The following is a 72,089-nucleotide window of genomic DNA, read 5'->3' as shown; positions in this document are numbered from 1 at the left end:
TGTTAAAAAGTCTTAGGGACACAAATCCAGTTCTGGGCCCTTGGAGGAAGTTTTGCTGTTTCTCCGGGTGAAAATCCACGCATCGCCCTCCCAGTGCTGTTTTTTCCCACAGCAAAGTGCTGTGCAGCCAACAAACACACGCATCGCTGAGGTGGTTTTGAAGAGATCGACGCAGCGCCTGTGTGCGGCATGAGAGATTGCCACAGCCTGTGTCCTGAGCACCGAGTTACCATAGTCTGAAACGCCTGCTCTGACTCCAATGCAAGCCTGGCATTGTTTCTCCCTACAGTCCGGATTTGACACAACACTTCTCTTGCATGTAGTAGAACTGACACATTGCCTCCCTGTGGACTCAGGAATCAACACATCCCTTTGATTTCCAGGGTCTTGCTCAACTGCAGCGGTTTTTGTTGGTGAATTTTGATCACTCCTAAAGTACTTTCTGAAAAACACCTGCATCTATCGTTTTCTATGGACAGAATTGCTTAAACATTTAAAAAGTGATATTTTGATAAATGTATATTGGAATGTTGTCTGTTGGTCTTGTTTGGTTTAGATAAAGATAATTTATTTTCTAAGTTTGTGTGGTGTCCATTTGTAGTGTTTTCACTGCATTACTGTGTGTTTGGGTACCAATGCTTTACATATTGCCTCTGGTATAAGCCTGTCTGCTCATGTCAAGCTACCAAGGGGTGAGCAGGAGGTATCTAGGTGTGTAACTCCCCTATCCTGACTAGAAGGAAGGGTCCCTACTTGGACAGGGTGCAACACACTGCCAACTGGAGACTCACATTTCTAACAATATACTTCTCCTTTAAAAAAAAAAAATGCTGTCTGGACAATCATTTATTGAGTGGTATTATTGCATGCCAGTAAATAGTGATTACTAGCCCACACCACCTCCACTGAGTAGGCCTTGGACTGCTCTGCTTTGCTACCTTGAGAGAGTCAAGCACTACCGTGGAGTGCTTGGTTCCAAGTAAGGGGAATTTGGACCTATTTAATGTGAAAGCAACACAACTAATAACCTAATTTCCTAATTTCTTGTATTTCTTTTTTTTTACTTGTCGTCTTGGTGTGTCCTCCAAACGCTTCTTTGGTCACCCATTTCCCATGGAAAATGAAGACTGACGTAGACACTGTGATGGTGAGGAACAGTTGACACCTGCAGATGTTTCAGACATTGTACCTTCTCATGCAGAAGTTGAATTTTTTACAAAATATCTAGAGAAAGGAGTTGTCCATGTACATGATTGGAGGGATTTGTGTTGCACGTCAGATCAGTGCAGATTAACAGATTTAACAGAGCCTTTTGACAAAAAGCCAGTCTTATCTTGCCCCCATACCTGTCACAGTACCTTTACCTGTAAGCCGTCAACCACGCCTTATGGTTGGAAACCAAGCATAAAATCAGTACTTTAAATGCCCTTACTCCATGCCACAATCCGCAGCTCGCACTATCTTTCCTGTTTGCACAATCAAGAATTGGACTTTAAGGGGACTGGAAGGAGGTAACAAGTAACCGAATGGAAAGGGTGGGACAGACATAATTAAACAGTGGCATGGCAAGGATGTTAGGGGCTCTCGTGCAAGCATGAATATGGGTCCTCCTGATTCTATGGTTGTAAACTGAAATATACCCATGTTTGAAGTGCTGAGGGCCTCTCTCTGGCTTGGTGCCACTGCACCTGCTGCACTATCGATGGCTACACCCCTGTTTTTGTAATGGAGGCCTCTTGTGGTTAGCTGAAAAAGGTCCTAGCAAGTATATGGAAGTCCTGAGTATCTCCCCTACTCCAAATGGCAACATGCAGATGCACAAAGAGGTGGAGAGTCAAGCAGTACATAGGGAGGAAAAAAAGGGCTCAGGAAACAGTCAATAGCGCCTCAATGGGATGAACCGCTGCAACATATTCTGCTCAAAAGTAGAAATAATGAAACAACTCCACAATGGCTAACAAACTGGTTTATTATGTGTAGCTTGATCGTGATTTTTCATTGTACATGAGTGACTGCTTGATAAGTAAAGTCCTAGCTTAGGTAGGAACAGGGGTTGCCTCAACAAGACAATGTTCGACCGACTGACTAAGCCACCGTATAAAGTCTCCCGGATGATTTTTAATTGCCAGTATTCATACACTGTTTTAGAACACCAACCTGTTCAGTTTTTTTACATTTCGCATGATTTTTTGACGTCATAAAGCCAGTAAGGCAATAATATGATGGCGCTATCATGAACAGTCAATCTGGTTTATCCAGATGTGAAGGCTGACATTTCAAGACATGAAATTTAAGGGTTTCACTAGGAACTATGCCTTTTTAGGATTACTATTATTTGCTATCCGATGACAGTGATCCAAATGCGTAATCCCATTAACTGTTTGTCTTTTGTATTATATTCATATGCAAAACCAACAAAGACTATTTTCGAAAAATAAAACAGGACTGTTAAAATATCAAAGATGAAGCTTAATTGGAAACCAACAGCCTGATTCATCAAAGACCCGTTTTGCGAGTCTTTAATAGCGATTCATAAGGAATCGCTATTACATACTCGCAAAACGGGATTCATGTAGGAATAGCAAAATAAAATGCGATTCCTACATATTCCTTATTTGCGATTAGCAAATTGCTAATCGCAAATAAGGAATAACTCCCCGTTCATTCCTATGGGCCAAAAGGCCCATAGGAATGAACGGGGAGTATTCCTTATTTGCGATTAGCAATTAGCTAATCGCAAATAAGATAGCGATTTAAAGGGTGCCAGGGGTGTCCAAAGGACACCCTGTAGCACCCCTTAAATGCAAATTTAAACAGGTGTTGCGCACACACATGTCCAAAGGACATGTGTGTGTGCAACTTGCAACTTAGAAAAATGCTTTTAAAAGCAGTTTTCTAAGTTTTCGCTATTTACCACGAGGTTTGACCTCGCGGTAAATAGCGGGCCGAAATTGCGAATTCGCAATTTAAAAATGGATGATGAATTGCATTTAAGGAATCTCAAATAGAGATTCCTTAAATGTAATTCCTCGCAAAATAGCGAAATCGCTATTACCGATTTTTGCATTTGGGATGATGAATCCCAAATGCAAAAATCGCACTCGCAAAGGGCCAGATTCTGAGAATCTGGCCCTTTGCGAGCGCAATTCAGCTTGATGAATCAGGCTGTTAATCACAAAGATTGCATATGTAGTGCAAAAATAGCTTGATTATTTTCTAACTAATCTTACTCATGTGTACATCAAACCTATAATACACCCATGCTGAGTTTGAGATCCAAGAACTGTTTCATGTATTTGAAAGGGTGTTATGATTGTATGCATGTATGTATGTGCTATTTGCACAGTGCGCACCCAACCTAGTCAAAAGGCAGCAATAGGTTTGAAGGCAAAGATACAGTCAGTTAGTGACTGAATAGGGAGCTGGTTTCTGAGAGCCGAATTCTACTTTTACTGCATCACGTTATAGTTTTCTTTAAATTATTGCACTTAACTTATAACATTATTGCATTTAACTCTTCCCTTAATTGGAGCACGGTTGGGACAGTCCTGATGGATGCAAGGGTGTTATTCTAGTTTCAGATTGCATATGCAGGAACATCCTATTGCCTTGTTTTTTTTTGTACACATTGTTCTGCCCAAAATGATGATGTCCTGATTGTGAGAGTGTAAGGAGCCACTTAAGGCGAGAGAGGATGCTGGATGTGATGGCTTTGTTAATGTGTAGCAGGTTTTTGAGATGGTGTGTGCCAGCAATAGTGGTAAGAGAGCACATTCAGGATGAGGAAGATTTGATTATATTTCGTTATGCTCGAATCAGACATGCTGCGTCCTGGAGGATGCCCTTAAGAGAGGATAGCCATGGACTCTGAGAGGCCATGGAGAAGGGAGTTTCCTCCATCTAGATTCAAGAGTGTGATAGCTTGAACAGCAGTTCTGAACTCTCTGCAAAATACAGTTTTATTTTCTTTAGTTCAAAGAGGAGGTGCATGAATTCCATTGTTTTCTTGGCAGAATGTTCATTTAGCGTGAGGTTGGTGTTCAGGGTGAATCCAAGTGACATGGCATAGGAGAACAGTTGGGATTTGAAGTCATCAAAATTCATTTAATTGAGAGAAGCTTGGGCCATTTCTTGCTTGTTCTTGAAAATTAACAGGAATTTTGTCTTGGTGGGGTTGAGCCTGAGGAAGGTGCAGGACTTCCAGGTCTGAAGGAGGGGCAAGAAATGCGATTTATTTAGTGGTTGCAACTTTCAAATAGAGCTGTTCATTATTGGCATATGGGTGAATTGTTATGTATCCATTGAAGTAGAAGCTGAAGATGAAAGAGACAGGATGGAACATTGGGAGACTCCTCAGGTGATATGAATCTTCTGGGACCTGGAGGTGCCCATGTGAATTAACTGGTGATAGCTGTAAAGATAGAGGAGAACCAGTGAAGAATGTTGCCAGTAAATTCCATTCCAGACTTTAGGGTGTAAAGGCAAGTGATGGGCGACCATGTTGGAAGTGGGTGAGAAGTCCTGCAGTAGAAGGGGCCAAAGTCTTCTTCATCTGTTGTCAGGAAGGCATCAGCTACAAAATGTACAATGTGTAAAGTAGCTGTCTCAATGCTGTGGCGTGATTTAAAGCCAGGTATGTAGTTAGCATTGCAAGTTTGTGATTGCTCACAAACTTGTGTATTTTAGGGAATTTATAAACTATAATGTCCATTTCAGATGCAGAAAACTGTTGGAGATTCGCTGCTGCAGAAGGGTGCAGTACCTTCCCTTTTAGGATGAGCAGGAGAACGAATCACCTAGCCTTGTCATAGATGCAGGGAGAGGGGCTTATCCACTGGCAAAATGCTTTCTGCATGGAGGAAAAAAACGGTAAAAATGTATTTGCACAATGGATACCGTTTCCCCAGTGAGTAATTCTAGACTAGGGGAAAAGGGAGCCTGGGGACTAGGTCACATGACGTTTCCAGTAGTACACCTGAAAGCTCGCGCCTAGCCCAGTACGTCTAACCTGTGACTGGCGCTACTTTTCTGGTATACTATTGAGAATGTTTTTAATTTTCAAAAACTAATATTACTGCCTCCATTCTTAGAAGTACTTTTAAGGGTGCACATTTAATTATTTTTGGTGATCTGCCCCGTATACTTTTTGAGAAAATATGTATTATATTTCTTAAATAGTGAAAATAACGTGCATAAAAAGGTCTGGATAATATATTGCATTAATAATACTTAAGTAGCGGATTTTGCTTCAGAATTCTTTTTATTTGTGCGTGTTGGATACTGTGGGATATGGCTCCTTAAGAGTCTTCAAACGATTGTCTCCTACTCTCAAACACATTCCGTGGTAAGACGCTTACAAATGTGACCTGCAGGACCTCCAACTGATGTCACGTTGCCAGAAAAAACAAGATTGAAAACTCAATCAAAACTACAGCAATTGTATTCTATTGATCCAGGCGCTTTGCGGTGCGGTTTCCCTGGTCTTTCACAAGTGTCTGAGAGCAGAAAGATAGAGGTTTCATTTTTAAATGTCACCGACAGGGCAGACCCTTCAACAGGCAAGAACAGAGGTTAAATAAATGAAATAACCCACAGCAAGAGGCGTAAGTGAGTAAACTTTCTGATAACACGGTGGAAAACGACCGACATTGCAACTCATAGAGAAATGCTATTTCTCATTTATAATTAGAACAAGCTTTTACAAACCCAATAGGTCTTACATTTAAAGAGTCACACTACTGGCTTTGCCAGCGAATATTTGCACCGCCTTACGAATACTGGGGCAGATTTACAAGCCCCTTGTGCCTCTTTTACGCCACCGTTGCGTCACTTTTGTGACGCAGCGGTGGCGCAAAAGATGCGCCATGGTGCGGGGTATTGACAACGTGACGCATCTGGGAGATGCGTCACGTTGTAAAGCACTGCTCCATAAGGAGGCGTTCCGGCGCAGGGGTGGCGTTTCTGCGCAGGAACGCCTCCTAAAAGTGGCACTCAGTCAGTTTTAGGCCAATGCTGCGTCAAAAACCTGCACCTGCTTGAAGCAGGCGTAAGGCTTGACGCAGCAGTGGACAGATAGGGCCTCCCAGAGCATTTCTGGAGCTGCGTCGCGCTTGTGACGCAACTCCAGCAATGCACCACCTTTACGGCACAGATGCGTCACACATCTGTGCCGTTTTTGCCCCATGGTGCGCCGCATTGTAAATACGGTGCACCATGGGTGGCAGGCTCACGTTTGTCGAAGGAGTAATGGGCCAGGACTCTGAGGAAGTGAGGTGCTGGCTCGTAAACCTGAATTGCTGTGCCTTGCACATGTCATTGGAACACTGTGCCAGAGTGTTTAAGTGTTAATTTACAACAAATTTGCTTTTAACTGTAAGCATTTAGTGTAACAGTTGGCGCACCAGCCTTTCCCCGCTGGTGCGCATTCAGCAACCCTTCCCCTGCGTTCACACCGGCTGGTGTGAGCACGTGAATTAAATAAAGAAGGCGGAGCTGCGACGGCAGTCCGTGCTCGACCGCACACACAAGTTGGTGTCCTTTATTTGCTGCACTGACGAGCACCCGCCTAAGAGATTTTGCCTGCCAAGTAAGTGAACAATGAGACTGTCGTGCCCAGGTGGCACTAAGACCCTGCAAGGCGAGGGTCAGGGACAAGGGACACCGGACACCACATCCGGTCAGGGGAGGGATCAGGGGACACACAAGGACCGGACCTCAGGGCTAGAGGTCGCAGGATAAGGGGCGCTTCATGACAGACCATGATGTAACTACAATAAAGATTACCTGGTAATATCACGAGATCTGGCGTGTGTTCTGTGGGTCCAGGGAACACAACATCTGGCGACGAGTGCGGGATCCTAATCCAGTGTGCAAGAATCGCGATTTGAAAACCAGGAGCCCACCCTGGATCGCGTCGTGGTCAAGAGGAAGAGGGAAGAGTGAAGCGCCATCGAGAAGTAAGCAGCAACGTGGGAGCCCACCCCGACCGCCGCGAACGAAGAAGCAACGAAGCCGGTAAGCGCCAGCCAAAGAGCCCGAGCTTCGAAGAATTAAAAAGCCAGCGCGTGCTCTCGCAAGAGTCTCGGCGGCCATATTGGGGCCCGGCGCGAGGGCCAATAGAAACGAAGAATCAGCGGGGCGGCCATCTTGAAGTCAGGCTGCATTGCGATTGGCCGCGAAGTCCCGCAAGAAGACGGCGGCCATCTTAGAGTCCGGCTGTACAAGCAAGCCAATAGGAACCAAGAACGAGCGCAGCGGCCATTTTGAGGCCAGGCAAAGCGCGAAGAAGACAAAATTTGCCATAAAATTGTGGAAAAGCACTGGCAAACACAACAAAAGTGGGTAGAAAGACTGTTTTCAATGGAAAATAAAGAAAAAAGAGCAAATAAAGTACATTAAAGAGAGAAAGAAAGGTGAAACAATATAGATAGCACCACCTACAAAAAAAGAGACAAGACAAAAGAACAAAGGAGGTAGTGCAAATGGCAGACCCAAAGCCAAGTGCTCAATATATGAGGCCACTACCATTTAGCTTATCTGAACCACAGACTGGGATCAGATGGGAGAAATGGGTGAGACGTTTTGAAAACTACATCGATGCCACTGATGTGACAGCGGCCAAGAAGCGAGGACTGTTCATAAATTTAATTGGAGACGAAATCGAGGATTTGCTAGTGACCCTGCCAAAAGATGACATTGACACATATGACAAGCTGAAGACGTGTCTAACGGCCAAATTTGACCCACAAAGAAACGTAGACTTCGAGAGGTATAGTTTCATGATCGCGTTCCAACAGGCGGAGGAGTCCCTGGATGAGTTTGCGACGAGGTTGCGGAAATTTGTCACCAACTGCAAATTCGACAAGTTCAATAATGAGCAGGCAATAAGACTGCGCATCATTGAGGGATGCCGCGACACAGAATTTAGAGCAAGGGTACTTAAAGAACCAATCTTCCTAGAGAAACCTTGCACTAGGAAGGGCGGGTGCAAGAGCGACTGCACATGAAAAAGAGATGAAACGAGGTAAGACAAGAGGAGGAGAACAGATACAACGAATGACCACTAACAATCAGCCAGGAAATTGGAGGAAAGACAGAGGAGGCCAGGCAGGGAAGAAGCAACCGGAGGGAACCTGCTACAGATGTGGACTGGAGTTTTCACACAGAGGGCAGTGCCCAGCATTCGGCCAGACATGCCGCAAATGCAACGGGCAAAACCATTATGCCAGCGTGTGCCAAGGGACACAATTTAGAAATGACCGGGGAAGACCTGGAAGAGCACGGATGCCAACTAGCAGACACATCAGGCATGTGGAAGCGAGAGTGAGAAGTTCGTCTGCAGAGTCAGGGGAAGAAAGTGAGGAAGATAGAACAGAACAGCTGTACCTCATGACAAATTTCACCACAGAATCAGAAGAAGAAGAAGAAGAAAGTGAAGAGAGAATATGTCTGGTGGACAAAAATAAAATAAAAAAGACTGAATCAGTAACAATAAATGTAGGGCCACATGAAACGAAGTTCGTCTTGGACAGCGGAGCAACGTGCAGCATCATGTGCGTCTCCGAATACAAAAGAATGAAGGTGCAACCAACCCTGAAGCCATCGAGAGTACAAGTATTCACGTGGTGGGCGAAGACACCAGTAATCAATTTGGGAAAGTTCAAAGAAGAACTACAATACAAGGATCAAAGGCTGAGAGAAGAAATACATGTGCTAAAAGGGGACATTCCTGTGCCATGCCTCTTGAGTAACGTCACGGCCCAAGTAATGGGGCTGATGGAGATGACATACAACATGTCGGGCAGTGAAAGCATTCTGAAAGAATACCCCAAACTGCTAAAAGGACTAGGAAAACTAAAGGGACGGCAGATAACACTGCACATTGATGAGACGATCAGGCCAGTTGCACAACACCACAGGAGAGTGCCCATACACCTGCAGCCACAAGTGGCCGAAGAACTGAAGAGCTACTAAAACAGGACATAATAGAGCCCGCAGACGGTCTGACACCATGGGTATCGCCAATAGTAGCTGTCCCAAAGAAAGACCAATCAAAAATAAGAATCTGTGTGGACATGAGAATCCCAAATAAAGCAATTGAGCGAGAGCGTCATCCTGGACCACATTTGGACGACATGATTAGCTGTCTCACAGGCACAAGAAGATTCTCGAAACTAGATCTATGCAAAGGGTACCACCAACTGGAACAAGACCCTCAGTCGCGATACATCACGACGTTCTCCACTCATCTAGGCCTGTTTAGGTGTGGGCGTAAAATCCGTTCCGCTCGCGGATTTTGCGGATTTTCGGGAAATTCGCAATCCGCGAGATTCGCGAATCTCCCGCAAAATCCGCAAATCCGCGAGCAGCGGATTTTGCTTGCACTGTTCGCGTGAGTTCGCGTGAGTTCGCGCCCCGCGAATAAGTGCAAAATTGCAGAAATACGATTTTAGCAAAACTGAAAGTAACTATGTTATGTTATGTTATGTTAATGGGTGACTTATATAGCGCACGGCTACTCCAAGGAGTGTCCCGGCGCTTTCTGACCCATTACTGAAAAAGAAGAAGGATAACAGACATAACAGTATTATTGATTAAAAAGCCACGTTTTCAGGGCCTTTCTAAAGGCAAACAAATTGGAGATGTGGCGGAGACCAACGGGAAGAGAGTTCCATAGTCTGGGGGCAAGATGTTTAAAAGAGCGTCCACCAATTCTGGCTTTCTTAATGGGAGGCACCATTGCCAAGCCAAGATTTTCCGACCGGAGAGATCTGGTGGGCCTGTAAAAGGAAAGCCGTTTCCTAATGTAAGAGGCCCCTACCAGATGGAGTGCCTTGTGGGCCAGTGTAAGAGCTTTGAATATGATTCGTTTTTTAATCGGAAGCCAGTGCAGGGAGACTAGCAACTCAGATGCTCTGGCTTGCCGGGGTAGGCCGAAGATGGCTCTAGCCGCAGAGTTTTGTACAACCTGGAGTTTGTGCAAAAGATAATCCGGCAAGCCCAGGTAGAGGATGTTAGAATAATCAAGCCTGGAGCAAATCAGAGCTTGTACTGTCAACTTCCTATGGGCAACGGGGAGCATAGGAAGGAATTTACGAATCATTTTTAGCAGACCAAAACAGGTACCTGTGAGGCCTGTGATCTGCGTTTTCAAAGCAAGGGTGTTATCAATTTTAACCCCCAGGTTTTTTGCAACCGAAGAAGAGGAGGAAGGGGGGGACATGCTCACTGGCCACCATTCCTGCCAGGGCGGCTCTGCCGGACATCCGAAGAAAAGCACCTCAGATTTATCGGGGTTGCATTTGAGGCTGCTTCGCTGAAACCAGTTGAAGACAGCCCCAAGGCAACCACGGATGCTTTCCCCGTCAAACTCCGTGCCCTTCTTGCAGGTGAAGAGTAGCTGGGTGTCGTCAGCGTATGATATGATCTGGGCACCCATTGACTCCGCCAGCGCCGCCAATGGAGTCATGAAGATGTTAAAAAGGGTCGGGCTCAGCACCGACCCTTGCGGGACTCCGACATCCATGGGCGGAACTTCGGCAGAGTACGGGGGGGCCCAGACCACTTGACGGCGACCCGCTAGGAAAGATCTCAGCCAGCTCAACACCGTCCCTCTGAGACCGATCTACTTACCAGGTTCAAAAGTTCAGGCTCATCATTAGTAGCCATTTCCTGTAGTGCTTCCTGAGGGGCCCCTCCAGAGTTCAGTTGCCAGTTGAAACTATTATGTGACCCTGCTCTGAACCTCAGAATAGTTACACATATGCCACAAAGGTCCTGAATTACAGCTAAGGGAGACAAGCAGGAGCCAGGCTGGAAGTTAAAATCCATTAATCAGCCCCTAATTCATTATTGTCAGTTGGGGCAGGGCAGGTGTTGTAACTAATTTTGCAACAATGAAAGCACTTAGCAAGTGCAAAAGATCACTAATCAGGGCGCACTAAGGAAGCAGGTGCCAGCTAAAAAAATATTCTGTGACACATTAATCAGCCCCAAATTAATTCAGGTCACTTGAGGCAGGGAAGGTGTGCTTTGCTTTGCCGAAAATAATGTACACTGGACAACCAGAGGGTGTGGTGATGAAACAGAGGGTGGCATGGGTGGGCCAGAGGGTGGCATGAGTAGTCAGAGAGTGGCAGTGGTGACAGAGAGTGGCAGTGATGAAGAAGAGTGTCCTAAACAGGCTGGACACGTAGAAACAACAAGTTCGCAAAACTTGCGACCCGACAGGTAAGTTCGCAAATTGCGAAATTGTAAAAACCCTCGCGAACTGGCAGAAACACGGGCGAACACAAAAAAAAAAAAAATCCGCAAATTCGCGGGAATTCGCGGATTTTGCGGATTGCGAATCCGCGAGATCCGCAAAATTCGCCCATGCTTAGGCCTGTTCAGGTACAAGCGTCTGAGCTTCGGGATCTCATCCGCAGCAGAAATCTTTCAAGAGACAATACGACAAATAATAAGACCGGTCAAGAACAGCCTAAATTACAGCGACGATATCCTGGTGTTCGGAAAGTCAGATGAGGAGCACGACCAAGCACTCAGAGAAGTGTGCTCGCCACTAGAGAATGAGAGTTTGACACTCAACGAAGACAAATGTGAACTGGGGCGAAGTGAACTAGTATTCTTCGGCCACATCTTTTCCAAAAGAAGAATGAGGCCGGATCACAGCAAGTTGGAGACCTTAGAAAACGCAAGGAAACCCACCGATGTGGCGGAAGTAAGGTCGTTTCTAGGGCTAGCAAGCTACTGCGCTTGCTACATCAAAGATTTTGCCACCGTAAGCGCCCCACTACGAGAGCTGACAAAGCAAGGACAGAGCTTCGTGTGGACAAAAGAGTGCGACAAAGGGTTCGAAGAAATAAGGAGAGCTGTGACGGTGGTGGATCACCTAGCATACTTTGACCGCAAACTGTGCACAGAACTAACTGTGGATGCGAGTCCAGTCGGACTAGGGGCAATCTTGGCACAGCACAAACTAGGAAAAAACTCCCCAAGAAACATAGTGGCCTATGGGAGCAAGAGCCTATCAGACATTGAGAAGGGATATTCCCAGCCCGAGAAGGAGAGTTTGGGAGTGATATGGGCCTGCAAGCACTACCACATGTTCATCTACGGGAAGCCCTTCACAATCATAACGGATCACCAGGTGCTGATAACGATATACGGTAACCCGAATGCAAAAATACCGCCAAGGATAGAAAGATGGGGGATCAGGGTAATGGATTACAACTTCAAGATAATCCACAAGCCCGGAAAGGAGCAAAATCCAGCTGACTATGTGTCACGACACCCCTTACCAAAGAAGTCGGAATCAACGACAATGGTGGAAGAATACCTCAATTTTGCACTGAAGCTAAGCACGCCCGCAACAATAACACTAGAAGAACTAGAACACGAAACAAAAAAAGACGATACCATGCAGGAGATCATGAAGATCACCAAAACACAACGCTGGAGACACGTAAACGCCAGCACCAGTGTGGAGAGGGGAGTAGACAAAGAGGAGCTGCTGGCCTTCAAAAGAATCAACGAAGAACTATCTGAAAGTGAAAAAGGGATAATAATGAGAGGCACAAGGATCGTAATGCCCAGGACCCTGAGAAGAAGAACGGTGGAGCTAGCACACAAATCACACCGGGGCATGGTAGCAACAAAAAAGATGCTGCGGGAAAAGGTATGGTTCCCAGGACTAGACAGCATGGTGGAGGAGACAGTGACAACACTGTCATGTCTGCCAAATAACGGGGCCAACGTCCAAACCAGAACTGCTGCAAATGTCCCCGTTACCGACAGTGGTGTGGACGGAGCTAGCAGCAGATTTCTAAAGCCCCCTGGAGACAGGAATCTACCTGCTGGTGATCATAGATGAGTATTCAAGGTTCCCCATAGTGAGACCTGTATCATCAACCTCAGCGTGCGCGACACTACCAGTGCTAGACGATGTTCTTGCAGCCTGGGGCTCACCCCACACACTTAAAACAGACAATGGTCCACCATTCTCAGAGGAAGAGTTCAAGAAATTTATGGCATACCTGGAAATAAACCACCGGCGAATAACACCACTGTGGCCGCAAGCGAACGGGATGGCAGAGCGGTTCATGGGGACCATCAAAAAGACAGTACAAAGGGCAAAACTGACACAGATATCGATTGGCCAGGCCCTATGTCAAGTACTAAGAGACTATCGAAATACCCCGCACAGCTCCACGGGAAGGTATCCCGCTGAGCTGGTGTTAGGGCGAGCAAGTAAAACAAGATTGCCACAAATCAAAGAAAGAGAGAAGGCAGAACATAAAGACATTGCCAGAAGAGACCAGGCGCAGAAAGAGAAGATGAAGAGATATGCCGATCAAAGAAGGCATGCTGCAACTGGCAAAATAGAGGAAGGTGACATGGTGCTCGTGAGACAGCGGCAAACAAGGAAGTCAGACAGCGCTTTCTCCAAAGACCCGCTAAAGGTAACAAAAATAACTGGACCCATGATCACCGCATATTTACAACAAGGGGTGGTGAGGGACAGAGTCTCTGAATTAAGCAGAAAGCTCTCACCCAGTCAAGAGATCAGGGCTAGATCCAACACCGTTTTTTAGCTCACTGCACCATCCCAGTTTCAGAACCTGGCTGTATGCAAATGAGTCTGTTCCTGTCCCAGTGCATGATGGGAACAGGGCAAACCAAACTACAAAAGCCAATTCTTACACTGGGAAGGAAACAAGCTCCCGGGGACCGGTTTCTGGCATTACAGCCGTCTTCGGCCTGGTTTGCTTGAATCCTGATGGTGCAATGAGCAAGGGTCTCACATCTGAGAATACCCTTCCACGCTTAGGGTGGACAAAAATATTTACAACAAGGGGTGGTGAGGGACAGAGTCTCTGAATTAAGCAGAAAGCTCTCACCCAGTCAAGAGATCAGGGCTAGATCCAACACCGTTTTTTAGCTCACTGCACCATCCCAGTTTCAGAACCTGGCTGTATGCAAATTAGTCTGTTCCTGTCCCAGTGCATGATGGGAACAGGGCAAACCAAACTACAAAAGCCAATTCTTACACTGGGAAGGAAACAAGCTCCCGGGGACCGGTTTCTGGCATTACAGCCGTCTTCGGCCCGGTTTGCTTGAATCCTGATGGTGCAATGAGCAAGGGTCTCACATCTGAGAATACCCTTCCACGCTTAGGGTGGACAAAAATATTTACAACAAGGGGTGGTGAGGGACAGAGTCTCTGAATTAAGCAGAAAGCTCTCACCCAGTCAAGAGATCAGGGCTAGATCCAACACCGTTTTTTAGCTCACTGCACCATCCCAGTTTCAGAACCTGGCTGTATGCAAATTAGTCTGTTCCTGTCCCAGTGCATGATGGGAACAGGGCAAACCAAACTACAAAAGCCAATTCTTACACTGGGAAGGAAACAAGCTCCCGGGGACCGGTTTCTGGCATTACAGCCGTCTTCGGCCCGGTTTGCTTGAATCCTGATGGTGCAATGAGCAAGGGTCTCACATCTGAGAATACCCTTCCACGCTTAGGGTGGACAAAAATATTTACAACAAGGGGTGGTGAGGGACAGAGTCTCTGAATTAAGCAGAAAGCTCTCACCCAGTCAAGAGATCAGGGCTAGATCCAACACCGTTTTTTAGCTCACTGCACCATCCCAGTTTCAGAACCTGGCTGTATGCAAATTAGTCTGTTCCTGTCCCAGTGCATGATGGGAACAGGGCAAACCAAACTACAAAAGCCAATTCTTACACTGGGAAGGAAACAAGCTCCCGGGGACCGGTTTCTGGCATTACAGCCGTCTTCGGCCCGGTTTGCTTGAATCCTGATGGTGCAATGAGCAAGGGTCTCACATCTGAGAATACCCTTCCACGCTTAGGGTGGACAAAAATATTTACAACAAGGGGTGGTGAGGGACAGAGTCTCTGAATTAAGCAGAAAGCTCTCACCCAGTCAAGAGATCAGGGCTAGATCCAACACCGTTTTTTAGCTCACTGCACCATCCCAGTTTCAGAACCTGGCTGTATGCAAATTAGTCTGTTCCTGTCCCAGTGCATGATGGGAACAGGGCAAACCAAACTACAAAAGCCAATTCTTACACTGGGAAGGAAACAAGCTCCCGGGGACCGGTTTCTGGCATTACAGCCGTCTTCGGCCCGGTTTGCTTGAATCCTGATGGTGCAATGAGCAAGGGTCTCACATCTGAGAATACCCTTCCACGCTTAGGGTGGACAAAAATATTTACAACAAGGGGTGGTGAGGGACAGAGTCTCTGAATTAAGCAGAAAGCTCTCACCCAGTCAAGAGATCAGGGCTAGATCCAACACCGTTTTTTAGCTCACTGCACCATCCCAGTTTCAGAACCTGGCTGTATGCAAATTAGTCTGTTCCTGTCCCAGTGCATGATGGGAACAGGGCAAACCAAACTACAAAAGCCAATTCTTACACTGGGAAGGAAACAAGCTCCCGGGGACCGGTTTCTGGCATTACAGCCGTCTTCGGCCCGGTTTGCTTGAATCCTGATGGTGCAATGAGCAAGGGTCTCACATCTGAGAATACCCTTCCACGCTTAGGGTGGACAAAAATATTTACAACAAGGGGTGGTGAGGGACAGAGTCTCTGAATTAAGCAGAAAGCTCTCACCCAGTCAAGAGATCAGGGCTAGAACCAACACCGTTTTTTAGCTCACTGCACCATCCCAGTTTCAGAACCTGGCTGTATGCAAATTAGTCTGTTCCTGTCCCAGTGCATGATGGGAACAGGGCAAACCAAACTACAAAAGCCAATTCTTACACTGGGAAGGAAACAAGCTCCCGGGGACCGGTTTCTGGCATTACAGCCGTCTTCGGCCCGGTTTGCTTGAATCCTGATGGTGCAATGAGCAAGGGTCTCACATCTGAGAATACCCCAGCGGGTCAGCACCATGTCACACGGAACAGTTCTTACTTCAATGAATTGAGAACCAAAGAAGAAGAGGAGCCAGAGCAAGAGCAGATGGGGGATGCGACACAGGCGGAGCGACCAGCGGTCGCCAGAGACCAGCGACCAAAGAGAGAATGCAAAAAGACAAAAAGACTGATTGAAGAGATGTAAGGAGGCGGAGATGCAGGAACGGATGTGCGAGAGAAATCTCTCAAAGTTGTTTTATAAGAAAGGGGGAGATGTCGTGCCCAGATGGCACTAGGACCCTACAAGGCGAGGGTCAGGGACAAGGGACACCGGACACCACATCCGGTCAGGGGAGGGATCAGGGGACACACAAGGACCGGACCTCAGGGCGAGAGGTCGCAGGATAAGGGGCGCTGCATGACAGACCATGATGTAACTACAATAAAGATTACCTGGTAATATCACAACGTCTGACGTGTATTCTGTGGGTCCAGGGAACACAACAAGACTTTTCCATACTCTGGTCAAGAACTGAGTTGAGATGGGATGTAATAGTTGGCGCCCAGCCTTTCTCCGTTGGTGCACATTCAGCAACCCTGCCCCTGAGTTCATGCTGGCTGGCGTGAGCATGTGAAAAAAATAAAGAAGAGGGAGCTGCGACGGTAGTCTGCGCTCGACCGCACACACTAGTTGGTGTCCTTTATTTGCTGCGCATGTCCAGGCATTAGCGCGCGACACATAGCAGGACTACAGACCACCCGCTGGAACACTTAGGCATGATCAGCTGCTTTCTGGTCATTTGTAGTTGGGCTCTGGTCACTGACATTGCTGAGTTATAAGTGTGGGTCTCAACTGCTTTTTAGGCTGCCTTGCCTTGCCCAAATTCAATGCCCGGTATGTGCTGTCTGCCACCTCTAACTTGCATGATGAAAGAACAGGAGTTCACACTGAGCATGTTGCTGCCCTTTCACCGCAAGGTAAACTGGCTCCCACTCCTAGCCACCTATAATGTTTTGCATTTTATATCTACTAGCAGGATGTCCTGTATAAAAATGGAAATATTGGTATTCTGTGACCTAACATGCCTTTGTAATAAAGTGCAACATTTTGAGTTCCTAAGCCTCATAGTTTGCAAGCAGTTAAACACAGTAATGGCTTCATTTAATTTATTGTTCGCAACTGTACTCTCTCTCAGCGGAAATCGCTGTGTACAACTCTGCAAACAACCCCGGGGTCACTTTACACTGCTAGCAATCAGGAATTGTGTGCACCTGGAATCACAGTGACCTGCCTACATATCTCGGAGAACACAAATCACTCCAGTGCCTGGAGGCGCACGTATCTAACCTATAACTTGAAACGGCCACAAGATCTCTATAGTTTGCCAGCCAGCTCCCCTTTTCTCATTTTCCACTGCACCCCATGCTATCAGTGGTTACAAGAATCCAAACTTCCCCAGCATACCCACATTCTTTATTTCCATCACCACGACATGGGTGGGCTGCAGTGAACTCAAGTTTCTGCTGGCTCAGATTGATCACAGCGCTGTCATAATTTCTATAACTTTGCTCTAAATAGGCAAAGTAGGCACTAGCCTATGGGCTGCCCTCCTTTTAGGGGCCCGTAACAACAGTTTAAAATAATATTGATTTGATCTTGAAAGAAAATTTCAATCAAGATTTCTTACTTTGTGAGAGTGTCTCCGAAATTTCAACTGCCTATATGCCTTCACAGGGTTTAATCCACCATTGGATCTCCCACTCCCAGCAGAAGCAGGCACTATAGGTCAATTGCATTGTCCATGCTGGTCAGTCTTTTCACCGGGGATGTTCAATGCTTCTTTCCCACTCAGCATGCTCCTTGTCATCCCTTGACTTCCTAAATGCCCTTCCATTTCTGCTGCTTTGCAGCAGTTTTAAGATCTTCTTAGAGTTTGCTGTTGCTCAAATGGGTGTAATTTCTGATATTTATATGTTTCCTTCATTTTCATTGCTTGATTTTGCTTGTGAGAATGTGTCACTCATACTCATTGAAATGTCACTCATAATTACACTGCAATTATGAAAATGTCACACATAGCAATCTGAAACCTTGCCAGCTATGCATTGTCTGCTTTCCATTCCCAGCATCAACGTGCAGGCAGCCAGGAAGGCTTTTTTATTTTGACCTCCGCTAGGCCAAAGAAAAAGGCCGAAGTTAAGGGGTCATCATACCTCCTTTTCTTTTTTTTCCCTCATTCTCCACCCTTCTAGCTCCATTCTACCCTAGAGATATCGACACACTGCCTCAGGAAACTGGATATGTAGGCGTCTAGGGGGTTTGACCTTCGCCTATCAGTGTTGTCAGATACTCAAAGGTTTTTTAAGTAGACCTGGGGAGCCACCTTACAGGGTATTAACCAACCCATCCACATCAGGGCGCAACCTAATGTCTCCGGATGTACCTGCAAAATAGTAGGGCAGCGTAATCATCTGACAAGGAAAAAAAAAAATCCGTCATCTCAGTGTTGCCACCATTTCAAGAGATTCCAAAATGCTCGTTTATTTTGGTTGCCCGATCTCATTAAATCCAATCTAGAAACCTGCAATATTGATGCCTGCCAGTCCAAAAAAGAAGGTGATGTAGGTTCCTTCCATTTTTTGCAAATTTCTTTCCTGGCCAACAGGATAGCATAGAAAAGAAGTTGTTTAGCGGGACCTATAATGCCCTCCGATAAGCCAAATATTACCAATGAGGGGAAATTATAATGGGGCAGCCAAGCGATGTTGTCAGTAATCTACTTATGGAGTCCCAAAAGGAAGACAGGGCTGGGCAGTCGATAAACATGTGGAGATCAGAAGCAGCTATTGTCCTGCACCTCATACATAATACTGGCTAGCCCTCTGAAAATTTTGAAAGTCTCTGTGGTGAATAATAGGTCCTATGCAAAGTGAAGAGGAGATTCCTTCAGAACCATGCTGGTTTAACTACATCCCACAATGTCTTACAGGAGTTTAACCATAGACTTTCAATATCCTGATCTAAGAGGGAACCACTCCAAAGCTTATTGGCCAATTGGAATTCACTATCTACCTCATCTAATATTGCATGGTACCAGAAAGAAACTTCCTTTTTTGCCAGGACTTTATTGATAAGCTGAAATTCTAGATGGTTACCTCCTCCAACTGGGTATTTACTCAGGGTGGCTATCTGAGACTGAGCCCAACTAGCCATCTGTAAGTATTTAAACTTAGAGAGGCTAGAACCAACCCTTTCCCTGAGACATTCCCACGAAATAAGGACTCCTTCGACAAATAGATCTCCCCAAACCTCCACCCCTGCTTCTCTCAAGGGTAAGACCTGTCTACCTCTAAGCCATCCCGGACCCCCCGGTGTATCCGACAAAGGAGCCATACTAGAAAAGTACCCTAGCGCTACCAAACTTCTCAAATTAACCCATGTTCTAACTAAGCCCTGTAAGACCTTTAGCTTTATTTTTTTAAAGAATTTGGGGGCATATTATCAAGCCTGTGCGCTAAAATTATCGCCGCTTTATCGGCCGAAAACGGCTGATAAAGCGGCGATAATGGGCTTGATAATATGCTCTGTGGAATTCCAATCGAAGTTCATGTTAGATGTCTTCACATCTAACATGTGCTTCGATTGGAATTCCATAGAGCATATTATCAAGCCCATTATCGCCGCTTTATCAGCCGTTTTCGGCCGATAAAGCGGCGATAATTTTAGCGCACAGGCTTGATAATATGCCCCATGGGATCCCCAAATTTAAAAAAAACCCTCATGTGATAACATGGCCCCACTAAGCATAGGCTGAAACATACAACCTACCCCTGTGTTGGTGGGCATCTTCAGTAGCATGCGAGAATCGGAAAGTTGGAATGCCCATGCATACAACTGAAGATCCGGAGCGGCTAGGCCTCCCTTTTCTCTTCGCCGCCTGAGTTTTTTCCAGGCAATCCTAGGTGTATGATAAGCCCAAATAAATGAATTATTATCACTCTGTAACTTAAGTAAGGAGGCAGGCTCAAAATAAAGGGGAATAGTGTTAAAAAGGAAAGTAGTTCTGGGTAAAATTGAAATTTTTATTAAATTTACCCTTCCCAAAATGGACAAGGGTAATGAAGACCATACTCTCATAAATTTTCGACAATCTTTCGCCACCACAGAAAGGTTGGTTTCAGCTATTTTGCCGACATCCTGAAAAATGTTAATTCCAGAATACATCATTTTTGAGCTAAGCTGCACCCCTGTCACAGTCTCCCCCTTATTCCCGGCCATAATTTCTGTTTTGGAGGCATTGATTTCGTAACCAGAGATCGCTCCAAAATCATCGGCTAGTTTAATCTCCATGGGAAGAGCTTATGCAACTCGGAGGAGAAGATCAAGATGTCATCCGCATAAAGGGCCACCTTCCTCTCCCACTCCCCATATCTGAAGGGCTTGATGTTAAAATCATCCCTCAGCCGTTGGGCAAAGGAATCAATATACAAATCGAACAGGAGAGGGGAGAGTGGGCAGCCCTGATGCGTACCCCTTGTGATCTTAAAAGGGTCAGAAAGAGCTCCGTTCGCCAGAAGACAAGCAGAGGGATTCTGATATAACAGCCTCACGGCTTTACAGAACTGTTCCCCAATATTAAACTTACCTAAGCCCCCCGACAGGTATGTCCAAAGGACCCTGTCGAAGGCCTTAGTGGCGTAGAGTGTCAAGACAGCCAGAGGAAAAGATTTGGTAGACGCAATATCAATAGCCCCGATCAAATCATAAGTCAAATCAGAAAGCTGTCGACCCTTAACAAAGCCCCTCTGGTCCTGATGCAAGATGTCACCTGCAACCAGCCCCAATCTTTTGGCCATAACAGAGGTAAAGATTTTATAATCTGCGTTAAGAATAGATATCGGCCTATAGGACCCACAGTTGGATGCAGCTTTACCGGGTTTATGGATGCATTATCCCATGAGGCTGGGGGGTTACCCCTTCCTGAAGAATCTGATTAAAAAGGTCAGTCAAGATTGAAACAATACTGTCCCCAAAACCATGTAGAGTTCAGAGGGAAGGCCATCAGGTCCTGCCGCCTTCCCCTTTTTGCAGCTAATAATGGCTGCATTAACCTCATCCTGCGTGATTACTCAGTCGAGGTGGCACCGTTGTTCTGTGGTCAGAGAAGGCAATGAGACCTCATTTAGCCAAATCTTCTTTATAGATATCTTGGAAGAACCGTTTAAAAGCCCTCTGAATATCCTTATCTGATGTAAGTATTACACTGCCCTGAGAGATTGACCCGATGTTATTTCGTACTTGGTCAGTCTTAGCTTTCCTGGCAAGAAGCCTTCCTGCACCTTCCTCATACTCAAAATGAGCAATTTTGCTTGCATCCCACCTACGAAGTAGGCATGCATTCAACACTGTGTCCAGATGTCCCTTTAATCGTGTCAACTTATTTTGCAGCTCCTGTAAGATTTCGACAGAGGTGCTAGTATATTGATCTATTTCTACTTGCAGCTTTCCAATTTTGGCCTCAAAAGTGGAAACCTCCTCTCAATATATTTTCCTCCTATAGGTAGCCCTGCTGGTTATATGGCCCCTTAAAAAGGCTGTATATGTATCCCATACACATCCTATTGAGGCCGGACCTATGGTCATTTTCATGAACCACTCTGTCTCACTAGTCAAGGAAGAGATCTCCTCATCTTCCAGGAGTAGCGAGCGATCAATGACCACGATCTAGGGGAAGCATGAGCAATACCTTCCAATTCCAGCCACATGGCAGAATGATCAGACAAATGTGAGGGAAGGTATAGGATGTTCTTGACTACACCCTTCAAAGCCTGACTAACCAAGATAAAATCAATCCTTGATTGATGTCGGTATTTATAATTATGGAATAACACACCCAACTGTTGCCCTGACCTTAGCCTCCAGATATCAGAATAAGCATATTGTTTCATGGTGTCAAGTAAGAAGGTCCTGGTTTTAGAAGGAACTGAGGCACGACTATTTGGTGACTTATCAAGATAGGGGTCTAAAACTATATTGAAATCGCCAGCCAAAACAGTTGGTTCTGTAAACAATAATAGATGAGAAAAAAATTGATTTAAGAACTGAAGGGTCATCATGGTTTGGGCCATAATATCCAACAATAGATATTGGCGCACCTGAAATATTAACCGTTGAAATGACCCATCTGCCACCTGGGTCTACAAACTTTGATATAAGGCGAGCCTTCACTGACCTCTTGAAAAGTATCGAAACACCCCTGATATTCATAGTCTGAGTTGTAGAGATACAAAATTCTATCCATTTATTCTTCTGAACCAACAGAAGCATCTCTGATTCAGTCAAATGCGTCTCCTGGAGCACTATAACCTGCGCACCAGAACCACAGAGATATTGTAGGATCTTGTCCCTTCTAGGTCTGGTGCGCAGGCCATTGACGTCCCAGGTGAGAATCTGTAGACTATTCATAGATGAAATAGCCTCCCCTACACTGTGCCCACTTTTGACTCAGGAACCCCCTAGACTTGTCTAGTACGCCATATTTACACCATAGATTACTCTATAAAAGAAAGAAATTCGAAGGAGAGAATGAGGAATTTTTAAAACTTTTTTACTATCAGACCTCCTTTTGATTGAGTATCCTGACTGGACGTTGCCTGGAAAGAGGAGAAACTAAAACACACAGCTTGTTATCTCTTCAAAGGTACTTGAGAGGCATGCTTTTGACTTTGTTCAGTCCCTGTATATAAGTACAACCACTGTAAGAATGTCAGACCACAAAGTTATTGCCGTTTCTTAAGTGGTGATGGTAAGCCACCTGGTGAGGGTGGTCCTCTGGGTGTGGTTAGAGATGATCAGGTAGGCTGAGAGGGCAGAAGGGTCCAAATTGGACTCTCTGTTTTATAGGTGCTTGAGGTTTTGTTGCTTAAGAATAAACAGCTGGGTGCAGTGCTACTTGGAGGGGGTTTATGCTGGTGGAGTTAGCAGGCAGAAAAGTGAAGTCATTCACTTTGCCAAAGATTTCTTTGGCAGCGTTAAGTTTATTGTTGGCTCTTATCTATTGATGGTAGCACCTTGGGCAGATTTGTAGATGCTCTTCTCAATTTCTTTTTGACTTTGTCTCCATCTGTGCCCAAGTTTCTTGCAGTGGCTTTTGGTGAGCCTGAGCTTTTCCATGTATCAGCTGGCTTGTGGTTGGATTCTAATGACTTTGCTGACTTTGAGAGGAGACAGGGTATCTGCACAGACGGTATTCGAGAGTGTTGAAGTCAGAGATGGATTCAGGAAGGGTGTTGTGCTGAGGATGGTGGTTCAGAGTTCAGAAGACCAGGATTCTGCTGAGATCTTATCCCAGATGACATGTTTCTGCGATGCTGTGCAATGCGTATGCCAAAGTGGATGAGGGTGTGGCCGTACTAGGTGATCGGTGTGGGCTTGTGTACTGTGATGTTGCTGAAGATGGTGTAGATGGGGCCCAGTAGAGGGCTGGCTGTGTGTAAAAGGTCTTCTACTCACTGGGTCAGTTCGATTTTAGACAGGTCTCCAAGAAGTTTGATTGTGTTGGAATCGGTGGTAGTTGAAGTCACAGAGGAGGATGAAAGCACTGGAGTCGAGGATCGGGGAAGACAAAATCTGCAATGTGTTGCTAAAGTTGTTGTGTTGTCTGGGATGGTTTTAGACGAATGCACTGCTCAGGCTTAGTTGGCTGTGATGAGGAGTTTGAAGATCAAATGTGCAATGTTGCTGGTTGTGTTTCCCAGGCGGTGAAGCATTGAATTGATTATTTGAATATTACAGGGTTTCCACCTCTGGGTCTGTTTTTCATGTCCTGTCTTTTTGTGATGTTGCCGGGGGGGATTTCGTGATCATGATGGGGGCTGACAAGTTAGTCATTGTAGTAAAATTGGTCCACGAATAAAGAAAGTTCCAAGAAGTATTTATTCGAGAAGAAGAACAACTTAACAGCCACAGCAGAGAACAGCACATAACGATCCTCTTCCTTCAGTAGTTCACCTTCCTTCTAACACTGACATTCTACAATGACCTCACAGATTCCAAGGGCCCGATGTAGGTAAAACGCATTTTCCGATTTCAAAATACCGAAGCGCACCGAATCGGTATTCTGAAATCGGAAAACGAGATGTAGGAAAAAAACCCCGAAAAAATACCGATTCGGTCGTAATCGGTATTGTGATTCGATATGTACCGAATCGGCATGCACCGAATCGAAAAGTACCGAATCGGCTACCACCGATTCGGAATTTTCCGATTCGGCCAATACCGATTCGGCAAATACCGAATCGATGATCGAAATACACCCCCATGGCCAAAATGCCCATAGGAATGCATTGAAAAAACCGAATCGGTAAAATCCGATTCGGTAAAATCCGATTCGGTAAAATCCGAAACAGTCAATGAGGTGGATCCACCCTCCCCCACCCAAGCAGGGAGTGGCTACCCAGGCAGGTGCAGCTCATTAAGAACTTTCTGGAGAGGCAGCCTGAGCTGAACATTCACAGTGAGCAGCAGTGGAAGCAGGAGCCAGAGCACTGTGAGAGAAAGATGGCTAGCAGCAGTGAGAGCCAGAAGGCTGGCCACAAGAGAAAACCCAAATTCAGTACCATGGAGCTGCAGGTGTTGATGGAGGAGGTGGTGAGGGTGCACAGGCAGCTCTTTGGGAGGCTGTCCCTCACTGTACCGGACAGCACAAAGAGGAGGCTCTGGAGCGAGATTGCTGAGAAGGTTAACTCAGTTGGTGTTACCCCCAGGAGCCTTGATGACCTAAAAAAAAGGTTTTATGATATCCGCAGCCTAACTAAACGCAAAATGGCAGAGCTGCAGAGGCAAGCTGGACTGACTGGTGGAGGCAGGAACCCGGCGCCACCCCTCACTGAGCTGGAGGAACTGGTGTCCAGCACCATCGAGAGGGAGAGTGTGACTGGAATCGGGAACCTGGATAGCTCAGCCAGAGCTACAGCTAAAGGTAAGAAGCATGCGCATCATGACACACCCTACCAGACACCTCCCCTTTAGACACAATGCACAGCCAAACCCCAGCCCAGTACTGCTACCAACAGACAAGAGAAATGCATCATGTTAAATGTAGTCAGCAGAAGTAGGCAAAACACGGCAGTGCAGAACCATAATATGAAAAACAGTGGAACAGAATCAAAGTATATGCAAGGACATGTGCAATGCTTTAATTGTAGTGTCTGTAATACATCGGCACTCAATTCACAAATGCTTCTTTATACCTAGGGGCACCATCAGGCGGAGGAGCCGAAGCAACTGAGGCACCAGCACCAGCAACAACTTCCAGTGCGGTGGCAGGGTCAAGCACTAGTCAGGCTGCCCTGGAGGAGGAGGAGGAGGACAACACCACTGGCCAGGGAAATGAGGGAGACCTAGGACTTGACTTCACATTTCTTCACTCCCCCCAAATGTCTGGCACACCCCCATTGCTGTTCTCCCCTGAGAACTCACCAACAACGGCCCACCCTGCACCAGCCACATCTCCTGCCAGGAGTATTGTTGTGGCTCCACTGAACCCTATCCAGGGAGCAGCGGGTCAGGCCCCAGCTACCACCACAGCAACACCAGTGCACCCCACCCCACACAGCAGGGCAGCAGCAGTTCCCGGAGGTGTACAAGTTCCAGCACTGCACTTCCGGCACGGGAGGGCAGCGTCTTTCAGGGGCTGGAGGTCAGCATGGTGAAGATACAGCGCATGCAGGCGAAATCCATCATGGCCTGCCAGCGCCAGCTTCGCCAGCATAACCTGCAAATGGGAGAGATGGTGCAAGGGTTTAAGGCTTTCGTCGAAACCAATAAGGAAGTTGCTGCAGGTCTTGGCCATGTGACCACAGCCATCACACAGCTATGCACCAAACTTGACGAGCACGAGCACTCTCGCTGCCGGGATGCCCGCATGCACAACAGATCAATTAGCCGCCTTGCTGCTGCTACCGCACAACTCTGCCAACGTGGGGCAAATATGGAGGCCAGCTTGACCCAGAACACGGCTGAGGTCACCAGGGGCATGGCCCGCATAACAACCGCCATGGAGGCAATGATTATTTCCAACACTGTGGCCAATCCAGCCCTGGACCTGGGCGAGGCTGGGGACAGCAGCAGTCGCAGCAGCCCGGCCAGCGCTGTGTCGGAGCCGCGCCGGAGCACCAGGCGCTCTGCTGAAGCTGCTGGACATGCGGAAGGGGGAGAGGCACACCCCAGTGGGGCTGCTAAGTGCAGCAAAAAGTAGGCTTGCCAGGGCGGGTGAGGCAACCCGGACCTTTGACATTGATTTACTTTACATTAACATTTTCTTTTGTTGCACATCAGTGCAGTAACGGTGTTGCAACATTATTACAATTTTCTTTTCCTCACAACCATTTACCTGTCTGTGCATCTGTACTCACTCAGAAATAGTTTTCTGTAATCTCCTCACGTCTGTATCTGCCATCACTTGGCGTAGACACCCCAGCAGGTTGTGTTTGTGGCACAGCAACGTCGTCGTCATGGTCCTCGTAGTCTGACAACTCCATCTCAGTGCCCTTCTTGACCGCAAGGTTGTGCAACATTGCACAGACAGCTATGATCTTGCAGCAGGTGATGGGGGTATACTGCCTTGCACCTCCACTCTTGTGCAGGCATCTGAATCTGCTTTTCCAGATGCCAAAGGTCCGTTCAACTACATTCCTTGTGCTTTTGTGGGCCCGGTTATACCTCCTTTGGCTGGGTGTGGAGGGGTTGAGGTAGGGGGTGAGTATGAATGAGCAGAGGGCATATGCACTGTCGCCTAGAAGGAAAAGGGGTAACATTACTCACATGCATACATGTATTTCACTTAGCTACTTTGTGTTATGGGGGTCTGATGATGTGTCTCACCTAGGAGGTATCCTTCACCAAATTCGCCAGCCATCAGCCGTGCATAGATGCCGCTCTGTTGAAAAATGTAGGAGTCGTGGGTACTCCCTGGGAATTTTGCTACCAGGTCTGTGATGGTGCACTTCGCATTGCAGATCGCCTGAACATTGATGGTGTGCGTAGACTTCCTATTGCGGTATATGTATTCTGTGTCAGCTGGGGGGCAAATCGGAATGTGCGTGCCATCTATGCAGCCAATGATTTGGGGAAATTGTGCCATCTGGTAGAAGTCAGCTTCAGTTTGTACCAGTTCTGCGTGGGTTGCAGGGAAAGAGATGTATTGGTCCATCCTGTGTATCATGGCGTCAAGGAATGTGTGGAAGAACCTTGACAGGCTGCTCTGGGTCACCCCTCCTACCGCTGCAACTCCACTTTGATAGCTGCCAGACGCAAGCAGGTGTAGGCTGCATAGCACCTGGACGTGCGCTGGGATGGCGTGTGCCCTTGGGGTGGGGTGGTCCAACAGTGGTTTGAGGTCCCTGATGAGCTCCAGAATGGTGTCTGAGTCCAACCTGTACCTCTGTAGGATCTCTGCCTCTGTGAGCATGAACAGGGTGATCCTCTGTCTGTAGACCTGTTCCTCTCTTTGCCATTCCCTCTGTCCTTCCTGCTGTAGCCGTAGCCGCCTTGCAATGACATAAAAAGCAGCCATCCTGCAAGTTGCAATGCAGTTTGGGTCTATTTTTATGGGTTGGAGTTGGTTACCACCTGATTGTAATCCATGGTAAATACCGAGTTAGAAATACCGATTTTGAGCCAAAATCGGTATTTCTGTGCTTCCCTACATCTCCCTATCTGTCCGAATCGGGGATTTTCCGAATCGGTGATTCTACCGATTCGGTAGGTTATCCGAATCGGCTTTTTTCCGAATCGCTGTCTCTACCGATTCGATACGTGGACCGAATCGGATTTTTTCCGATTCGGTGTCACTACCGATTCGGTACATGGACCGAAACGGTATTTTTATCCGATTCAGTATGTTTCCGAATCGTTATATTTCCGATTCGGGGTATTTCCGATTCGGATTATTTCCGATTTGGTAGTCATTCCGATTCGGTATTTGTACCGATTTGGACGATTTTCTTTGCCCTACATCTTGATGGCTGCATACCGATCGGTAAGGGCCCAAAATCGGTATTTTCGGCCGTTACCGATCGGTAACGGCCTACCTACATCGGGCCCCAAATGACCTAAGCATGGAATACCACACACCTCCCCCCTTTATAAAAAAACAAAAAAACAAAAAAAACAATAATGAAGGAAAAATAACAAAATCCATCCTCCCCCCAAAAAAAACCTAAAATCGAGCAAAATCCTTCAATTTCACAGGAGTATGTTTCACACGTGAACTCCTATGTGAAACATCAGAATCTTGATGACAATTAGTAGAAACATTGTTAGAAACATTGTCATGAACAGTATTATCAGACATATTATCATTGGTTACATTTTCATGAATGCTATCCTCACACAGAGGAGAAAGATTATCAAAAACTTCATGAGTACCAGAGAAACCCAAATCATTATTTACAACTTGCGGGTTCTCAGAAGACTCCAGGTTAGAATGTTGTTGCATAGGCTTAAAATCGTTGGATTTGCATATTGAAATGCGTCTAAAATTCCAGATCTTACCACCCTCAACTCTAACAGCCTTACTAAAAACATCAGTCACATTTACAGGACTAGACCATCTAGAAGCTCCCTTGCGAATTTGTCCACCAAACTTCACTCTCACAATATCCCCTACACTTAACTTAGGAGAATTGGTTTTCTGCACAGAATTCTGTGAAATGTTCGCTTGGTACCTACTAACAAGATCTCTAACACTTTTCAGATCCAATTCCAAATAATCACCATTCTTTGCTTTTAACCACCAAGGCATGAGTTTTGAACCCGGTTTCCTACAACCAACATCTCAAAAGGGGATAACCCAGTCACAGAGTTGGGAGACATGTGGTAAGTCAAAAGAGTTGCTTGCAAAGCTTTTCTCAATTTCAAACCACTACGTAAAGCTAACTGACAAGACTCCTTAATTACTCTGTTAAAACGCTCCACTTGACCGTTTGCTTGAGGAAAATAATTGGAAACTCTCTTGTGCACGATACCACAGCTGGATAGAAAAGATATAAAGACATCACTAACAAACTGCGGTCCATTATCATAGATAATTTCTTCAGGCAAACCTTCTCTACAGAAAACCTCATTCAAAAATTCTATAATAACATCAGAATTGACCTTTTCAACAATTTTCAATTCTGGCCACTTGGAAAAATAGTCGACCAGAACTACAGCAAACATATCCTTCCCTGATTGGTAATTAAAAGGACCAATAATGTTGATTCCTAACTTTCGCCATGGACTCTGGACAAACTCAATGGGGGTAACACCCACAGAAATCGGTTTTACCGATTTATCACTCAAAGAACAAGGAGTACAATTCCTAACCCACCTGTCAATCATGCAATCCATACTAGGCCACCAGTAAAATTCTCTAATTCTCCTCTTAGTTGTGGACATCCCCATATGCCCTTCATGTGCAAGATTGCAAATAGACTCTCTAATAACCTTAGGAGGAACAATTTTATCAGCTCTAAACACCATGCCAAAATGTTCCATCAATTCATCCCTAACCTTAAAGAAAGAGGCCAAATCACCACTCAGTTTCCTCTCTTCTGGCCAACCTTTACTTAGAAAAGCTCTCACCTTCATCAGGACATCATCCTGTTGCATAGCTTGTGTACATAAAGTTTCAGATATCAATTTGGATTGATCATTACCACTGATAATGTTTACATCACATATTGTAAAAGCAACATCACATTCTTCGGGGTATTTTACCTCAGAACTATCACTGATAGGAAATCGTGACATGCAATCCGCATGAACATTAAGACGTCCTGGGACATAAACAACCTCACAATGATATTCCTGCAACTTGGCAGCAAGCCTCGCTAGGCGAGCAGTGAGAGTCCTACCACCACCAGCTGATAACATACTAACAAGAGGTTTATGATCTGTCCTTAATGAAAATTTTATTCCCCAGAGAAATTGGTGGAAATGTTGAGCCGCCCAAGAGCAAGCAAGTAGCTCCTTTTCTATTGTAGAATAATTAAATTCTGCATTTCGTAGAGTCCTAGATGCATAAGAGACAACATATTCCCCAAACTTATCTTTTTGCATCAAAACAGCTCCTAGACCAACATTGCTAGCGTCGACGCACACAACAAATTCTTTTGCAACGGAAAATGGTTTCATAAAAGGACCATCAACAATTTTACTTTTGAGAATGTCAAAAGAATCTTGTTGATCTTTACCCCATACAAATTTTGCCTGTTTCTTTAATAAAGATCGCAAAGGATGTACAATTATGGAATAATCTTGTACAAATTTCCCATGGAATTCAGTAAGGCCTAGAAAGGACAACAACTGGTCTTTAGAAGTGGGAACAGGAGCTGAGGTAATACTTTTAACATGGTTAATTTTGGGCTTAATACCATCACTTGAAATTTCATGGCCCAAATACTCAACTTTAGATTGTCTAAATTTACACTTGGAAATCTTCAGAGTTAGACCTTTCGCTTGCACATTGCTTAATACAGAACGTAGATTACAATCATGTTTTTCAAAATCTTTACCAAATATTAGGATATCGTCTTGAAACGCTATCGCACCATTACAATTCTTGAGCAGATCCTTCATCAACCGTTGAAAAACGGAGATGGCACTAGCCAGATTTTGAAAGGCATCCTCAAATACTGGAACATGCCTTCCGGGGTAACAAATGCAGTTAACTTCTTAGATTGTTCATGCAATTCCACCTGGTGATATGCGCTGGTCAAATCAATAGTAGAAAATACAGTAGCACCAGATAAAGAAGAAATTAATTCATGGATATTTGGTAGGGGATGTTTATCAACCCAGATTTCTTGGTTTAAACTGCGGAGATCCACACAAAAGCGGAGATCTCCTGAACTCTTAAGTGACAAAACAATGGGAGATACCCACGGGGAAGATTCAATGGGCTCAATAATTTTTTTCAAAACAAGGTCGTCCAAAATTTCTCTAAGTTTACCCCTGTAGGCTAATGGAACATTCCTTAGTCTATGTCTAACTGAAACTGCATTATCGTTGAGAATTATTTTATGTTTAAAGTATTTTCCAAGAGTATCCTTAAAAACATCAGGAAAATTCATCTTGAGATTATCTACAAAATGTGAATCCTCATTTGAATTTGTTTCGGCCAAACTATTTACATCCGAATCTATAAAACATACTGGAGGATTGGCATTGGGATCAAGCTTAATTCCCAGATCGCGTTGATGTGGCCACCCAAGAATAGCTACTCCTTTAGTAGCCACATACACTTTCCCCCTGGTGATTCTATCTCTGATTTGAATAGTAGCCCAAAAGAAACCTTCCAGGTTTATCTTTTGACCAGTGTAACCTCCAGGTTGAATATCAGGAATTAACAATTTCCTGTTTCCCCATAAACTATTGAACAACTTTAAACTAATGATAGTATACCATGAACAGGAATCTATCATCAATTCAATAGATTTGTTGTCAATTAAAATGGGACAAGAGGGAAATTCTTTATGCTCAACTTCATCTACGGAGAGAATGCAGTTAAAACTATGAAGGACTTCTTCTTCTTCTTGTGAAACATAGTTAACTTTTTAAATAGAACAACAAACATTACCAAAATGTCCTTTTCTTTTGCATTTAACACATACTCTGTCCCAAGCAGGACACCCTCTGTAATTACCAAAATGGTTAGGACTTCCACAACGATAACATGACATTTTTTTTTGTTGAAAAAACTTGTTATCAGAAAAGTTCTTATTATCCACAAACTTCTTATCACTGTCTTTTTTAAATACATCTTTGGAAGAAGAATTTGAATTCATTTGGTTCTTAACTAAAGAAACCTCAGCTTCGGGAATCTGTGGTTTAGATGCAGTACCTCTAATTTCAGACACAAATAATTCTGATTGCTCGATTCCCTTGGCAATGTTGATAACCACACTGAGTGAAGAGTCTGTGCCTAACCAAAGTCTCTCTCGAATTTTCTTGCTCTTTGTTTGCATCATGATCTGGTCTCTAAGAACTTGTTCATAAGAGATCATTTCAAAAGCACAAGAGCATGCTAGAGAACGTAGAGCGAAGACATAATCCTCAATGGATTCATCTTGTTTCTGGACACGAGAATAAAACTTGAACCTTTCCATAACTGTGTTTATTTTTCTGCCAAAATGAATTTTCATCTGTCTGGAAGCCTTCTCAAAAACATCAATATCTCCTGGATCATCAATAGGGGGAAGATTGTCAAATTCTTTGATGCCTGCGCCCCCCAAGCAATGTCTTAAGAGGGCTAATTTCCTCTTCGCAGAACAACCATCCTTCTCAAGTACGTCAACATATGCCATAAACATTGGGAACCATAAGTCCCACTCAATGTTAGGATCGCCAGCAGTTTGTAAAAAATGAGGAGGAGGTGCAATGTTTGACATTTCGCACAGAAAGTGGTAAATTTTTTACTTTAAAATGTAAATATTAAGGTAAAGATAAAGAAATACCTTGGAATATAAAGTAAATAAGTTATCAAATCTTCAGTCAGTGAAATAACATGTAGAACTTGTTTCTGATCGAAAATACGAGTGAAAAGGTAAATATTCATAATGGCGGCACGCAAATGACGTCAGCGCGTCACTTAAGGTGAAAGGTGACTCCAATAATGCTTTGCGATCAACCCCCACAATGCTTGGCGAATATACATCAGCGTTGTCATGAAAGAACAGTGGAAGATGTCGCATGCAAGGAACTCAGAGACGTGCTTGAAGAATTTTGAAAGATACACTCACCAACGGCATCCAAGGTAATGGTAGATTGAAGTTGCAAAAAAAAAAAATATGTTATCCGATCCGATGCCGTAATGAAGTACGTTAACCAATACCAAATAGTCACGAAGATTCAATTCAACTCCAGTTGAAAAGAAAATATGGTGAAGTCCAAAGTAAATAGTACGTGAACCTTGTTCTTCAAATCTTGAAACTTTAAGGTCCCAATCATCGCCAAGAAATATGTAGTAAAATTGGTCCACGAATAAAGAAAGTTCCAAGAAGTATTTATTCGAGAAGAAGGACAACTTAACAGCCACAGCAGAGAACAGCACATAACGATCCTCTTCCTTCAGTAGTTCACCTTCCTTCTAACACTGACATTCTACAATGACCTCACAGATTCTAAATGACCTAAGCGTAGAATACCACAGTCATCAAGATTTCAGTCACGAAGAGCAGATTTGGTCGGTCATGTAGTGGGTCACAAATTTCAGTGGCATGTTTAGTGAGAGAGTATTGAGGAGTATACAGGGTAGAGAGGGATGTGGCGTGTAAGGTGTATGAAAGGAGTGAAGTGAGTTCATGTGAAATGGCAAATGGCACAGGAGAACACATTGTCAGTGTTGGGTGGAGAGCCACGGCAGCTGCGCTGGGGAATGTAACATGGGTTCAGGGTGCAGAGTTTTGCAGCGGAGTAAAGACTGGGAGGAAATGGATAGGAGGAGGAACGGGGTTCTGATGCTGGGGGCAGATGGGATTGCCTTTGGCTTGCCTTTAGTGCACCCACTGTGCACGCCCATGTAGCTGCTTCCAATAAATGAAGATAGTTTTGGCGGGAAACCAGTGCTGTCACTTCCTCGCACACAAATCATGGACTGACACACACACACACATGCAAGCATATGTGCATATACACATATGCACACAGACACATAGTAACAATCTTGAATTTAATTGCCATGAATAGAAGCACCTACTTCATCTCTGGATTGTCCTAGACCCAGGGCAGGACAGGCAATTTTGCTCGCTGGCATTATGCCAAATGGGCTGAAAGCTAGTGGATTGTTTTCAGAGCAGGATGGAATGCCATGGCTCATCCATGAAAGCAACCACAGCCCCACTTTTGTTGTGGTCTCCTGCAATGTGGGGCTGGCTTGAACATTTTTACCTTGGCCGATTTTGGATCTTATTGGGACCTACCTACACCTACTCTTAAGTAGTGGCACAAAAAGTATTGTAGTTGTAAAAAGGATGTACAAGCAGAAGGGATGTCAGTCTTTCCTAAGCCCCTTTGGTTACACCTTTATTTTGGACTATGCATAGATATTGTTCCTGAAAGCTTGTAGTTCTGTCGATGGATGGGGTAATATGGGAATCAGGTTATACACACATAGACAGTGAAACAGTATCCCATCACAGACTACCCAGAATGGGTTAGTGTCAGTGCCTAATTTGTAAAATATTAAGTGCATGTGCTCCGATTTGTTAAGGAGGCCACACCCACACCCCCTGGCTCCACCCATTCACTCCACGGACTCCACCCACTTCCTCTATTGGCTCCGCCCACCCACACCCAGAACTAGTATTGCTGAACGTGCCATAACAAGGGTTAGACCAAAATCTACAGGTTGAAAGGTCAGGAAATGAGCCATGTGCATCACCATAAGGATGCACTACAGGACAGTCTACACCCTGTTCTATGCACCTGTGGCTGAGGGTCAGTCACTAGCCACATGTGATCGAAGCACGGATGGGCCAAGCTGTGACACATCAAGATCCAAGTGCCTGTCACCCACAGGGGAGTAAGTCTGAAAACACCACACATCCACCCAGAGAGGTGGAAGACTGAGCAGCACCCACCCATGACATCTCACCTCCAAATCCCTAGCCCACAGGAAGCCCATCAAAGCCCCACTAGCTCCTGTATACTACACAGGCTGTCAGGATCTGACTTGCAGATCCCCTGCAGGTGCTCAGCATTGAGTGGAGAGCCATGCAAAGGACAGAGTTCCTGCCTGGAGTCCAGTGCTGCAGAGAGTGGACCCAGGTAAACTCTGAAATTAAAGCCCTGCTGTTCCTTTCTGATGATGATTATTCTGGAATGTCACTTATTCTCACCTGACTACCCCACTCCTTCTCCCTAGCTATAACCGGACCTGACCCTCCAAAACAGAAGCATGAATCAATGCATTGCACTTGCAGGAATGCAAGCTCGCAGTCGCAATATTCGATCATAATGTAATGTCTAGCAACCACTGCACCCTAAGTACATCAGCAGCCTTGGCCCTACCACAGCGAAGCAGACGTGATTAATTGTGATATTATATATAATATTTATACAATATATGATTTTTAGGTGAGCCAAACCAATAGTTCATAGACAAAAGGTGCAGTTGAGCTCTTTTTTGCAATTACTGTTTATTTAATTTCCCGCTTAATAAGGTCCTCTAAGTTGTTTATCGCCACGCAATGTCCGGTTTTATTTAGCATTACTCCATAAAGACATAAACAAAACATTCCAGTCTCCTCTAACCATTCCTAGCTTTAAATCGGGTAAACTGTGAGAAAAAGTGGTGATGAATGTTCAAGGCAACAGCAAACAAATCCTCTCCCTTCCTGCCTCTGTGTGTGCGAGAGTGATATTGGTATTTTTTTATTGGACCAAAACACAAATAATATTGCGTGCATTGTTTACATTCTGCTGTTTTAATTAGTTTCAAGCTCAAAAGAACAACTTTTCAATGTTAACCTACCCCTTGTTTTTGGAAAAATTCAATCTCATTTTAATTCCATTAGTCGCCATGAGCCATGGAGCCTGGAGGTTCTCCAAGCAGCTTGCCTGAAGAGTGTAGTATTCATTTGATGTTGCCTTGTGTTGGCGGGGAAGCAGATCAGATGGAAACTGTCACATGAAACATGGCAAAGTCCAGGCCTTTGAGATGAATGCGCACATTTTAAATATCTGTGAGTGTTCACACACAAGGCCTGTCTGATAATCATTCAACTGCGTGATTTACATCTAAGGTTACTACAAGAAAGGAGATTCTAGAGCCAGTGGTCCTACAGTGGACCAATTTATACTAGAAAAACAAAGATAATCTGCAGGAACTTCTGTCCATACGTGTGTCACTGGGTTCTGCCTAAAACTTATTCTGCGGTACAAAAGGAGGTGGTGATGGATGGAGCATCTGAACCAATCAAACACTCACACCCAGTCAACAGATCTGGGTTTAATTCATCACCGTTCTTTAGCTCACTCTGCCACCCGGGGTGACAAATGTTCGCCATAAGTTGGCAGGGTATGCTCAGACGTGAGTCCCTTGCACACTTTGCCACTGGATTCAAGCAAACCTGGCTGAAGACGGCTGATAGCCAGAAACCGGTCCTAGGATGCTTGATTCCGGTCCAGTAAAGACATGGCTTGGCAGTTTGGCCTGGACTGTTCCCATGAGGCACAGGGTCAAGGCTGATTTGCATATGGCCATGTCTGAACTGGGGTGGTGTGAAGTGCAAAAAACGATGTATTTAGGCCCAGATCTCTGTACTGGGGTGAATGTAAGACATTGTTCTGCATTCTGTCCATCAACTGTTGTTTTTGCATTTAAAACTTGTTCTGCAGCTGCAGACAAGTGTTGTAACATGCCCTTTTTCATTTGCAAATTCTGCAAAAAGAAAAACATGCCAGTTTACATATGCAAAAAAGCACTGGCACTGGCAGTTTACTCTGGTAACCCATAAATTGGGAGGTCCGGTGTGGCAAAGGAAAGGGGCCGTTGAGTCATGAGGTGTTGAGCTTGAAAAAGCAAAGTTGACAGTTAACTTATACATTTATTTGCTGCAAAGAAATTGGTGAAGAGAACACACAATAGTAAATCTGTTAGGATTAATTAATAGTGACTTGTTGTAGTACTATCTGCTACTCTCTTACCTGTAACCTGCAGTCTCCTTGGCAGGTTACAGGTAACCTGCCAAGGTTTCATTAGATCAGTGGCAAATAATGTGTTTTGGTGGAGCCCAGGCCAAGAACATCAGCATGCAATGCAAATGACAAGTCAAAAGAAATCATTTACGGCCTGCTTCTGCTGGGTTTTTATTTCAGTGCGTGAGAGTTAACAGAAAGCAGCAATGCACTTTTTTATTACTTCGACAATGTTGTATTAAGCTTATTGCCGAGGCCGGAACTTTCCAGGACCCAGTATGCTTTGCTCGCAGCTCACCCATCAGCCCGCCCTAAACTGTAATAATTAACCAATGAGAAAGAAAATGCTGCTTGAAAGGCAGGCGTGCACTACTGACATCACTAACGTAATGCAGTCATCCTGCCTGGACCTGGGTGGGCCATCCGGCAGGAAGGAGGACGACACAGGACACAGGACAGGTAGGTACATTTCTTTTTAATAAATATTGGGCTCATCTCACGGGAGAAAAATCCAATAGCCAAAAGTGACTGTGCTTAGCACCTGAAAGCTCCTGCACAAATTAAGCAATGGTTAGTGTTAGTGACTTGCAGAGCATCACCCACTAACTACCTACAAAGGTAACCCCTCAATTGTTTTCTCCTTGCAGCTAAAGGTAAATTAGGTCTAATCTAGATGACTGAGGGGAATATGCATGCCAGTGGCTCAAGCATTATCGTGAGGCAGACCTCTCAGCCCTTCGGTAGAAGCCTATCCTCCAAGCCAGCCTCCCTTAGAGGCTTTTCAGAGAGATATCCTTCCTGCTCTCTATAAACCATGCTTGACACAACCAAGTCCCAGTAGAGTTGTCCGACTGGCAGCTTGTCAAAAAATACTCATTTTCAGCCCTCTTATAGGGTACTAGCAGCACGTCCCGACGTTGTCCGGGTATGAATTGCTGCCGGCCAGTAGTATATTGTTTTGTAGGATTTCGTTTTGATAGCATTTCTTATCTGTGACAGGCCTGTGAAACGCTCCGATTCACAGTGCACTGCTGATGCACTTAAGAGTGCGCGTTCAGTAGTGTGTGAACTCGAGTTTCCCTACTTTATTTTTCCTTGCAATATTAAATAGCGCAAACTCTACAACATGGCATGAGCACAATTTACATTACAGAAGAACACATTAATTTGTGGTAGGCACGGGGAGACAAAGTGATTTGCCTGAAATCACAGGATGTTGAGCTGATGCCGAGATTCGAACGTAGCTCCCCAGCTCTAAAGTTCGCAATTCTAGAACTTGTGGCGGGAGGTGTGTCTAAAAGTGTATGTCGGTGCTGGCCATCAATGAGAGAGACCTGTGCATTTTTCAAATAAGTGGTGAAAAAATATGAGTATGTTGCTGGAGATGTGGGCCGCCGTGCCACCAATGTACTTACTGGGGGAGGGTAAACACCCATTATTCCGTTATAGAAGAAAAGGCGGCTGACCAAGGTAATCTACAAGAAATTTCAAAGTATGATACGTAAGTCCATATGATGTCCACAGTGCGTCCAGAGTATGCCGCACCAATACTCTCCTGCAAAGCGGATCCCAAAGTTCATATACAAAAGGACGGTGCACTCAAAAGGGAGTACTCAAAAGCTCCAATTCGTATTCCAAAATTTCTTTATTCAATTCCAATTAAAACAATTTCCTCAGCCAACGTGTTTTGTTCACAAAGAACTTCGTCAGGGCTATTCGGAAAAGGAAATTTCCCGTAGAATTAGACCCATCGCTGGGATATATTGAAAAGTATTACAAACAACAGTTTCACAGGGGGCCAATAGATTAGTTGGCCACTGGACAAACCGTGTACGTTGTCCATTCTAAATGAAGGGAAGTAACCAATTAAGTTCCTGCGGTATAATAACGTTGGGAAGGTCCGACCGCCAGTTCGGGTAGCTGGTAATATAGCAAATGAATTAATCCTGATTAATTCATTTGCTATATTACCAGCTACCCGAACTGGCGGCCGTGACCTAGGTCGGACCTTCCCAACGTTATTATACCGCAGGAACTTAATTGGTTACTTCACTTTATTTAGAACGGACAACGTACAGGGTTTGTCCAGTGGCCAGTAATCTATTGGCCCCCTGTGAAACTGTTGTTTGTAATACTTTTCAATATATCCCAGCGATGGGTCTAATTCTACGGGAAATTTCCTTCGCCAAATAGCCCTGACGAAGTTCTTTGTGAACGAAACGCGTTGGCTGAGGAGTTTGTTTCAATTGGAATTGAATAAAGACATTTTGGAATACGAATTGGAGCTTTTGAGTACTCCCTTTTTGGTGCACCGCCCTTTTGGATATGAACTTTGGGACCCATTATTCCGCAACTTTCTTTGCGCATACCATCACTCCGCATACTTTCATTACGAAAGTACCATGACTCCGCAATGCCATTATAACGCATGGCATTACATTTTATATGCTTTTACCACGCATACATTTACAACAGAATTCGTTGTAAATGCATGAATGGTAAAAGCATGTTTTTTTTAATGTTTGGATAAGGTAAGTATGGGTATAGGGGTATATATTTTGGGGTACTGAGGTAAATGTTTTGGGGTGTTGGGGTATTTTAAAGGTTCAGATATAGTTTTGGGTTATGGGGTACAGGGGTAGTTTTAGGGTTTAGGGATAGATATGGGTTTTGGGGTACAGGGGTATTTTTAGGGTTCAGGGCTAGGTTTGGGTTTTGGGGTATAGGGGTATTTTTAGGGTTCAGGGGTAGGTTTGGATTTTGGGGTATAGGGGTATTTTTAGGGTTCAGGGGTAGGTTTGGATTTTGGGTACAGGGGTATTTTAAGGATTCAGGGCTAGGTTTGGGTTTTGGGGTACAGGGGTATTTTTAGGGTTCAGGGCTAGGTTTGGGTTTTGGAGTACAGTGGTATTTTAGGGTTCAGGGGTAGGTTTGGGTTTTGGGGTACAGGGTTATTTTTTGAGTTCAGAGCTAGGCTTGGGTTTTGGGGTACAGGGGTATTTTTGGGGTACAGGGGTATTTTAAGGGTTCAGGGCTATATTTGGGTTTTGGGGTACAGGGTTATTTTAGGGTTCAGGGGTAGGTTTGGGTTTGGGGTACAGTGATATTTTTAGGGTTCAGGGCTAGGTTTAGGTTTTGGGGTACAGGGGTATTTTTAGGGTTCAGGGGTAGGTTTGGGGTTTGAGGTACAGGGGTATTTATAGGGTTCAGGGCTAGGTTTGGGTTTTGGGGTACAGGGGTATTTTTAGGGTTTAGGGATAGGTTTGGGTTTTGGGGTACAAGGTATATTTATAGGGTTAAGATGGGTTAGTGTTTAAGGGTGCAGGGGTATTTAAAGGGAGCAGGGTGGGATTAGCACACAATATGAGACATGGCATGAAGGGTGGAACGTACCACACTCCCCCAGCGTTTGTCACGCCCCAGCACATGCCCACAGCGCAACGCAGTCACGCCCACAAGGGACTACTTTGCTGGCACAGTTCTTTAACCTTTTAAATGTATATGGTGGGCGTCTGAATAGCCTATGTCCTTCTGCTGCAACTTCCCTTTCCAACGCTTTATTGGGTATTGTGATTGGTGCTGTGGTTCCGGAGATTACACGCCTCAAAGGTTTGGGCTCTCTCTTTATTATATTAGTACGGATAACCAGGGCCCCTGGAATTATGTGATTGTGCGGCCACTGAGATTTTTGAGTAATTGTAGATTTGCCTCATTTGCCACATCATCCACTATCTGCTGCATACTCTGCTGTTTTTAACAACAAAATTGCTTTTAGCTCAAACGGTACAAAAGTTAGTAACAATGCAGTGACCCTTATCATAGCACAGTGGAAGGCCTTTTGCAAAGGTTGACTTGTAACCTTTCTGTAATTTATTGCTATATTTTGGTGTCAAACTGTTATTAATGCCCAGACAGAGTTTAAAAGGTTAGAAATTACACCATAATGAAGTAATAATATTACAAAATGTGATACATAATGAAGCATAATTTGCCTTTCCTTGCTGCATACATTTCTCAACCCTTTTGCATAATTTGATCCTCCCTTGCCACATAATTCCAGTGGCCCTGGTTATAACTCCTGATACACATTATAGTTTATATGCAACTTAAAAGTTGCATACATACATAAAAAAAATCCTACAAAAGTAAAGCAAGAATCATCAGGTTCTCCATAATAGAAAATGTGACGGCTTCAGCATATCTTCCCAGATTTTGAAATTGACAGGGCTTGCAACGTGATCTAATTCTTTGCATGCAGTTGATTTCCTACCGGCTCCCAGATTGGGTACGTGCTCCTGATTGTCTTGGCCATTTGCCCAAGGAAAAAGGATTACTCTCACAAGAGCTATTCACTGCATTGCAACTTATCCTCTCGAGGTCACCTCCTTCCTCTTTATGGGTTTTTCTTTTTCAGCGTGGTTTTCTTATTAAAGTCTAACCACTGTGCGTTATGTCTGTGCAGTTATAGCTATGTTATGAATAGCTAATGGCAACCCCCCCTGCTCACCTAATCCAGCCCACCCTGAGCCCCCCGACACCCCTCAACCTTGACCCCACCAGCTGTCGCCCTCACCCCTCCAATTCGAGCTAAAAGCCTGTGGAAAGCTGAAATTACGTGCTATGCGGCGCAGTGAAATCACTGAGCGCTAAGCACGCTTGGAGGGGGTAATTGCGGTGGAGCTGGCAGAGCCTGGCCGAGATGGTCGGGACCCGGGCGGGCTCCGGGGTTGGGAGCAAGGGGAGCAGCCCCAAAACTAGTGATCCCCTGCAGCTGGCCCGGATGGCGAGCGAAGAGGTAGGGGATGGCTGAGGACTAGGGGCGCGGGTGGTAAAGTCACGGACGAGAGCCCTATGGGAGCGCTGAGCCACTAGGGGTACAATAAACTGGAAGAACTCGGGGGGAAGTCTGGGCGCGAGGGGCTCTTTGCTCAAAGCACTTTGTGTGGTTGAGGGGAGGGCACGGGAAAGAGAGCTGCCGGGCGCCTGCACACCAAGACCCGTCAGCGACGGGAAATGATATCCGCCTCCCGGACAGCCCCTACGCCCCCGCCTCTCACCCCTTACGTGCGCTAGTTAGGCTCGGCCACCTTACCGCGGTGCAGATTCCTCGACTTCCCGAGTCCCAGAGTCTCCTGGGGGTGCAGGCGTACAGCTGCCCAAGGCCCCCACAGCACCTGCAGCACCCGGCTCCCGGTCTCCCCGGCTCCCGAACTCCGCGTCTCACGCACATCGCGCTCCCACCGCCACAGCTTCCACCCACCTACGTCGTCACGCCTCCCTGACAAGCCGCGGCAATCACTCTGATGGGACGTGGCCGGCAAATGCACTCACAGTGGATTGGTGCACCTCTTGACACAGTGTTTCATCGAGATTGTCTGATCTGCACTGGCCCTGTAGACACGCAGGATATACACAACAGGCGTTCCCAGGCAAAATGGAGGCAATGTTGGATAAAGTACAATGCCAGGCCTACAAACGTATTTTTAAACTTCCTAAATATACTCATCACAGTTTAATTCGTTTGGAGTTTGGCCTAAAGCAACAAAGTAAGGAATGCTTGGGAACACATGCTAAATACTTTTACCAAGTTTTAACTGCCCCAGCTGGAAGTTTAAAAAGTATGCTGAAGCCAATTTACGGAGATACCGCTAACCCGTGGCATAGCTACAAGGAAAAAGCAGTGGAAACGTTGGGGCTTGCAATTGAAAACTGGAAAAATGCACCAATAAACTACCTGGCGATTAAAAATGCAATAAACAAACAATGGTTTTATTCGTCAAGTACAAATGATCTAGAAGAATTCGTAACAGAAAGAGGACCACCCGGGTTGGCAACATCATATATAGGGCATAAAACACAGCCCTACCTCAGCAAAGCACTCAAAAACATCATATGGGCCAGAATAGTGCCCCTCCAAATTAAAGAGCTAAACCCTGGGTGAAGGTCCCTGGAATACAAAATAAGATGCAGACTCTGCAACTACAAAAATGAATCTCTGTTACACATGATTTGCTGCTGCCCCGAGATGCTCTTGCCCCGACGGATCTTTTTAAAACAAATCTGGCTACGACACGGGGTTCGATCAGTAAAAGAAGCCGTTTCTGTTCTTTTCTCCTGCACTCTTCCATCAGACCTATCAAAGTTTGGGAAATACATGGCCAAGCTTTGAAACGGGCTTTCGGAAAATGATGGGTCAGGCATGATGAAAGTCACCTTAGACCAATAAGCCAACTTGCCCCACAAACCAGACGGATAAGACATCATTTTAATAACTATAATATCTTAACTTACTCAAGCAAGTCACTAATGTGGACACACTGGTATATGCTTGCTGTTTTTTATTCACAGATACAAATATTAATATATATATTGATTTTTATATACTGAGTTTGAAAGTTTCGTATACAAATGCATTTTTTTAGGATTGCTTTTCTTTTTAAGATGTATTGTAAATGGTTTTAAATAACTGTGCAATATAAATAAATATTACTTACTCACTGGCACTTAGTGTAACAGTTGGCGCACCAGCCTTTCCCCGCTGGTGCGCGTTCAGCAACCCTGCCCCTGCGTTCACGCCGGCTGGTGTGAGCACGTGAATAAAATAAAGAAGGCGGAGCTGCGACGGCAGTCCGTGCTCGACCGCACACACAAGTTGGTGTCCTTTATTTGCTGCACTGACGAGCACCCGCCTAAGAGATTTTGCCTGCCAAGTAAGTGAGCAATGAGACTTTTCCATACTCTGGTCAAGAACTGGGTTGAGATGAGATGTAATAGTTGGCGCCCAGCCTTTCTCCGCTGGTGCGCATTCAGCAACCCTGCCCCTGCGTTCACGCTGGCTGGCGTGAGCACGTGAAAAAAATAAAGAAGGGGGAGCTGCGACGGTAGTCTGCGCTCGACCGCACACACTAGTTGGTGTCCTTTATTTGCTGCGCATGTCCAGGCATTAGCGCGCGACACATAGCAGGACTGCAGACCCCTCCCTGGAACACTTAGCGCATGATCAGCTGCTTTCTGGCCATTTCTAGTTGTGCTCTGGTCACTGACGTTGCTGTCGGGCGGATGTGAGTTATAAGTTGTGGTGTTGCGCTCTAGTCTACAGCGTGAACGCGATGACGCGTCACGCTATAGACGAGAGCGAGGCACGCGCGCAGGCGTAAATGAATAAGAAGAAGGGCGTGAAAGCGAGAGCGGAGTTGGCGACAGGATAAGCAGCTAGCAAGACGCTCGGCGCTCTTTATGATTTCCAGTTGTGCTTATTGTTCGAATAAAGCTAAGTGAATTTTACCCTGGCTCAGAGTACTGTGTGTGGGGACCCAGATACAACATTACAGTGGCGACGAGGACTGGGATCTCCCCACCGTCCACACACAGCCAAACTGGGAGTCGAAGTCCAGAACAACAGAGGAACACCCCAGGCCAAGAGAACAGCGCATGAGAAGCAGCAACAACGCAGAAACATAGAGCGCGGCAGTAGTGCACCACTACAACTCGGCAGAGGACCAGTCGCAGGCCACATCACAGGTCAGTGCTGTCCCGGAGGAGTGGGGTCCCTCAGCCAGCACACTGGCAACTAAAGGAACAGTCCAGAATCAAGAGGAGGGTGAGCAAGTCCCCAACCTACCTCGTGGTGCTGAGGATAACGCCCCAGGCAGCCCCAGGCAGCCCCAGAAGCCAAGGAGACGTCGCGGGAGGAGCGGAAGCCCCCAGTGCGCCCGATAGCCCCAGGACCCAATCAGAAACACCGAAGGACGAACCAAAGATGGCAAACCAGTCCTCCGCATTGATGGCACCCATCCCCTTCTTACCCAGGCCGGGCGAACCCCAAATGAAGTGGGAAGACTGGAGGGAATACTTCAGGAATTACATAGAAGCACAAGAAGACGAAAACGGAGAACCATACGCCCCAGCTCGGAAGAAAAGGCTGTTGCTCCACAACCTAGGCCCGGAAGGAGTGAGGGTGTCGCCAACATAGTGCCCAAGGAACGCGACCCAACAGAGGACGACGTGTTCAAGAACGCGCTGGATGATCTAGATAACCACTTTCGTCCAGTTGTGTGTGTAACCATAGACTGTTACAATTTCCAGCAAAGGAATCAGGAAGCAGGGGAATCAATTGATGACTACGTAGCCGCTCTACGGCGTCTGGCCATCACGTGCAAGTACGGGACACTGCAAGATGAGTACATAAAGGACCAGATAGTGATGCATACCACCAATAAATCAGTCCAGGACAAATTATGGGCACAGAGCGAAACATCGCTTAAGGACGTCATAGCCATGGTGAAAAAAGTCGAGATGTCGAAGCGCTGCGCAGATGCAGCCAAACGAGAAAACACCCAGAAACAAATGGTCAACAAGATCGATGAGGCCTCAACCATGCACAAACAAAAAGGATCATACGGAGACCAGAAGCAGGAGCCCAGATGGGCAGGGAAGCAAACGGGTCGACCGTCCACAGAAGGCAAGTTTTCATGTTACAGGTGCGGGAGCACAGCCCACACGGCACAAGACAAACGTTGCCCGGCGTTTCGCGCCAGATGCGCGTTCTGCGGCCTGGTCGGCCATTTTGAAAAAGTATGCCGCAAAAAGGGAAAGAGGTCCACGGTGAAGTGCGTTGAGTCAGCACCATCAGAAGTCGGGACAGAGGATGATCTGGAAGATGGCGACATGGTACTGTGCATTGAAGGTCTAGTACTCAATGTGACAGGAAAACGCACAGACAAACCACGCACTGACATGTTCATCGGAGGAGTGAAAGTACACGTGGCCGTGGACTCTGGATCCCCCTGGACGATAGTGCAACGGTCCATATGGGAAGGAGACTTTGTACCCGTAGTAGGGCCTGAGCTGCACCCACCAGACATTCGTGCCATCTCATACACCGAAAACACTATTCCCATGATAGGCTTCCGACCTTTAAAGTTCGAATTCAGAGGCAGATCGGCAACCTGCAAGTTGTATGTGGCAGAAAGAGGCCCTTCTGTTCTGGGGTGGAGAGATGCCGGATACTTAGGAATTAAACTGGATCCAGGGGGCAAGGAACAAATCCTCCTAACAGAAGAACAACCCATCACGAACGGTGAAGAGTGGAAAGTGTCTTACCCCAAGGTCTTCGACGGCACAGTAGGTAAATTGGACAAATTTGTCCACAAAATAATACTTAAGGAAGGAGCAACACCAGTGTCCCACAAGGTCAGAAACATCCCCATATCCACGATGGAGGCTGTGCAAATGGATCTCCAGAGGCTGGAGAGACAGGGCATCATAGAACCCATAGACAGTTCAGAGTGGTTGGCCCCCCTGGTTGTGGCCAAGAAGCTCAACGGCAAGGTCCGTCTATGCATAGACCTCCGCGAACTCAATAAGTGTCTCATTGTGGAAAAATTCCCTCTGCCCAGAATTGAAGAAATGTTAGCGAAAACTAAAGACGTCACCCATTTCTCCACCATTGATCTCACTTCGGCGTACCACCAAATCGACCTGCACCCCACAAGCAGAAAATACACCTCCTTCATCACGCATTTTTGGGTGCTACCAATTCCGCCGTATGCCCTTTGGCCTGGCATCGGCTGCCGCGGTCTTCCAAAAATTAATGCATTGTTTGTTCAAAGACATACCAGGAGTCCAGTACTTCCAGGATGATATCCTAGTAATGGGATCCAACCGGGAAGATCACGATGGGAAGCTGACCAAAGTGCTCACAGTCCTGCAAGACAAAGGCCTCACGGCGGAATGGAGCAATTGCAAAATAGGGCTGTCCTCTGTAACCTATTTGGGTCACGAGATAGGGAGTCACGGCATATCGCCTAAAGGACAGAACGTGAGAGCCATCAAAGAAGCCGAGGCCCCGAAATCCAAAGAAGAGGTACGGTCGTTTTTCGGAATGGCCGAGTACTATAGTAGATTTGTGAGACACTTTGCGACAAAGACGTACAGGATGCGCCTACTCATCCGAGACAAGTCAAAGTTCGAATGGGATACAGAAGCCCAAAGGGAATTCGAAATGGTGAAGAAAGACATCAGCGAAGCCATCCCGTTGCAGGGCTATGACCCCTCAGGCAACACCATCCTAACCACGGACGCCAGTGACAAAGGTCTGGGAGTGGTGCTGGCACAGGTGAGGGAGGATGGCTCAGTAGAGACGATCAGTTTTGCGTCACGTGCCCTGTCCCCCACGGAACAAAGATATAGCGTCATTGAGAAAGAGATGCTGGCAGTCACGTGGGCAATGAGCAAGTTCCGGCAATTCATCTGGGGCACCAGCTTCAAACTTCAAACAGACCACAAGCCTTTGGTCAAGGTCTTGACGTCCTCGGGCCATGACACTGCTACCCCGCGCATTGCAAAGATGACGCTCAAATTACTGGACTATACATATGACGTCGAATATCTACCAGGTACCCAGAACAGAGTGGCAGACTACCTCAGTAGAGCGTCCGCCATGGAGGACGCGCCGGTGACAGCACCGGACATGGACGAGATGGTAGTGAACATGGCGGACAATGAGATGACGAGAAGCAGCCAGGAATGGGCAGCGGCTTATGAGCGAGACCAGGAGAAGTCTGAGGTCAAACAACACCTCACATCAGGATGGCCAGACAAACGGAGACTCAAAGCGGAGATGAGGAAGTTCTACGAAATTCGAGAGGAGCTATCCCTGAGCGACTCGGGAGTTTTCCTGTACAGAGGGGAGAGAGTCATTCCACCCGAGACCCTCATACCGACATTGTTGAAACAACTGCATGAAGGACACCTAGGCATTGTGAAGACCAAAGCCCGGGTGAAGCAAATGTATTGGTGGCCTGGCATGGACACTCAAAAAGAAAGACTGGTGAGAGAATGTGAGCAATGCCAAGGAGCTGACAAAATACTCCGACCCCTCAGACCAGAGCTAGGGAAATTCGAGAACCCCCAGAACCCATGGGAAGACTTAGCTGTTGACATCCTGGGACCAGTGCTGGACAACAGGGGAATAAATAAATTCTTGTGTGTGGTGATCGACAAATACTCCAAGTGGCCGGAAGTGGACGTGCAGGAATCCATGGATACCGAAACGGTTTTGAGATTCTTAACCCCTTGTTTTTAAGGGAAGGTATACCAAAGACAATACTTAGTGACAACGGACCTCAGTTCATCTCAGAAAAATGGGCCAGATTTATGAAGAGGAACGGGATCAAATCGAAGCACACCGCAATCTACCACCCGGCGAGCAACGGCCAAGTGGAGAGGTTTAACCGCGTACTAATGGGCTCAATACAAGCGGCCATCATGCAAGGGAAGGACTGGGAAGCAGAAGTACATAGCATGTTGTGGGCGTACAGGATCACCCCCACCGTAGTATACAGCCCATTCCAAATCCTGAGAGGCCGTCTCCCCTTCACCCGGGACAATGTGGTGTGGAGAGAAAAAACTGTAACCAGCAAATGGTCCCCAGCAGTAGTGCAGCACAACCTAGAAAAGGCCCATAGGGTATATGCTGCCCATTATGACAGGCGGCACAACGTAAAAGAAACAGTGCTGGAGGAGGGAGAATGGGTTAGAGTCAAACTGCCCACCCTACAGCGGAAGGGAGAGAGCAAGTATAGCCTACCCTTACAAGTCAAGGAATTTCGAGGTAGAGCTGCACTACTCAGCGACGGCAAAGTGTGGTCCCAAGATCGCATGGCGAGAGTCAACAGGATCGTGAGATGGCCCAAACCAGAGGAAGAGGAGATACACATAGGAGGAGAAGAGGAAACACCCATGAGTGGGGAAGGCCAGAGAGAAACCTCCGAGGACTGAGAGGAAGGAGGAGAAAGAGAAGCGCAGACAACAGAAGGTGCAGGTGGCCACTCCATCCCAGCTGCTGATGGGGAGAGAGAGAATCAAAGAGACACTGAGAGTCTTCCTGGAGGAAGCAGTAGTGAGGAGAGCAACCTGGTAAGGCGCACCCGCATGGGCAGAACTGTCATCTTGCCTTCAAAATATAGAGACTTTGACATGAGTGGACACTAGAGACTCTCCCCCAGAATACCTTAAATGTCGATGTGTTAAAGGGGGGAGATATGTGGTGTTGCGCTCTAGTCTACAGCGTGAACGCGATGATGCGTCACGCTATAGACGAGAGCGAGGCACGCGCGCAGGCGTAAATGAATAAGAAGAAGGGCGCGAAAGCGAGAGCGGAGTTGGCGACAGGATAAGCAGCTAGCAAGACGCTCGGCGCTCTTTATGATATACAGTTGTGCTTATTGTTCGAATAAAGCTAAGTGAACTTTACCCTGGCTCAGAGTACTGTGTGTGGGGACCCAGATACAACATTACATAAGTGTGCGTCTCAGCTGCTTGTCAGGCTGCCTTGCCCAAATTCAATGCCCGGTATGTGCTGTCTGCCACCTCTAACTCGCATGAAGAAAGAGAAGCGCAGACAACAGAAGGTGCAGGTGGCCACTCCATCCCAGCTGCTGATGGGGAGAGAGAGAATCAAAGAGACACTGAGAGTCTTCCTGGAGGAAGCAGTAGTGAGGAGAGCAACCTGGTAAGGCGCACCCGCATGGGCAGAACTGTCATCTTGCCTTCAAAATATAGAGACTTTGACATGAGTGGACACTAGAGACTCTCCCCCAGAATACCTTAAATGTCGATGTGTTAAAGGGGGGAGATATGTGGTGTTGCGCTCTAGTCTACAGCGTGAACGCGATGACGCGTCACGCTATAGACGAGAGCGAGGCACGCGCGCAGGCGTAAATGAATAAGAAGAAGGGCGCGAAAGCGAGAGCGGAGTTGGCGACAGGATAAGCAGCTAGCAAGACGCTCGGCGCTCTTTATGATATACAGTTGTGCTTATTGTTCGAATAAAGCTAAGTGAACTTTACCCTGGCTCAGAGTACTGTGTGTGGGGACCCAGATACAACATTACATAAGTGTGCGTCTCAGCTGCTTGTCAGGCTGCCTTGCCCAAATTCAATGCCCGGTATGTGCTGTCTGCCACCTCTAACTCGCATGATGAAAGAACAGGAGTTCACACTGAGCATGTTGCTGCCCTTTCACCGCAAGGTAAACTGGCTCCCACTCGTAGCCACCTATAATGTTTTGCATTTTATATCTACTAGCAGGATGTCCTGTATAAAAATGGAAATATTCGTATTCTGTGACCTAACATGCCTTTGTAATAAAGTGCAACATTTTGAGTTCTGAAGCCTCATAGTTTGCAAGCAGTTAAACACAGTAATGGCTTCATTTAATTTAATGTTCGCAACTGTACTCGCTCTCAGAGGAAATCGCTGTGTACAACTCTGCAAACATCCCCGGGGTCACTTTACACTGCTAGCAATCAGGAATCGTGTGCACCTGGAATCACAGTGACCTGCCTACATATCTCGGAGAACACAAATCACTCCAGTACCTGGAGGCGCACGTATCTAACCTATAACTTGAAACGGCCACAAGATCTCTATAGTTTGCCAGCCAGCTCCCCTTTTCTCATTTTCCACTGCACCCCATGCTATCAGTGGTTACAAGAATCCAAACTTCCCCAGCATACCCACATTCTTTATTTCCATCACCACGACATGGGTGGGCTGCAGTGAACTCAAGTTTCTGCTGGCTCAGATTGATCACAGCGCTGTCATAATTTCTATAACTTCGCTCTAAATAGGCAAAGTAGGCACTAGCCTATGGGCCGCCCTCCTTTTAGGGGCCCGTAACAACCTTTTAAAATAATATTGATTTGATCTTGAAAGAAAATTTCAATCAAGATTTCTTACTTTGTGAGAGTGTCTCCGAAATTTCAACTGCCTATATGCCTCCACAGGGTTTAATCCAGCATTGGATCTCCCACTCCCAGCAGAAGCAGGCACTATAGGTCAATTGCATTGTCCATGCTGGTCTGTCTTTTCACCAGGGATGTTGAATGCTTCTTTCCACTCAGCATGCTCCATGTCATCCCTTTACTTCCTAAATGCCCTTCCATTTCTGCTGCTTTGCAGCAGTTTTAAGATCTTAGAGTTTGTTGTTGCTCAAATGGGTGTAATTTCTGATATTTATATGTTTCCTTCATTATCATTGCTTGATTTTGCTCATGAGAAAGTGCCACTCATACTCATTGAAATGTCCCTCATAATTAAACTGCAATTATGAAAATGTCGCACATAGCAATCTGAAACCTTGCCAGCTATGCATTGTCTGCTTTCCATTCCCAGCATGTGAAGGCAGCCAGGAAGGCTTTTTTATTTTGACCTCCGCTGGGCCAAAGATAAAGGCCGAAGTTAAGGGGTCATCAGACCTCCTTTTTTTTCCCTCATTCTCCACCCTTCTAGCTCCATTCTACCCTAGAGATATCGACACACTGGCCCAGGAAACTGGATATGTAGGCGTCTAGGGGGTTTGACCTTCGCCTATCAGTGTTGTCAGATACTCAAAGGTTTTTTAAGGAGACCTGTGGGGAGCCACCTTACAGGGCATTAACCAACCCATCCACATCAGGGCCCAACCTAATGTCTCCGGATGTACCTGGAAAATAGTAGGGCAGCGTAATCATCTGACAAGGAAAAAAAAAAAAACATCCGTCATCTCAGTGTTGCCGCCATTTCAAGAGATTCCAAAATGCTCGTTTATTTTGGTTGCCCGATCTCATTGAATCCAATCTAGAAACATGCAATATTGATGCCTGCCAGTCCAAAAAAGAAGGTGACGTAGGTTCCTTCCATTTTTTGCAACAGGATAGCATAGAAAAGAAGTTGTTTAGCGGGACCTATAACTCCCTCTGATTAACCAAATATTACCAATAAGGGGTTAATTATAATGGGGCAGCCAAGCGATGTTGTCAGTAATCTACTTATGGAGTCCCAAAGGAAGACAGGGCTGGGCAGTCGATAGACATGTGGAGATCAGAAGCAGCTACTGTCCCGCACCTCATACATAATACTGGCGAGCCCTTTGAAAATTTTGAAAGTCTCTGTGGTGAATAATAGGTCCTATGCAAAGTGAAGAGGTGATTCCTTCAGAGCCATGCTGGTTTAACTACATCCCACAATGTCTTACAGGATTTTAACCATAGACTTCAATATCCTGGTCTAAGAGGGAACCATTCCAAAGCTTATTGGCCAGTTGGAATTCACTATCTACCTCATCTAATATTGCATGGTACCAGAAAAAAACTTCCTTTTTTGCCGGGACTTTATTGATAAGCTGAAATTCTAGATGGTTACCTCCTCCAACTGGGTATTTACTCAGGGTGGCTATCTGAGACTGAGCCCAACTAGCCATCTGTAAGTATTTAAACCTAGAGAGGCTAGAACCAACCCTTTCCCTGAGAGATTCCCACAAAATAAGGACTCGTTCCACAAACAGATCTCCCCAAACCTCCACCCCGCTTCTCTCAAGGGTAAGACCAGTCTACCTTTAAGCCATCCCAGACCCCGGTGTATCCGACAAAGGAGCCATACTAGAAAAGTACCCTAGCGCTACCGAACTTCTCAACTTAGCCCATGTTCTAACTGAGCCCTGTAAGACCTTTAGCTTTATTTTTTTAAAGAATTTGGGATCCCCAAATTTAAACAAAAAACCCTCATGTGATAACATGGCCCCACTAAGCATAGCCCGAAACATACAACCCACCCCTGTGTTGGTGGGCATCTTCAGTAGCATGCGAGAATCAGAAAGTTGGAATGCCCATGCATACAACTGAAGATCCGGAGCGGCTAGGCCTCCCTTTTCTCTTCGCCTCCTGAGTTTTTTCCAGGCAATCCTAGGTGTATGATATTCCCAAATAAATGAATTATTATCACTCTGCAACTTAAGTAAGGAGGCAGGCTCAAAATAAAGGGGAATAGTGTTAAAAAGGAAAGTAATTCTGGGTAAAATTGACATTTTTATTAAATTTACCCTTCCTAAAATGGACAAGGGTAATGAAGACCATACTCTCATAAATTTACGACAATCCTTCGCCACCACAGAAAGGTTGGTTTCAGCTATTTTGCCGACATCCTGAAAGATGTTAATTCCAAGATACCTCATATTTGAGCTAAGCTGCACCCCTGTCACAGTCTCCCCCATATTCCAGGCCATAATCTCTGTTTTGGAGGCATTGATTTCATAACCAGAGATTGCTCCAAAATCCTGGGCTAGTTTAATCACCATTGGAAGAGCATATGCAACTCAGAAGAGAAGATCAAGATCACATCCGCATAAAGGGCCACCTTCCTCTCCCACTCCCCATATCTGAAGGGCTTGATGTTAAAATCACCCCTCGGCCGTTGGGCAAAGGGTTCAATATACAAATCGAACAGGAGAGGGGAGAGTGGGCAGCCCTGACGCGTACCCCTTTGTGATCTTAAAAGGGTCAGAAAGAGCTCCGTTCACCAGAAGACAAGCAGAGGGATTCTGATATAACAGCCTCACGGCTTTACAGAACTGTTCCCCAATATTAAACTTACCTAGGACCCCCGACAGGTATGTCCAAAGGACCCTGTCGAAGGCCTTAGTGGCGTCGAGTGTCAAGACAGCCAGAGGAAAAGATTTGTAGACGCGATCTCAATAGCCCAGATCAAATCATAAGTCAAATCCGAAAGCTGTCGACCCTTAACAAAGCCCCTCTGGTCCTGATGCAAGATGTCACATGCAACCAGCCCCAATCTTTTGGCCCTAACATAACATTATAATCTGCATTAAGAATAGATATCGGCCTTTAGGACCCACAGTTGGATGCAGCTTTACCGGGTTTTAGGATCAGGGTTATGGATGCATTATCCCATCAGGCTAGGGGGTTACCCCTTCCTGAAGAATGTGATTAAAAAGGTCAGTCAAGATTGAAACAATTACTTTCCCCAAAACCCTGTAGATTTCAGAGGGAAGGCCATCAGGTCCTGCCGCCTTCCCCTTTTTGCAGCTAATAATGGCTGCATTAACCTCATCCTGCGTGATTACTCGGTCAAGGTAGCACCGTTGTTCTGTGGTCAGAGAAGGCAATGAGACCTCATTTAGCCAAATCTTCTTTATAGATATCTTGGAAGAACCGTTTGAAAGCCCTCTGAATATCCTCATCTGATGTAAGTATTACACTGCCCTGAGAGATTGACCCGATGTTATTTCGTACTTGGTCAGTCTTAGCTTTCCAGGCAAGAAGCCTTCCTGCACCTTCCCCATACTCAAAATGAGCAATTTTGCTCGCTTCCCACCTACGAAGTAGGTGTGCATTCAACACTGTGTCCAGCTGTCCCTTTAGTCGTGTCAACTTATTTTGCAGCTCCTGTAAGATTTCGACAGAGGTGCTAGTATATTGATCTATTTCTACTTGCAGCTTTCCAATTTTGGCCTCAATTGTGGAAACCTCCTCTCAATATATTTCCTCCTATAGGTAGCCCTGCTGGTTATATGGCCCCTTAAAAAGGCTTTATAGGTATCCCTTACACATCCTATTGAGGCCGAACCTGTGGTCATTTTCATGAACCACTCTGTCTCACTAGTCAAGGAAGAGATCTCCTCATCTTCCAGGAGTAGCGAGCGATCAATGACCACGATCTAGGGGAAGCATGAGCAATACCTTCCAATTCCAGCCACACTGCAGAATGATCAGACAAATGTGAGGGATGTTCTTGACTACACCCTTCAAAGCCTGACTAACCAAGATAAAATCAATCGTTGATTGATGTCAGTATTTATAATTATGGAATAACACACCCAACTGTTGCCCTGACCTTAGCCTCCAGATATCAGAATAAGCATATTGTTTCATGGCGTCAAGTAAGAAGGTCCTGGTTTTAGAAGGAACTGAGGCACGACTATTTGGTGACTTATCAAGATAGGGATCTAAAACTATATTGAAATCGCCAGCCAAAACAGTTGGTTCTGGAAACAATAATAGATGAGAAAAAATTGATTTAAGAACTGAAGGGTCATCATGGTTTGGGCCATAATATCCAACAATAGTTATTTGCGCACCTGAAATATTAACCGTTGCAATGACCCATCTGCCACCTGGGTCTACGAACTTTGATATAAGGCGAACCTTCACTGATCTCTTGAAAAGTATCGAAACACCCCTAATATTCATAGTCTGAGTTGTAGAGATACAAAATTCTATCCATTTATTCTTCTGAACCAACAGAAGCATCTCTGATTCTGTCAAATCCGTCTCCTGGAGCACAATAACCTGTGCACCAGAATCACAGAGATATTGTAGGATCTTGTCCCTTCTAGGTCTGGTGTGCAGGCCATTGACGTCCCAGGAGAGAATCTGTAGACTATTCATAGATGAAATAGCCTCCCCTACACTGTGCCTACTTTTGACTCAGGAACCCCCTAGACTTGCCTAGTACCGCCATATTTACACCATAGATTACTCTATAAAAGAAAGAGTTACGAAGGAGAGAATGAGGAATTTTTAAAACTTTTTTACTGTCAGACCCCCTTTTGATTGAGTATCCTGACTAGACGTGGCCTGGAAAGAGGAGAAACAAAAACACACAGCTGGTTATCTCTTCAAAGGTACTTGAGAGGAATGCTTTTGACTTTGTTCAGTCCCTGTATATAAGTGCAACCACTGTAAGAATGTCAGACCACATAGTTATTGCCGTTTCTTAAGTGGTGATGGTAAGCCACCTGGTGAGGGGGGTCCTCTGGGTGTGGTTAGAGATGATCAGGTAGGCTGCGAGGGCAGAAGGGTCCAATTTGGACTCTATGTTTTCATAGGTGCTTGAGGTTTTGTTGCTTAAGAATGAACAGCTGGGTGCAGTGCTACTGAGAGGGGGTTTATGCTGGTGGAGTTAGCAGGCAGAAAAGTGAAGTCATTCACTTTGGCAAAGATTTCTTTGGCAGTGTTAAGTTTATTGTTGGCTCTTATCTGCTGATGGCAGCACCTTGGGCAGATTTGTAGATGCTCTTGTCAATGTCCTTTTGACTTTGTCTCCATCTGTGCCCACGTTTCTTGCAGTGGCTTTTGGTGAGCCTGAGCTTTTCCATGTATCAGCTGGCTTGTGGTTGGATTCTAATGACTTTGCTGACTTTGAGAGGAGACAGGGTATCTGCACAGGCGGTGATCGAGAGTGTTGAAGTCAGAGATGGATTCAGGGAGGGTGCTGTGATGAGGATGGTGGTTCAGAGTTCAGAAGACCAGGATTCTGCTGAAATCTTATCCCAGATGACATGTTTCTGCGATGCTGTGCAATGCGTATGCTAAAGTTGATGAGGGTGTGGCCGAACTAGGTGATCGGTGTGGGCTTGTGTACTGTGATGTTGCTGAAGATGGTGTATATGGGGCCCAGTAGAGGTTTGGCTGTGTGTATAAGGTCTTCTACTCACTGGGTCAGTTCGATTTTAGACAGGTCTCCAAGAAGTTTGATTGTGTTGGAATCGGTGGTAGTTAAAGTCACAGAGGAGGATGAAAGCACTGGAGTCGAGGATCGGGGGAAGACAAAATCTGCAATGTGTTGCTGAAGTTGTTGTGTTGTCTGGGATGGTTTTAGACGAGGGTGCTGCTCAGGGTTAGTTGGCGGTGATGAGGAGTTTGAAGATCAAATGTGCAATGCTGCTGGTTGGGTTTCCCAGGCCGTGAAGCATTGAATGGATTACTTGCATATTATAGGGTTTCCACCTCTGGGTCTGTTTGTCATGTCCTGTCTTTTGGTGATGTTGCCGGGAGGGATTTCTGTGATCATGATAGGGGCTGACAAGTTAGTCATCAAGATTTCAGTCACGAAGAGCAGATTTGGTCGGTCTTGTAGCAGATCCCAAATTTCAGTGGCATGTTTAGTGAGAGAGTATTGAGGAGTATACAGGGCAGAGAGGGATGTGGTGTGTGAGGTGCATGAAAGGAGTGAAGTGAGTTCATATGAAATGGCAAATGGCACAGGAGAACACATTGTCAGTGTTGGGTGGATAGCCACGGCAGCTGCGCTGGGGAATGTAACATGGGTTCAGGGTGCAGAGGGTTGCAGCGGAGTAAAGACTGGGAGGAAATGGATAGGAGGAGGACCCGGGGTTCTGATGCTGGGGGCAGGAAGAGTGTAGACAGACAAAATTGGGATTGCCTTTGGCTTGCCTTTAGTGCACCCACTGTGCACGCCCATGTAGCGGCTTCCAATAAATGAAGATAGTTTTGGCGGGAAACCAGTGCTGTCACTTCCTCGCACACAAATCATGGACTGACACACACACACACACATGCAAGCATATGGGCATATACATATATGCACACAGACACATAGTAACAATAATGAATTTAATTGCCATGAATAGAAGCACCTACTTCATCTCTGGATTGTCCTACACCCAGGGCAGGACTGGCAATTTTGCACGCTGGCATTATGCCAAATGGGCTGAAAGCTAGTGGATTGTTTTCAGAGCAGGATGGAATACCATGGCTCATCCGTGAAAGCAACTACAGCCCCACTTTTGTTGTGGTCTCCTGCAATGTGGGGCTGGTTGAACATTTTTACCAAGGCCGATTTTGGATCTGATTGGGACCTACCTACACCTACTCTTAGGTAGTAGCACAAAAAGTATTGTAGTTGCAAAAAGGATGAACAAGGAGAAGGGTTGTCAGTCTTTCCTAAGCCCCTTTGGTTACAACCTTCATTTTGGACTATGCATAGAGATTGTTCCTGAAAGCTTGTAGTTCTGTCGATGGATGGGGTAATGTGTTAATCACATAGGCAGTGAAACAGTATCCCATCACAGACTCCCCAGAATGGGTTAGTGTCAGTGCTTAATTTGTAAAATATTAAGTGCATGTGCTCGGATTTGTTAAGGAGGCCACACCCACGCACCCCTGGCTCCACCCATTCACTCCACTGACTCCACCCACTTCCTCTATTGGCTCCACCCACCCACACCCAGAACTAGTATTGCTGAACGTGCCATAACAAGGGTTAGACCAAAATCTACAGGTTGAAAGGTCAGGAAATGAGCCATGTGCATCACCATGAGGATGCACTACAGGACAGTCTACACCATGTTCTATGCACCTGTGGCTGAGGGTCAGTCACTAGCCACATGTCATCGAAGCACGGATGGGCCAAGCTGTGACACATCAAGATCCTGAGGAGGTGCCTGTCACCCATGACATCTCACCTCCAAATCCCTAGCCCACAGGAAGCCCATCAAAGCCCCACTACCTCCTGTATACTACACAGGCTGTCAGGATCTGATTTGCAGATCCCCTGCAGGTGCTCGGCAGTGAGTGGAGAGCCATGCGAAGGACAGAGTTCCTGTCTGGAGTCCAGTGCTGCAGCAAGTGGACCCAGGTAAACTCTGAAATTAAAGCCCTGCTGTCTTTTCTGATGATGATTATTCTGGAATATCACTTATTCACACCTGACTACCCCACCCCTTCTCCCTAGCTACAACTGGACCTGATCCTCCAAAACAGAAGCATGAATCAATGCATTGCACTTGCAGGAATGCAGGCTCGCAGTCGCAATATTCGATCATAACGTAATGTCTCGCATCCGCTGCACCCTAAATACATCAGCAGCCTTGGCCCTACCACAGCGAATAGGACGTGATTCATTGTGATATTATCCCCTTAAGTGCTGCCTCGGTGCATTGGCCGACGGCAGCACTACCTCCCCAGTGCTGCGCACGACCATTGAACGTCCATTCAGCACTAGTTCTAATGGACAGCGCAGCACTGGGGAGGAATGTTTAATAGCAGCTATGAGGCTATATATAATATTTATACAATATATGATTTTTAGGTGAGCCACACCAATACTTCATAGACAAAAGTTGCAGTTGAGCTCTTTTTGCAATTGCTGTTCATATTTAATTTCCTGCTTAATAAGGTTCTCTAAGTTGTTTATCGCCACGCAATGTCCGGTTTTATTTAGCATTACTCCATAAAGACATAAACAAAACATTCCAGTCTCCTCTAACCATTCCAAGCTTTAAATCGGGTAAACTGTGAGAAAAAGGGGTAATGAATGTTCAAGGCAACAGCAAACAAACCCTCTCCCTTCCAGCCTCTGTGTGTGCGAGAGTGATATTGGTATTTTTTTATTGGACCAAAACACAAATAATAATGCATGCGTTGTTTATATTCTGCTGTTTTAATTAGTTTCAAGCTCAAAAGAACAACTTTTCAATGTTAACCTACCCCTTGTTTTTGGAAAAATTCAATCTCATTTTAATTCCATCAGTCGCGATGAGCCATGGAGCCTGGAGGTTCTCTAAGCAGCTTGCCTGAAGAGTGTAGTATTCATTTGATGTTGCCTTGTGTTGACGGGGAAGCAGATCAGATGGAAACTGCCACATGAAACGTGGCAAAGTCTAGGCCTTCGAGATGAATGCGCACATTTTGAATATCTGTGAGTGTTCACACACAAGGCATGTCTGATAATCATTCAACTGCGTGATTTACATCTAAGGTTACTACAAGAAAGGAGATTCTAGAGAAAGGGGTCCTACAGTGGACCAATTTAAACTAGAAACACAAACAAAGATAACCTGCAGGAACTTCTGTCCATACATGTGTCACTGGGTTCTGCCAAAAACTTGTTCTGCGGTACAAAAGGGGGTGGTGATGGATGGAGCATCTGAACCAATCAAACACTCACACCCAGTCAACAGATCTGGGTTTAATTCATCACTGTTCTTTAGCCCACTCTGCCACCCCAGTTCAGATATGACCATATGCAAATCAGTCTGACCCTGTGCCTCATGGGAACAGTCCAGCCCGAACTGCCAAGCCATGCCTTCCCTGGACCGGATACAAGCTTCCTAGGACCGGTTTCTGGCATTCCAGCCGTCTTCAGCCAAGCTTGCTTGAATCCAGTGGCAAAGTGAGCAGGGGACTCACGTCTGAGCAGACCCTGCCAACTTATGGCGAACATTTGTCACCCCGAGTGGGATGGGTATGCTCAGACCTGAGTCCCATGCTCTCCACACCACTGGAGTCAAGGTACCCTGGCTGAAGACGGCTGATAGCCAGAAACCGGTCCTAGGATGCTTGATTCCGGTCCAGGAAAGACATGGCTTGGCAGTTCGGGCTGGACTGTTCCCATGAGGCACAGGGTCAAGGCTGATTTGCATATGGCCATGTCTGAACTGGGGTGGTGTGAAGTGCAAAAAAGATGTATTTAGGCCCAGATCTCTGTACTGGGGTGAATGTAAGACGTTGTTCTGCATTCTGTCCATCAACTGTTGTTTTTGCATTTAAAACTTGTTCTGCAGCTACAGACAAGTGTTTTAACATGCCCCTTTTCATTTGCAAATTCTGCAAAAAGAAAAACATGCCAGTTTACATCTGCAAAAAAGCACTGGCACTGGCAATTTACTCTGGTAACCCATACATTGGGAGGTCAGGTGTGGCAAAGGAAAGGCGCCGTTGAGTCATGAGGTGCTGAGCTTGAAAAAGCAAAGTTGACAGTTAACTTATACATTTATTTGCTGCAAAGAAATTGGTGAAGAGAACACACAATAGTAAATCTGTTGAGATTCATTAATAGTGACTTCTTGTAGTACTATCTACTACTCTCTTACCTGTAACCTGCAGTCTCCTTGGCAGGTTACAGGTAACCTGCCAAGGTTTCATTAGATCGCTGGCAAATAATGTGTTTTGGTGGGGCCAAGGCTAAGAGCATCAGCATGCAATGCAAATGACAAGTCAAAAGAAATCATTTACGGCCTGCTTCTGCTGGGTTTTTATTTCAGTGCATGAGAGTAAACAGAAAGCAGCAACACACTTTTTCATTGCTTCAACAATGTTGTATTAAGCCTATTGCTGAGGCCGGAACTTTCCAGGACCCAGTATGCTTTGCTCGCAGCTCACCCATCAGCCCACCCTAAACTGTAATAATTAACCAATGCGAAAGAAAATGCTCCTTGAAAGGCAGGCGCGCACTACTGACATCACTAACGTGATGCTGTCATCATGCTTGGACCTGGGTGGGCCATCCGGCAGGAAGGAGGACGACACAGGACACAGGACAGGTAGGTACATTTCTTTTTAATAAATATTGGGCTCATCTCACTGGGGAGAAAAATCCAATGGCCAAAGTGACTGTGCTTAGCACCTGAAAGCTCCTGCACAAATTAAGCACTGGTCAGTGTTAGTGACTTGCAGAGCATCCCCCACTAACTACCTACAAAGGTAACCCCTCAATTGTTTTCTCCTTGCATCTAAAGATAGTTAGGTCTAATCTAGATGACTGAGGGGAATATGCATGCCAGTGGCTCAAGCATTATCTTGAGGCAGACCAATCAGCCCTTCGGTAGAAGCCTATCCTCCAAGCCAGCCTCCCTTAGAGGCTTTTCAGAGAGATATCCTTCCTGCTCTCTATAAACCATGCTCGACACAACCAAGTCCCAATAGAGTTTCCCGACTGGCAGCTTGTCAAAAGATACTAATTTTCAGCCCTCTTATAAGGTACTAGCAGCCCGTCCCGACGTTGTCCGGGTATGAATTGCTGCCGGCCAGTAGTATATTGTTTTGTAGGATTTCGTTTTGACAGCATTTCTTATCTGTGACAGGCCTGTGAAACGCTTCGATTCACAGTGCACTGCTGATGCACTTAAGAGTGCGCGTTCAGTAGTGTGTGAACTTGAGTTTCCCTACTTTATTTTTCCTTGCAATATTAAATAGCGCAAACTCGACAACATGGCATGAGCACAATTTACATTATAGAAGAACACATTAATTTGTGGTAGGCACGGGGAAACAAAGCGATTTGCCTGGAATCACAGGATGTTGAGCTGATGCCGAGATTCGAACATAGCTCCCCAGCTCTAAAGTTCGCAATTCTAGAACTTGTGGCGGGAGGTGTGTCTAAAAGTGTATGTCTGTGGTGGCCATCAATGAGAGAGACCTGTGCATTTTTCAAATGGGTGGTGAAAAAATATGAGTATGTTGCTGGAGATGTGGGCCGCCGTGCCACCAATGTACTTACCGGGGGAGGGTAAACACCCAATATTCCATTATGGAACAAAGGCGGCTGACCAAGGTTATGCACAAGAAATTTCAAAGTATGATACGTAAGTCCATATGATGTGCACAGTACGTCCAGAGTATGCCGCACCAATACTCTCCTGCAAAGCGGATCCCAAAGTTCATATACAAAAGGACGGTGCACCAAAAAGGGAGTACTCAAAATCTCCAATTCGTATTCCAAATTCAATTCCAATTAAAACAAACTTCTCAGCCAACGCGTTTCGTTCACAAAGAACTTCGTCAGGGCTATTCGGCGAAGGAAATTTCCCGTAGAATTAGACCAATCGCTGTGATATATTGAAAAGTATTACAAACGACAGTTTCACAGTGGGCCAATAGATTAGTTGGCCACTGGACAAACCGTGTAGGTTGTCCATTCTAAATAAAGTGAAGTAATCAATTTTTTCCTGCGATATAATAACGTTGGGAAGGTCCGACCGCCAGTTCGGGTAGCTGGTAATATAGCAAATGAATTAATCGTGATGAAATCATTTGCTATATTACCAGCTACCCGAATAGGCGGCCGTGACCTAGGCCCTGACCTAGGTCGGACCTAGGGATATTTTTAGGGTTCAGGGCTAGGTTTGGGTTTTGGGGTATAGGAGTATTTTTAGGGTTCAGGGGTAGGTTTTGGTTTTGGGGTACAGGGGTATTTTAAGGGTTCAGGGCTAGGTTTGGGTTTTGGGGTACAGGGGTATTTTTAGGGTTCAGGGCTAGGTTTGGGTTTTGGAGTACAGTGGTATTTTAGGGTTCAGGGGTAGGTTTGGGTTTTGGGGTACAGGGTTATTTTTAGGGTACAGAGCTAGGTTTGGGTTTTGGGGTACAGGGGTATTTTTAGGGTTCAGGGGTAGGTTTGGGTTTTGGGGTACAGGGTTTTTTTAGGGTTCAGGGGTAGGTTTGGGTTTTGGGGTACAGGGGTATTTATAGGGTTTAGGGCTAGGTTTGGGTTTTGGGGTACAGGGGTATTTTTAGGGTTTAGGGATAGGTTTGGGTTTTGGGATACAGGGTATATTTATAGGGTTAAGATGGGTTAGAATTTAAGGGTGCAGGGGTATTTAAAGGGAGCAGGGTGGGATTAGCACACAATATGAGACATGGCATGAAGGGCGGAACGTACCACATTCCCCCAGCATTTGTCACGCCCCCAGCACACGCCCACAGCACAACAGAGTCACGCCCACAAGGGATTACTTTGCTGGCACAGTTCTTTAACCTTTTAAATGTATATGGTGGGCGCCTGCATAGCCTATGTCCTTCTGCTGCAACTGCCCTTTGCAACGCTTTATTGGGTGTTGTGATTGGTGCTGTGGTTCCTGAGATTACCCGCCTCAAAGGTTTGATCTCTCTTTATTATATTAGTATGGATAACCAGGGCCCCTGGAATTATGTGATTGTGCGGCCACTGAGATTTTTGAGTCATTGTAGATTTGCCTCATTTGCCACATCATCCACTATCTGCTGTATACCATGCTGGGCCTCATTTATGAGAAACGACGCATCGCTGCGTGAAAGCAGCGATGCGTCACTTCTCAGTGCGCACTCCTTGCGACATTCCTGATGCGTCATATTTAATTTATGACGCATCATGTCGCAAGGAGTTACAGATACGTAAGTATTTCTGACGTATCTGTAAGCGCAAAAGTGACGCATTGCTGGAGTGTGTCACAAAAGTGACGCAACTCCAGCAATGCGTCCTTCCACATGGGGCAAGCCCCATGTGAAAGGGCCTGCGTCAGTCTTACGCCTGCTGTGAGGCAGGCGCAAGATTTTGACGCAACGGCGTCCTAAAAGTGATGCAGTGAAATCTCATAAATTTCACTGCGTCACTTCTATGACCCTTCCTTGCGTCAATACGCCCCCCTTGCATACATTATACCTGGCGCAGGTATAATATTGCGCAGGGGTTTACAAAGTGACGCATCTACCTAGATGCATCACTTTGTAAATATGGCGCAACAAGGCGCATTTTTTACGCCACTGGTGCGTCACAAAAAGTGATGCACCGACGGCGTAAAAGTGACGCACAGCCTCATAAATGAGGCCCTGCTGTTTTTAACAACAAAATTGCTTTTAGCTCAAACGGTACAAAAGTTAGTAACAATGCAGTGACCCTTATCATAGCACAGTGGAAGGCCTTTTGCAAAGGTTGACTTGTAACCTTTCTGTAATTTATTGCTATATTTTGGTGTCAAACTCTTATTAACTGTTATCCGCGCCAGGATACTTGTTAGTAATAGAGCGTGTTATAAAAGTCTCTATAACATAACATAACATAACATAACATAACATAACATAACATAACATAACATAACATAACATAACATAACATAACATAACATTAATGCCCAGACAGAGTTTAAAAGGTTAGAAATTACACCATAATGAAGTAATAATATTACAAAATGTGCCACATAATGAAGCATAATTTGCCTTTCCTTGCTGCATACATTTCTCAACCCTTTTGCATAATTTGATCCTCCCTTGCCACATAATTCCAGTGGCCCTGGTTATAACTCCTGATACACATTATAGTTTATATGCAACTTAAAAGTTGCATACATACATAAAAAAAATCATACAAAAGTAAAGCAAGAATCATCAGGTTCTCCATAATAGAAAATGTGACGGCTCCGGCATGTCTTCCCAAATGTTGAAATTGACAGGGCTTGCAACGTGATCTAATTCTTTGAATGCAGTTGATTTCCTACCCGCTCCCGGATTGGGTACGTGCTTCTGATTGTCTCGGCCATTTGCCCAAGGAAAAAGCATTACTCTCACAAGAGCAATTCACTGCATTGCAACTTATCCTCCCGAGGACACCTCTCACCTATTTATGCCCTTGTTTATAGATGTATATCCCCTGACTCCTTGGGTATTTTTCTTTAGTTGAACGCGCTGCAGATTAGGCAACTTCTATACTTTTGTGAATTATCCTATATCCGGCTTTGGCTGTAATTTCTCATGGTGAGCGGGTGACTCTTGCGTAATCATATCCAGGGTCTGTTTTTCTCCACCTATTCATTTTGACCTGTGCGTTTAGATGTGATTTGTCCCAGTGTATATCGCTGTCACTTGGATATTACTTCAGTTACCATGAACTTTCTTTACAGGCTTTGTTATCACCCTTTTTCAGGTATGTTTTGGGCTCTCACAGAGCCCCTCAGCACTTCCCACCCACACTCAATTTACTGATTCATTCTGATGGCCCGTCTTTACCTAACTGTTGTAATTCGGACGCATGTGACTAGTATGGCCCTACCCTTTTAAATTGTTATGTTTCCTTTTCTTGAGTTTAATATGACTCATTAACAGGTTGACAATTAACTTTCTTTCTTTCTTTCTTTCTTTCTTTCTTTCTTTCTTTCTTTCTTTCTTTCTTTCTTTCTTTCTTTCTTTCTTTCTTTCTTTCTTCCCATTACTTCCCTATTCTGATTGAATATATAGTGTATTCCCAGGCATCATACTGTAATATCCTTTTGATGATCCTTGTATTACTATGGGATCGAAACGTCATTAACTCTTGTGCACTTAACCTGCACTGTAAATATTATCCTGTATAGGGCTGATTTGCTGTTATATGCTCATTGTGAAGAAAAGTATAGATTAGATTTGTGTCACCGAGTTTCTTTATATAATTGTTTAATGTTTATTGCCTCCCAGTTCTCCGCCCACCACATGACCTATTTATTAATACATGTGGTTTTATTTGCTTTCATTGACATTGTGTCATGTTTAAAACTATTGAATTATTATTAAATGTATGGTTGTTGGCAATAGAATATTATGCACTCCTGTTACCTATCTATACTCTGGGTTTCCCTTGTTTTTTTGAAGAGTTCTCTTGATGTGGCAAACAAACAAGTAGATAACTGGGGGTGCATTGATTGCGTGCCACATAAAGGCTGGCACACAGTCAGTGTGCATTGTGAGGGAAGTCACCTGGAGGCGGTAAAGGGGGTATCCTGAGCCCCTACTTGTCCTGTTTAGGTGGGTGCAGCCACATATTCCAACCTCCTGCAGACAATGCCCAGCATGAACCTGTGTACACAAATCCAAGAAGAAATGTAACCATACCCAACTGAAGCACCAACCACAATTTCTGTCAGGGTGAAACACTAGTAAATCCTAAATTAACTTGAGCTTAACATTTTGGTGGCTTGGCAGCAAGCAGTCTGGCTTAACTTGGAGGCAATGTGTAAAGTATTTGTGCAGCATACAAACAGAAATAAAATGAAAACACAGTTCAAGAAAATCTCCACACCAATTTAGAAACATAGAGTAAAATGTAATAAACTACTTGACACCAAAATGACAAAACACCCAAGTCTTTGCTTAAGTATGTACCAGAACACACAGTACCCCTTTATTGGCAGTTTTGCCAGAAGTGCTTAAGCAGATACAGAATGAGTACAGGGCAGCACCTGCCATGGATTTGGGGATGAAACTGATGGCCAACTTTGCTGCAGTATCTGCCGTAATGTTAAGTAACATAAAGGGGGCAGCAGTGTTGGCTATACACCAGTGTCTAAAGGCTTTAGATCCAGGACAACAGTAGTGGGAATTACCTAAACTCATCAAGGGAGCCAGACCTGGTAAGCCACAATTAAAGAGTAGTTTTGAAAAGGATAACTCTAAGCAAGCACCCGAATCTTCCACAAAGAAGAAGTGGGATAGTAAGAAAAACAAAGACAAAACTAAATCGCGGGCTGGGTCTCCTTCAGATGAAACCACTGAGGAGCGCTATAACCTGCTTATCTGTGATAATATTAGACCGCCTGATAGGTATCAGGATATTGATTTAAGCTCGTCTTGTTCCTTTCAGGATTCGTCCGATAAACGTTTGGACAGAGGAGGATGGTCAGAGCGCAGATCAGAGGAACAAGTGAAATGAAAGGAGGACTCACAGCGCTCATCTGACTACACCATTAAACAGGAAGACAAACTTAACACATCAAAACATTTATTCTGTAGTTAAGCTCAGGCATGCCGCAAATATTGAGAACACTACTTCTGAGTGGGGTGTTGGCAGGGACCATGATGAACCGCGTGGAAGAGGTCACAATAGTTTGCCAGAATCTGATGGATTGTGTGGTGGGAGTAGGGCTGAGTGAATATATCCAAAAGGAGACACCGGATACTACGGTAAGCATCCCACATCATTTATACGAAATACCACTCCAATTGTTCTCTTTTGTGAGGATTTAACATATGCTTACAATATCCTCTTGGCTGAAAAGGATTGGCCACTTGATTTCGTAATGGATTGCTCAAATGGACAAACGGTACTTTTACGACCTCATTGCGGAATCCGTTAAACATTCATGTGCAAATGAGTGGGATTTAGCACTTGCTCCGGCATTCTACTGCAACCATGTGGGATGGGAGGACGGTTCCCTTTATCATGACATTCCAGTGAGGACCACCCTACAACCTCAAAGACAATAACCCAATAAAAATGAGGCCAACTTTAATAGCAAGGTATAATAGAAAGTTGTACCTCTCCTATGAATAATCCCTGTGATGAAACTAAACCATCTAGTTTTAGATTACAGACACCTTAACACAGCTACTTGCAGATTTGAAGCACAACACCCACCAAAAAATCATGCCTGGAAGTAGATATTTGACTGCATTTTTCGTGCTGGGTTCTCAGAAACAGTTCTGTCAATTGCCGCAGGGGTATTATAATAGCCTGCCAGGGTAACAGAACTTCTGATGATGATGATTAGGCATTGTCCTATGTCGATGACATATACTTGATGGATGATAACCTTTCTGTATCCTTATCAAGAGAAGGTCATATATTTCTGGGATTTGCTCACATAGGATACAAACGTAACTTTAAAAGAAGTCAAACATTTCCCACCTTCATGCCCTGTTTCTGGGATATGAGTATTCAAATTAAGGCAAGTGGCAACACACTTCTTAGAGAAGTGTGCACTTCTGCAGCTTCCACCAACGTTGAAGATGTTACAATCAATATTAGGATATCTAAATTTTGGAGAACTTACATTCCAGATTAATCAGAATGGGCTAAACCATTCTACAAACTGATCCATCCAGCTTTATCAAGCACTCACTGCCTGCTCCACTGAACACACACAAATATTAAGTTCAGTATAAGTCAATATGCTAGCTTCCAAACATTTACATACATGTGAATACAACAAACCAGGTGATCCGCATAATTTTGGGGACATCAAGGGACACCCATGCAACATTCAATGAAGGTGGCACTGTACTGATTGCATATAAATGACATTAATATATTAATGTTGAAATGCGTTTTGCACCCACAGAAAAAATGCTGTCAGTGGTACAAATGGGAAAATTAATTATTGCTGTGACACAGGTGCAAACCCCTAGAGGCTAAAGAACAACAGGGGTTTGCCTAAAGTGCAGCAAAGCCGCGCCACTATCAGTTTGAACAAAACAAGATGCCAGAACTGCAAAATATTTTAACAAATCTCAGCAAACAATGAATCAAACAATTGTTCAACAAAGAACTCCAGTTCAGTCTGTATAAATCCTTTAATTAAATTGTTTTTTGGAAGTTTATTTTGGAAGCATTCTTATTTACAATAGAGCAAAATTAGACCTACAATCTATTTACGACATGAATTTATTGTTTTCAAGCAGAAGAATCTTCACCAAAGTGTTCAGAAAAAATGAAAAGCAAAGTTAGAGTTTCTTTTGCAGACATACAATCACATTGCCACACTCATTCTGTGTATGTGAATAGACTATGATGTCATGACGGCTGTCAATGGTGCATGCAATGTCACCCTTCTGCCAAAAGGCTTCCCACTCAAATACTTCTATAATTTAGACGCACAAAATATACAATTTGCTCACATTCCTGGAGTGGGGAAAGAGTAATACCAAATTCAGACCGCAAGTTAGTATTAATTCTAGCTTCACACAAGGGTCTTGCATCTGAACATGGGGGGGGGGCTGCTACAATTTCACTATTGCAACAACGCTACTGGTGGCCAGGTCTCTATAAACAGACCAAGGACTTTATCCTTAAATGGGACATCTACCAGCAAATTAACAGTTCCACTGAGGCACTTCCATCACAGACACCTCTATTGATCTCAAACAAGCCACTCACTAGTTTTTATCTTGACCATTGCAGCCCATTGTCATCAGATGGGGCATACAAGTATATCTTTGTGGCAGTGAATTTCCGCTCTTGAATCCTATGGGTATGGCCGTAGCGGTCGGCTGATGCCTGAACTGTTATAAAAGGACCTGCAGTCTTTATATGGACATACGCCATTGCCACACTACATTCCGACCAAAGTCTGGCATTTGCATCCAGGGTTTACAAAGAAGACATAGGAAGTTTGGGTGTGACCCTGCAATAGTCCTCCGCATATCCTTCTGAGGGAAATTCGGATCTTGGAGAGAAAAAACAGGACTTAAAGCAGTCCTTAACAGCTATGGTTCTAGGCACAGATCACAGTTAGAACCATGATCTATATGGATTCCAAAGGGCACTTAACAATCTGCCTAGAAAATCCCTGGGTGTTTGGACTCAATATATGAGCCTGTTTGGGGTGAAGATGTGGTTCCCAGACATGACAATGTTGGCACAGTGGCGGCGAAAGCACCATTTGATGCAAGCAAATGTCTGCTGTTTTACAGGAATTGAACAGTTTCTGGGATGGACAATGCAGGATCCAAGTAAAACTCAACACCACTGTTGAAGTCAAGGAAGTACCAGTGAGGTTTGCCTGGATCCTGAAGGCTGAGGATCTAGTCAGGGAGAAAATTGTGGACAAAAAGGAATTCAAGCCATCCTACAGAGCTCCTGTACCCGTCCCGATTGTTGAAGGCACCAGAACCGTACGCCCCTTACCAGCTGCAAAAACAAGTGATTCATCTCCATTGCTCTGATCAAACTACACTATGTGGCCGATTCTCAACAGGAGACCGCGTGGGCTCCTAGGTAGTTACATTTCTCCTGTCGCTATCATATAGGAAGTTCAGATTTAAGCATTGATAACTTCTGAAGCATCCTCTCCCCAACAGGAGTTTACAGTAACCAACACTGAAGTGTCTCTTCTACCAGTTACTACAACAGCTGTAAACTCATCTAATACAGAAACACAGATTTCGATTTGGAATCCTAACACGGAATCCTAACACATTTATGTCAATGTACCTCAGATTGAGTCATCTCCCAGTTCTATGAAACCTCCCGAGCTGCCAAAAATAGATTGGACTGCTTCTGGCTACTTCACCGACTTTCATGATTCTTTCTCAGATTCATCTGACCCACCAGCACCACCACCTTCACTGTTTCCACTAAGACTAAGGCCCTCATTATGATGCTGGTCGGTAAGTCTTCAACCACTAATCAGAGGCATACTGACCGACATGAAAGGTTTACAGTCCAACTGCCGAATTTCAATGTTGGAGGTCAGAGTGTAAACCGACTGGTCAATATGAATTGGTTCGGGTAGGCTCAAGGAGCCTTTCGACCATTTGGAAACCGTCAATAAACCCTTCAGAACAGCGTTTCCACCATTGAGATTATGATGTCAGTTTCCGGCATTCTTTCCTTGTCAGCCTTTCTGACTTGGAAAGGCTGTTGGAAAGTGACTTTTGGGGCCCCTAGCAGGGCCCACATCCCTCCTCGGCCTATTGTTGTGGCAGTGGTGGGCACCTATGGTGCCCCTCTGTAAATCCCTGCACGGTGTGGCAGGCACACAGTGCAGATATTTACACAAACTCCCATTTCTTAATGGGCTCTTGTGCTGCGGGTGGTTTCCACCTGCCGCACAAGCTCCCATAGAGAAATGGGAGTTTGTGATTGCACCATGTGAATTGGCATTGTAATATGATGTGCGGAACCACCGACTTATGGTGGGTCGGTTCTCACACAGAAGCAGTGTCTGACCAACATCGTAATAGGGTCCAACATTTTTTCTATCTTTGGCTGGGATAGACATACATTGTGCTTCCATGGTTACACCTTTGGATTACAATTGCAATACTATTCTTGATCCTTTGGATTGGTTTTGTAACAGTCTTTCTCTTGTTCCTCAAGGGACACTATCTCCCAGAATGCTTTGCTATAGAACCAGTGTTCTTGATTCTCAAACCACTCTTGCCCTCACACAAAGAACAAAGAGAACTTTTCCTAGTGAAAATTTCTGTCGTACCAGTTCATGATGGGATTTTTTAGGATAGGGTATCATATCTTGAGAATATTCTGCTTCCAACATTATGGTCATCATTTCCTGCATAAATCAAGTACTCCACATGCTGTTTTTAATTACTCACAATGGGAACATTGACCTACACCACCGCAGGGTAGTTCAACGATATTTGTGCAAAAATTTGCTTATTATTCTGGTTATCATCCATTAGACCCAGTTTCATATTAGTATAAGCTTGCACCATCACCTGCAAAGAAAAATATACTTCCAAACACCAAGCTGTTGATTTTTGGAGGGACACTATTGATCTAAAATGATTTTGGAGACAAAAGATTGGCCGATTCAGGGGAATGAGGCTCTATTTAGAGCATTCCTAATAGCACTGCGAATGATTTTCCTGACTGCCACTGTGCAACAAGCATCTTTCCTTGGTTTAGCTAAGATAAAAGGTTCAAACACACCACACATTCCCACAGTCACATGTTTTAAAAACTGGCAGCGGTTTTCAAAATTCGATGAGGAAATACTTGACATCATGCTACGCAATGGAGCGTACAATACTTCAGACAGCAATTAGAGGGGATGGTTAGTGCGGCAGTTAGATACTAATGGATGTCTAGCACGATTCCTTGTAAGACTGAGGGCTTTAAGATCAGCAGGCCAGCCAGTGCTATGTGCTGACAGAACACTCAGGGGTGGTAACAACATACAGTGTTGGGAAGGCGGGCCTTGATTGACAAAAGCCTCAAGGCTGTCCCAGGTGAAAAATCTCTCGACCCTTCTTTTAGATGACCTTGAGCTACGGGACTTCTTGCTCGGACCTCAAAAACAACGTAAATAATGCTTCTTGTGTGTAATATATAATGAAATATGAACGTTTCTCAGCAGGAAACTGCTGAAAGACTGCACAAATTGACAGTGCTAATTTAGTGACGGCTGTAGCAGTAGTTGACAATGGCTTGACCACCCTGTCTTCCAGAATTTACCCCCTGGGTAACACAGTGTCGTCAGCAATAGACATCATACAACAAGACATGCCCGCATTACAACATAGTCTGCAGAGAAGTTCCGTAGGTTAGAGAATAATTCCTTTAGATTAACAGTAATTCTCAAATAGCAAACATTTCCTTATCTCAAACACACAACACAGCTTTTTAGATTTACATATATATTTTTGTTTTATATATTTCTTTTTGTTGAGAAACAGTCTGTCTGTGTGGTGTGCTTGAGATAAAGAACTGCTTGCTATTTGAGAATTACTGTTCATCTAAAGGACTTTTTCTGTACCCTATGGAACTTCTCTGTAGACTATAACTAAGCATGGGTTGAAAATTTGTTCCGCTCACGGAATTTGCGAATTTTTGGCAATTTCCCGGACCGCAAATCGCGCGAAATTGCCAAACAATTCGCAGAATTTTTTTTGCTTGGTCGCGCTTCAAAAATACAATCTCGCGTGC

Source organism: Lissotriton vulgaris, chromosome 9 (assembly GCF_964263255.1).
Source record: "Lissotriton vulgaris chromosome 9, aLisVul1.2, whole genome shotgun sequence".
In the NCBI taxonomy this organism is placed as follows: domain Eukaryota; kingdom Metazoa; phylum Chordata; class Amphibia; order Caudata; family Salamandridae; genus Lissotriton; species Lissotriton vulgaris.
This window is presented reverse-complemented; position numbering follows the sequence as displayed.